The following is a 72,089-nucleotide window of genomic DNA, read 5'->3' as shown; positions in this document are numbered from 1 at the left end:
CATAGGGCTCATGATCTTAAACCTCATTTTACAGATGGGGTAACTGAGGCACAAAGAAGTTAAGTGACTTGTCTAAGGTCACATATTCCCTGGGCTGACTACCCATTGCCCCAGTAAAATTCTGCATTACCACTCCATTCCTCAAATGGAAGTGAAGCAGCATGGCATAGTGGAAAGAGCATGGGCTTGGGAGTCAGAGATCATGGGTTCTAATTCCAGCTCTGCCTCTTAACAGCTGTGTGACTTTGGACAAGTCACTTAACTTCTCTGTGCCTCTGTTACCTCTTCTGTAAAATTGGGATTAAGACTGTGAGCCCCCCGTGGGTCATCCTGATTATCTTGTATCCACCCCAGTGCTTAGAACAGTGCTTGGCACACAGTAAACGCTTAACAAATACCATCATTACTATTACTATTATTATGGAAGAGATAGACAGAGAGAGGGCAGTCAACCTGTCCAGAGATATATAGTGTAACCGTGGTCTTTGGACTCAACTGTTCTATCCAAATGGTCCTGTGGAGTTTGGGGAAAATAAGAAATAAAACTCAAGGGGAGTTTGAACTGGCTCCCATCTCCCACTGTCACGGGGTGATGATGAGATGTGGGATTAGAAAATGGTACCACTGTCTGGGTGGGAGGCTCTGGCTAGTATCCCTCAGGGTCAGCTTGGGTGCTGGATCTAATCCCAGGCTATTTTAGTCATTTGCTCTCTGACCTTGAGCAAGCCACTTGGCTCCTCTGGGCCTCGTTTTCCTCCTCCTAAATGCCAGGGTCATTCCACTCCGCTACCTTGAGGGAAACCAGTTAAGAATAGTTGTAAAGCACTTCACTGAGATAAAATCCCAAAGAAATGCTCGATCATGGAAAACTGTGTCTAAGGGGCAGCACCTTCTGGGATGTGGAGGGGCAAAGGTCTCAGAGAGACTCCGAAAAGTCAGCTGGAGATTAGTCTCCTGCTGGATGGGGGATAGGCCAAACCTGACACTCTCCTGATATCCCAAATTGTCCAAAAGGACAGTTTTTTCGAGGTGAAATGGCCGCCAGGCATCCAGAATCCCTCCGAGTGTCCCTTCAACACTCACGGCACACAGGCTGCTAAAAACAAGGACGGAGTGGGGAGATGCGGGTATTGACTCACGTTTTGCAGTTATTCGGCCTCCAAAGGGTGGAAGTGATTCTACCTGGATTGTCTGGTCCTCACTGGTAGAGGGGGGCAGCTGCAGGCAGGGAGATTAGTACACATGGAGCATCTCCTTCCCCCAATTGTTCAGGAGGAGGAACTCCTGGGAAAGATCCATAAAACAGCTCATAAAAGTCCCCTCCTTTCAATGCATGATTACACTGAAGGTCAAGATTGGGATATATCAATACCATATAGTTCAGTTTAGAGAGATCTTTAAAAGCAGCAGGGGCAGAGCTATCTTTTAGTCAAAGGTTTTGCATGGGGAGGGAGGGCTATTGTCAGAGGTGATCAAAATGGGGAGCAAGGCAGCATGATGATATTCACCAAGGGTCTGCATTAGCCTGTCACTCCTGCTCTGACTGGGCCAAACTAGCTTCCTTGGGGCCCTTGTTTGAGAAGATGGAATGGAGGAGGCATGGAGAGAGGGACGAGGTGCCTGCTGCTGGGTGAAGAGTGGAAGACCAGGTGAGGGCAGGAGGTGTCCGTGGGGTAGCAGTGACTGGGGGGGTGGGGAGGCATGGTAGACTGTAAACTCATCCTTCTAGCCTGTAAATTCACTGTGGGCAGGGAATGTGTCTGCTACATTGTTGTATTCTCCCAAGTACTTAGTACAGCAATCTGCACATAGTAAGTGCTCAGTAGATATGATTCACTGACTGACTGACTGATGGTAGCATGGCTCATTCTGGGAAGGGAAGAGATTCATTCTTCATCTCTGTGCCTCAGCCCGACTCCTGTTCTCCCTGCCTTTGGAAATCTCACCTTCCTCTTCAGAACATAGCAAAACATGGTGGCATAGTGGCTAGAGCACGAGCCAGGGAGTCAGAAGGATCTGGGTTCTAATTTCAACTCCACCACTTTTCTGCTCTGTGACCCTGGGCAAGTCACTTAACTTCTCTGTGACTTAGTTACCTTATGTGTACATTAGGGATTAAGAATGTGAGCCCTCTGTGGGACAGGGACTCTGTCCAATTTGATTTGCTTGTAACCACCCCTGCGCTTTATACAGTGCCTGGCTCAGAGTAAGAGCATAACAAATACCACAGTTCTTATTATTAAGAAGCAACATGGCCTAGTGGGAAGATCCTGGGCCTGGAGTCAAAGGTCCTGGGTTTTAATCCTAGCTCAGCCAATTGTTTGCTTTGTGACCTTGAGCAAGTCACTTAACTTCTCTGTGCCTCAGTTCTCCTGTTCTCCCTCCTACTTAGGCTGTGAGCCCCATGTGGGACAGGGACTGTGTTCAACCTCATTAACTTGTACCTATCCCAGTGCTTAGAACAGTGTTTGACACAGAGTAAACACTGTAAATACCGTAAAAAATTTAAATGAAGGAAAATCAAACATTTTTGTGTCCATTATAAATAGTTTTATGTTTGTTTCTACCATTAGAGTGGAAGCTCTTTGTAGGCAGGGAATGTTTGTTGTATTGTACTCTCCCACGTGCTTAGTACTGTGCTTTGCACACAATAAGTGTTCAATACATACAATTGAATTAGTGAACTTCTTTATTCTGAAATTCCCAAGCACTCAGTTCTGTGTACTGCACCAAGTGGGTGCTCATTAAGTAATAATAATAATAATAATAATTAATTGTGGTGTTTGTTAAGCACTTACTTTGTGGCAGGTGCTCCACTAAGCACTGGCGGGGGGACATAAGCAAATCAGGTTGGATACAACCCCTATCCCACAAAGGGCTCACAGTCTTAATCCCCATTTTAAAGATGAGGGAACTAAGGCCCAGAGAAGTTAAATGACTTACCCACTGTGAGCCTGTGAGACTGTGAGACCGTTGTTGGGCAGGGAATGTCTCTATTTGTTGCTGAATCATACTTTCCTAGCACTTAGTACAGTGCTTTGCACACAGTAAGGACTCAGTAAATATGATTGAAAGAATGAATGACAAATGGTGGAGCAGGATTAGAACTGAGGTCCTTCTCACTCCTCCTCCTCCTCCTCCTACTACTACACAGGACACATTTTTTAATGGGGATAAGACTCTCATCCACTCTAATGATTCTGTCCAAGTGCCTGGAGGCCATTTTACCCCCAGTGTCTAGTACTGAGCTATAGCTGCATTGGTGGCTCAATCACAGACTGTTTCTTGACTGAGCAATTGTCTGCCTGGCAGCCTCTGTTTCTCCAACTGTCAGGGAACGTGTCTACCTATTCTGTCGTACTGTACTCTCCTAAGAGCTTATTATAATGCTCTGCACACAGTAGGTGCTCAGTAAATACCACTGATAATGATGATGAGGATGATAATGATGATGATGATTTGTGTCTGCTGCCTGTCTCTCTGTGTGCTATCACCACCTCTTGACTGCCTGGGGCCTGTCTGAACATCACCTGCTTCCCAGGGTTCCATTCTTCTCTCAGCTTTGTTAGTTCTGGTCTCCCCCATCCACCAGTTCTGCCCTTCACTACCATCAGTCCTGGGCCACTCCTAACTGCCTTCCCTGGCTCTGGCCTGGCCTGGCCTGGGCTGCCTCTTGTAGCTCAGAATCATTCTCTGCTCTTCTGGCTATTCTCTCTATTCCCTCCAGCCTCTAAACTCAGGCCCTGTCTGCCCCCACTCCAAGCCCATGGGGCACATGAACTGTTTCCCATCCCTGACAGATGTCATGTGTCTGCTGTGTGCTCTTGGGCAAATCACTTAACTTCTCAGTACCTCAGTTTCCTCATCTGTAAAATGGGGATTAAATCCTATTCCCTCCTACTTAGGTTGAGAGCTCCAAGTGGGTCATGGACTGTGTCTAATCTGATTGTTTTACATAGACCCCAGCACTTAGTACAGTGTCTGGTACATTTTGAGTGCTTAACAAATACCTTAATGATGATGATGATGAAGGTCATAATAATTTTTATCATGATAATAATAATAATGATGGTATTTGTTGAGCACTTACTATGTGTCAAGCACTGTTCTAAGCTCTGGGGGAGATATAAGGTAATCAAGTCATTCCACATGGGGCTCACAGTCTTAATCCCCATTTTACAGCTAAGGTAACTGAGGCACAGAGAACTTAAGTGACTTGCCCAAAGTCACACAGCTAACAAGTGGCAGAGCCAGGATTAGAACCCACTTCCTCTGACTCCCAAGCCCATGCTCTTCCCACTAAGCCACACTGCTTCTCATCATCATCATCATATAATACTAATAATATAATAAAAATGATTATCATAACTATCACCTGCTTTAAAAGATATCTCCCCAGAGTCGCTCTTCCTGTGTGCTTTGACCCTACTTGTCCACTGCTGTTTGTCATAGAGCTCAAGGCCATTTGAGCCACTGCGCAAAGGGGCAGCTACTTTAGATTGCCCCACTCTCAGAAGGGCTCTAAAGACACTGGGGAAGGGGAAGGCTCACCACAGCAGTCAAGTGGTCCCAACTTGTCCAATCCTAACAGAATCTTCACGCCCCACCCCCACTCCCGCCACCCCCACCAGGCTTCTTCCACTCCTGCTGCTGCTGGTTCCTGCTTGGGGAAGGGAGTGGTAACCCCAAATCAAAGGCCTGTGTGCCTTCCACAGATAGTGAGAAGGTGAACTTTGACCTGAGCGTCCTATGCCCTGGGCCTTCTCTTTAGAAACCCCCAGGTCTAATACAGAAATCTGGCAAACCACCTCACCCCTGAGGAATGGATGGATAACACAGGACTCCCAAGCATCAGCCAGGAAAACAGTTGCATCACTGCAGGGCAAAGAAGAGGCCTCTCCTGGTTGGGGAGTTTATAATAAAAGTGGAAGTCACAATCCTGACACTTGAAAAGCTTACAGTCTAGAGAATTATGAACACTGAAACCCTGAAACTGCCAAGGACAAATGGGAATCCAGGTCCACGCGGGAGGGAAGAGAGATGAGTGAGTCCACCACCATTTCTAAATAGGTTCTCTAGTCATGGAATCTACAGGAGTAACCGCCAGCAGGAGACCTCTCTCGGAAACAGCACAGGCTAAAGGGATTTTTCTGCCCGTGGCTATGCTGGAGGGGTGCCACCCCTTCATGACCATGAGTCACTCACACAATAAACAGGCACGAGGTGTTTTGCTGCCCCTAATAATTTGCTTCCCAGAGGGACCATCTGCTCTCTGTCCTCCACCCCAAGGACCCCACCCCTTTAGGGGGAGAGAGAGAGAGAGAGAGAGAGAGGCCAAGCCTGGAGAATCCAACTCCCTGTATCTGAGAGCGTCCACACCTCCTCGGGGGGAGATGGATTGCACTTACCGAACAAGGGTCTCCAGAGGAGCCACAGGACCTTTGACTTGGAAAGCGATGGAAAACATTTGCCGTGGGGACAGCAAACATTCCTGCCGTTTGGAGGCATCATTATGTGGCACAGCTGGGGTGGCTCCAGTTGGCTATAGGTTTGCGGCCTGTCACGGTGTGTTTACCTGAAAATGAATCTGAAAAGGCCACAGGGCTGGGGCCGGGTATTCGAGGGGAATAAAATGTAAGCAGCTATTTTAAAGCTGAAGACTGTACATGGTGTCCACTGGATCCCATTCACATGGGCAAACAGCAACTACCTAAGGAGTAAGAATTTCTTCAAATAAAAATTCTTTACACTTAAAGAGTTCCTTTCAGAACCAAGAAGAAGAGGGAGGAAAGACACAAAAGGAACTTACATGTGCCTGCAATAAACAACACAAACACACTGAGGTGGCAGGAAAGCAGCTTTAAGCAACTCTGCTGCTAGACCAGCCTCAGAGGACTAGTTTTCTCTTTCGGTATCTCTGTCTCTCACTGTCTGTCTCTCATGTGCTGGCCCTGTGTCTCTGTATCTCTGCCTCTCTTGCTCTCTCATCACCCATAACAATCGCTCCCCAGAATGGGCTCCATCCACAGCTTCTGTAAGCTCCCTGAGGGCAGAGCTCATATCTGCCAACTCTGTTTTAGTGTACTCTCTCTAGCACTTAGTAGAGTGTTCTGCATCCACAGTTAGTGCTCAATAAATGCAACTGATTGATTGAGATATTTTGCTTGCACTGCCCAGGAGGGAGAGTTTGAGTATCTCAGAGCCCCAAGCCAGGAAAGGCATTGGGCCTGAAATATTTTGCTGGGTTTTGAGGGACGGAGGGCAAAACTTCCTTCCTGGTGCTTGAACTGCCTCCAATTCTTCCAGCTCCAGAAGCTATCATGCAGAAGATTTGCATTTTCCTGTTTGAGAACCTGCATTTTTGTGTGCTGAAGTTTACCTTATGCAAACTGACTCCCTCACTGACCTTTTCATTCCTTGGAGGGGCTTTCCCATGACTCCTAGGAAGCACTAGGACAAAATCATTATGATTTTCCACTGGTCACTGACTTTTCATTCACATTCAGTAAGCAGGAGTCAAAGGTGGCTTGAGAGGTAAGGAAGGTAAATTCACCCTCTAACTTGGCATCTAAACACCTCTTCTAGTGTCTGTTCCCTCACATATCTAATCCGCTACTTTACATTTTAGGAGCTCACTTCAATGCTCTGCCCCCCAGTAGACTTCTAGTATACTACTCTGTCCCTAGCAGGCACTCAGTACAGCACACTGCACACTGTAGAAGCAACATGGCCTAAGAGAAACAGTAAGGTCTAGTAGAAAGATCAGGGACTTGAGAATCAGAGGATGTGAGTGCTAATCCCAGCTCCACCACTTGCCCGTTATGTGACCTTGGGCAAGTCGCTTCACTTTTCTTGCCTCAGTTACCTCATCTTTAAAAGGGGATTAAGACTGTGAGCCGCATGTGGGACAATCTGATTTCTTTGTATCTACCTCAGTGCTTAGAACAGTGCTTGACACATAGTAAGTGCTTAATAAATACCATCATATTATTAGATATCCAGTACAGTACTTGACACACAGAAGAGCCCAGCAGGCGTCTAGTACAGGACTGATTACACAATGGATGTCCACTAAAGGGCATCATATATAATAGGTATTCCTTACAGACAGTGATCACAGTGATGGTAATAATAATAATAGTCATAACAGTAGCATTTTTTAGATACTTATTATGTGCCAAGCACTGTACTACGGTAATCAGGTCAGGGGATCATAGTCAAAGTAGGAGGGAAAACAGGGTTTAATCCTCATTTTAAAGATGAAGAAACTGAGGAAAAGAGAAGCTAAGTGACTTGCCCTAGGTCACAGAGCAAGCAAGTGGAAGAACCAGGATTATAACCCACGTCCCCTGACTCCCAGGCCAGTGTACTTTCCACTAGTCCATGCTGCTTCCTCTGTACACAATAGTACTCCACACTAGAGGTGATGATGATGATGATGACGACGATGACAACGATGATGAAGACGACGATGATGATGATGGTGATGATGATGAAGATGATGGGTGAGGAGCAGGAAGGGGATTTCTGCCATTTATATTGAAATCTGCCAAGCTTAATCCTACACTCTGTACTCAGTCAAAACTCCATAACTACCATTGATTGTTTGACTGATCAGCAGCAGGTCACATTAGCTACCTCACGCCGTATGCTCTTGTCCCCATGGGAACCAGGCAAACGAGTGTGATTTTTCACTGCTACCCATCACCACGTCTGGAAACTCAACTCCAGGCCAGGCTTGAGTACAGTCAATTTAGAATTATTTTCTCTCAGGATCCCTAGTTCATTCAGTCCAAAAGAAGAAATGCTGAGCACCCCCCCCTTTTTTTTTTTGGCCAGAGAGGTTTTGCTTCCTTAGCTGAATGGCCTTGATTCTTCCACCCCTGGCCGCTGCCCGCTGCCCGCTGCCTGCTGTCATCCGGCCCTGCCACAGCCCCTAACCACGGGGGATGAGGGTCACGCCCATCTCATGGCCAGTTTCTATGGGGTCCTATTTATAGAGCTCAAAACATGGAAAGGCAGCTTCTGTTTAACTCTCCAACCTGGACCAGAAGATTTGAAAGAGTGAAACATTGAGAAGCAATGTGGCCTAATGGAAAGATCAAGGGTTTGGGAATTGGAAAGATCTGGACTCTAATCCTGGCTCTTCCACTTGTCTGCTGGGCGACCTTGGGTAAGCCACATCACTTCTCTGTGCCTCAGTTCCCTGATTTGTTAAGTGGGAATTGGTACTGTGAGTTCCATGTGGGACATGGACATGTACTGTGTCCAACTTGATTAGTTTGTATCTATCTCAAGGCATAGTACAGTGTGCATCCTACCCCATCCCATCATACTTTATCAAAGCTTTTGCCCCCTACCTTCTTCCCTCCTTGACCACCATCTTCAGCTGTTCACTCTCCATTGGTTACTTCCTCATCTGCCTTCAAACATGCTCATATCTCTCCTAACCTAAAAAAATACCCAAAAACCCTTGACCCCAAGGCTCCCTCCAGTTACCTCCCCATCGCCCTCCTACCATTCCTCTCCACACCCGCTGTCTCAAGTTCCTCTTCTCCAATTCTCTCCTTGCTCCCCTCCAATTGGTTTCTGTCTGCTTCACCCCAAAGAAACTGCCCTCTGAAAGGTCACAAATGTTCTTCTTGTGGCGCAGTGGAAAGAGCCTGGGCTTCGGAGTCAGAGGTCATGGGTTCGACTCCCGGCACTGCCACTTGTCAGCTGTGTGACTGTGGGCGAGTCACTTAATTTCTCTGTGCCTCAGTTACCTCATCTGTAAAATGGGGATTAACTTTGAACCTCACATGGGACAACCTGATTACCCTGTATCTACCCCAGCGCTTAGAACAGTGCTCTGCACATAGTAAGCGCTTAACAAATACCAACATTATTATTATTATTATTATTATTCTTGCCAAATCCAGTGGCCTCTACTCCATTCTAATCCTCCTCCACCTCTCTGCTGCCTTTGAAACTGCCAACTTCCCTTTCTCTTGGAAATATTATCTAACCTTGGCTTCACTAACACTGCCCTCTCCTGGTTCTCCTCCTATCTCTCTGATCACTCATTCTCAATCTCTTTCACAGGTTTCTCCTCTGCCTCCCCCACCCTTAACTGTGGGAGTTCCTCAAGGTTCAGTTCTAGATCCCCTCCAAGAGGCCTTCCTTGGCTAAGCCCTCATTTCCTCTTTTCCCACTCCCTTATGCATCACCTTGATTTTCTCCCTTTATTCACCCCTTCTTTAGCTCCATAGCACTTATGTACATATCCGTAATTCATTTATTTATATTAATGTCTGTCTCCCCCTCTAGACTATGAACTCACTGTGGGCAGGAAATGTGTCTAGCAACTCTGTTATACTGTACTCTCCCAACTCTTAGTACAGTACCCTCAGTAAATTCAACTTATTGATTAACTGATTGATTACAGTGCCTGGCACAGAGTAGCTGTTTAGCAAAGACCATTTTAAAAAACAACAAAAAACCCAAGCACCACTGGAGGGGATAAAGGCTGGGCTTGGGGAGGGCTGAGAGGCAGGTGGGCTTATGCTCCAAGTGCTCCCTGTCTGGGCAAGTGGTAGCCAACCCTTGCCCACACCCATGGGGTTGAATGAGGATATGGGATGTTTGGAGATTAGATCTCCCTCAGTCCTGGAAGTCTGAGATATATGCTGACTGCTGCACTGGGCAGCCGCATTGTGTTTAGAGCACTGCAGTGGGTGCCTCCTCTGCCAGACACTGTACTGGGCACCTACTTAGTAAAACCACTACTGAATGCTTCCTGGGTGCAGCACCTATTTAGTAAGACCACTACTGAATGCTTCCTGGGTGCAGAGCATTGGACAGGGTGCCACTTGGGTGCTGAGCACTGCACTTGGGAACATACAATAAAAGACAACTTAGTCCCTCCCCTCAAGGAACTTTTGTAATCAATAATGACAGCCCTGTAGTCCTGGGCCAGGAACAACCCCCTCTCAGGCTGATGTTGAAAAGGAGATAGAACCTTTGGACAGCCCCTTGGTGCCTGAGCAAAATAATTTAAGAATGGGTTGCTTTCCTGTTTGACTAGACAACTTGCTGCCCTCTGTCGTGTTGTGTTGTTCTCTGCTATGACCATGACAATTCATGCTGTATTGTGCCATTCTGTGCTGCACTGTGCCATGCCATGCTCTACCATGTTGTGCCTTGCTTCTTATGCCGTCTCCTGCTGTATCATGCTGTGCCATGCTATGCCCTGCTTGTCCTGCGGTCTCAAGCTGTGTCGTGATGTGCCTTGATGTGCTGTATTGTGTCATGCTCTGTCACGCTGTGTCATGTATACGCCTTATGGGCAGGGAACATGCCTGCTAATTCTGTTGTATTCTCCCAAGTGCTTAATGTTGGTATTTGTTAAGCGCTTACTATGTGCAGAGCAGTGTTCTAAGCGCTGGGATATACAGGGTAATCAGGTTGTCCCACATAAGGCTCACAGTCTTAATCCCCATTTTACAGATGAGGTAACTGAGGCACAGAGAAGTTAAGTGACTTGCCCACAGTCACACAGCTGCCAAGTGGAAGAGAAGGGATTCGAACTCATGACCTCTGACTCCCAAGCCCGTGCTCTTTCCACTGACCCACGCTGCTTCTCTGCTTAGTAATGTCAAGAAAACAAAGATCGTGACAACTGGAAGTTTTAACACATTTATGATGAAATAGCTGACAATTTTTCTCTCCTGAGATCGATAATCAGTAAAGGAGCTAGTGTTCTAGAAATACACTGAAGAATAATGTTAGGAAGATTTGATATGAAGAGCCCAGAAAAAGTCATGAAATGTGCTAATGTAACAATTGCCACAAAAATACAAATTGTCAATCTATTTACTGTGTTTCCAGTGACAGTGTACAGATATGAAAGCTGAACAGTGAAAAAATAGGATAGAAAGAGCATAGATTCTTTTGAAATGTGTTGGAGAAGGCTTTTGTGAATACCATGGCATGCTTAAAAACCAAACAAGTAGATTTTGGAACAAATTAAACCAAAGTGGTCTTTCAAAGGCTGAATAACTTGATTTAGATTAGCATATTTTGGACACATCATCAGGAGGACTAATTCTTTGGAGAAGACACTAGTGCTAAAAGTCCCTAGAAAATGAGGAAGAGGCAGACAAGCAGCTAGATGAATAGAAACCATAAAAATGGTAACAGAACTGTTGGCAAGGTTAAGGATTTTGGCAGAAGACAGGATGTTCTGGAGAAAATGTATCCATAGAATCTCTACGAATCAGAAACCACTCGATGGTACTTGAGAACATAATAATAAGTGCTTTAGTACAGTTCCCTGTCGATAGTAAGCACTCAATAAATATAATTGATTGATGTGCTATGCTGTGTTGTACTATGCTCTGCTGGGCCGTGGTCTGCTATGTTGTTCTGTGCTGTGCAATTGTTTGCCACACTGTGCTGTGCTGGCCCATGCTGAGCTGTGCCATCCTGTGCCATGCTCTGCCATACTGTGCCACCCTGGGCTGTGCTCTACCATGCTATACTGTTCAGTGCTGTGCTGTGCTATGCCTTGCCACACTCCCTGGATGCAGTGTGGAAGGGTCTGGGGAGGAATCTCACTGTCAGCAGCATCAACTCTGTACTTGTATTTTGTCTTGTCTTATGCAGTCGAGTCGCCTCCGACCTACAGTGATTCCATGGACACATCTTGCCCAGAATGCCCTACTTTCATCTGCAATCATTCTGGTAGTGGATCCTTAGAGCTTTTTTGTAAAAATACAAAAATGGTTTACCATTCCCTCATTCCACGCAGTAAACTTGGGTCTCCGCCCTTGACTCTCACCCCTGTGGCTGCTGCCCAGCCTAGGTGAGCTTTGACTTGTTGCAGATTGCCTTCCATTTGCCAGCCACTGTCCAAGCTAGGAGTGGAATGGATATGCCTCTGTTTGACTCTCCCTCCCATTGTTGAGACTGGTAAAGTACTGGAAACTCTCCGTATGACCCTGGGGGGAGGGGGGGGCACCTGTATTACAGTACTGTAAATGCTCATATGCAAATACAAACACACACACTTTCTGGGTCTTTGGGCTAACATTTAGTGGAGGCCCCTGAAACTCCTAGTCCAACTCCAGTCTAAGTCCAAAGCTTCAGCTGAAACTAGACAGTAATAATGATAATAATAATGATGACATTGGTATTTGGTAAGTAAGTACTGTGTGACAAGCACTGCACAAAATGCTTGGGTAGAGACATGATAATCAGATGAGATAGAGTTCCTGTCCTATGAGTCTAAGTAGGAGAGAGTACAGGCATTGAATTCTCGTTTTGCAGATGAGGAAACTGAGTCAAACAGAAGTTAAGGTCCCATAGCAAACACAGCCTTCCGACTCCTAGGCCAGTGCACTTTCCACTAGGCCATACTGTTCCTCCCACACCTCAGACATGAGTATCCAGCCCCACAGATTTGTATTCTGAGCAGCAGCTCTCAGTTCCACCACAAACCTTTCCCTGTCTTCCCTCCGGGCTTGCGGATGGCAGTCTGGGTTTCCCCAGCATTGAGCGAGCCCTGGAGGATGCGCAGCGGAATCTGGGGTTTCAATGACGGCTCTCCCGTCTAGGCACAGTACTGAACAAAGGCAGGGAGAGTGCTCTCTTCTGGAGGAATGTACAGTCCGCGTCAGCGTGATTTACCTCTGCACTGGCAATAGTGGGGAGGGAGGGTGCAGGAGGCCATGGCCCAGTTTGTCTTTTGGCTGCCGGGTAGGCTGGGACAAGGGTAGAGGTGGGAGGAGAAGGGAGGAAAGAAAGGGTCAATCACAAAGACAAGCAGGGTGAGCATGCACGGGGGCGGCTTTCTCCTCCTAAAGGGGACTCAGTGCTTCTGGGAGGGAGACCCCTTGAGACTCCCCCAGCTTGGCCCTGACCCTGTCTCTCTGGTCGGTCATGTCTCTGGTTGGGTGTTGCCAGGGGCAGACTAGCCAGGGGAACAAGCCTTGGAGCAGGGATGTGAGAGTGGGGGCAGGCCAGCCCACGCGATAGAGATCCCATGATGGTATTGGCAAGGAGCCTCCCTGGATTGTCCCCAGTGACCACCCATCTGATGCACACTCCAATCCAACTAACATCACATCTCCTACCAGCCTTCCCTGACTGTCTTCTCATCTCCCCAACCCATTCCCACCTCTCTTCTGCATCACCGATGCACTTGGGCTTTTACCCCTAAACACTTTGATACTCACCCCACACAAGCCCCACAGCACTTCCTGTACATATCCTCATACTCTGCCATACTCTTTCCCTTTTCTGTCATTTATTTTACTGTCTGTGTTCCCTTCTAAACTGTGATCTTGTGAGCAGGGACGGTGTCTACCAACTCTGTTGTATTGTGCCTTCCCAAGGACTTAATACAGTGCTCTGCACACAGTAAGTACTCAATAAATACCACTGATTGATTGATTGCTCTCAGGTCCCACCTAGGCTGGCTCCAGACTTATGGTCGGGCATCATGCAGAAGTCCATCCGAATCACCAGATGGAGAGCAATTCTTCAGGGGTTCCCCGGTCTGCTCCCATTTCTCAGAGCCATCACAGTCCCCTCCGAGGTGCCACTTGTGACTCAGTATGATGGGATGCTGCCCGACCCAGTGGACAGAGCCCGGACCTGGAAGTCAGAAGGACCTGGATTTTAATCCTGTCTCTGCCACTTGTCTGCTGGGTGACCTTGGGCAAGTCACTTCACTTTTCTTTGCCTCAGTTACCTCATCTGTAAAATGGGGATTAAGACAGTGAACCCCATATGGGACAGGGACTATGACTTAAAATAGTGCTGGACACATAGTAAGCACTTAACAGCTCTGCACATAGTAAGTGCTCAGTAAATACTATTGAATGAAATACCATCGTCATTATTATTACTGAAGCTGTGCCCTGAGGTAGCTGCTTACTTGGTTTACCTCTGCAGCCAACCTTCAGTCCCACAAGCAGACAGCACTGAGGGGCAGCAGCACTTTAATTCATTCATTCATTCAGTCATATTTATTGAGCACTTATTGTGTGTAGAGCACTGTACTAAGCTCTTAGGAGAGTACAATAGAACAATATACAGATACACTTCCTGCCCCCAATGAGTTTACAGTCTAGAGGGGGAGACTGGCATTAATATAGAAATTACAGATATTACAAAAGTAATATGTACCTAAGTACTGAGAGGGGGTGATGAACAAAGGAGCAAGTCAGGGTGATGTAGAAGGGAGAGGGAGAAGAGGAAAGGAGGGCTTAGTCTGGGAAGGATTCTTGGAGGAGATGTGCCTTCAGTGAGACTCTGAAGGGGGAAAGAGAAACTGTCTGTCAAATATGAGAAGGGAGAGCACACCAGGCCAGAAGTAGGATGTGAGTGAGAGGTCCGCAGTGAAATAGATAAGATAGAGGTATAATGAAAAGGTTAACATGGGGAGAGTGAAATGTGCACACTGGGTTGTAGTAGGAAAGTAATGGAGTGAGGTAGGAGTGGGCAAAGTGATTGAGTGCTTGAACGATTGAATGGCACCTTTCCTGCCCTAGGTTAGTGCTGCTCCCTCATGGTGGTAATAATAATAATTATGGTATTTGTTAAGTCTTACTGTGTGATAGCCACTGACTTAAGTTCTGGGGTGGACACCAGTAAATCAGGTTAGACACAGTCCCTGTCCAACATGGGGCTCACAGTCTTAATCTCCATTTTACGGATGACATAACTGAGGCACAGAGAAGTGAAGAGACTTGCCCAAGGCCACACAGCAGACAAGTGGGCAGAGTGAAGATTGGATGGTATTGGATCATAAACACCTCAAAGACAAGGACTGGGTCTTCCACTAAGCTTGTATTTTTTGCTCCCAAGCACCTAGTACAGTGTTCTATGCACAGGAAGTCCCCGGTTTACTGCTCTGGACATAGTAGGTGACCACTATGGTTCTCTGTGCATAGTAGATGTCCAGTACTGTTCTCTTCCCTGGAAGAAAGTGTATGCTCCATATATACTATAAAAGATTGAATGAGTGAAATACATAGCTCCCAAAACACTGAACTGAGCCAATTTGTACACAGCACTGTCCTGATCATCTATTGGGTACAGAACACTGTACTGGACACTTGGGGGAATAGAGTGAAAATGCTAGATTTTACTTTGGCTTTGGGGACCTCATCCTCTAATAAGGCACCCACCCATTTCATTCATACGGTGGGAACAAGAGGAAAAAACACAGATGAAACTGATAAGAACAAGAGCATGGAAACTGAGTACATCATCAGTGTGGACATCCTAAAATGTTCTGGCAGCGATATGGGAAGCGGCATGACCCAGTGGGAAAACAACATGGCCTAGTGGAAAGAACATGGGCCTGGGAGTTGGAGGACCGGGGTTCTAATCCCACCTCCATATTGTACTGGTTGTGTGACCTTGGGCAGGTCACTTAACTTCGCTGGGCCTCAGTTTCCTCATCTGCAAAATGGCCATTCAATATCTGTCTCCCTCCTATTTAGACTGTGAGCCCCATGTGGGACTTGATTATCTTGTATCTACCCCAGCGCTTAGCACAGTGCTTGGTAAATAAGCGCTTAACAAATACTACAGCGATTAGGAGGGGTTCCAGAAGGCACTGTAGGAAAAGGACTTCCAGGACGGACCAGGACTAAAGAAAAGGTTTAGTACCAAACCCCTCGCCCTCCAAAATCCAGAGGAGCTGCCAGCCGGGAATGGGGTCAGGCTAAAGACCCTGATTTGGGAAGCTCTGAAGTTCTTCCTCTTCCTTCTTCCAGGCTTCCCTCACATTGAGGCTCAGTCCCCAGCAGTGTGATATCCAGGGCCTGTGCTACTCAAGAGCCTCTTATTCGGTGATAAATGCTTAGGATATGGAAGGTAGGCTCTCCTGCTGGGCTCCTGGAGTGTGTTATCACTCTCCACCCCCAGGAACTTCAGGGGAAACCCAGGGGCAGAAGGAGATTGAGATGGGCCTTCAAGTAGCTGTTAATTAAAATGCATTTCAACAAATGGGATGGGGCCATCATAAAGGGATGGATCACCCCTGCTAGGGGAAGCAGCATGGCCTAGTGGAGGAGGAAGCAGCATGGTGTAGTGGGTGGAAAGAGCACGGGCTTTGGAGTCAGAGGTCATGGGTTCAAATCCCGGCTCGACCACTTGTCAGCTGTGTGACTTAGGGCAAGTCACTTAACTTCTCGGTGCCTCAGTTACCTTATCTGTAAAATGGGGATTAAGACTGTGAGCCCCACGTGGGACAACCTGATTCCCCTGTGTCTACCCCAGCGCTTAGAACAGTGCTCGGCACATAGTAAGCGCTTAACAAATACCAACATTAATATGGGCCTGGGAGTCAGAAGGTCATGGGTTCTAATCCCAGCTCTGCCACTTGTCTGCTGTATGACCCTGGGCAAGTCACTTTACTTCTCTGAGCCTCAGTTACCTCATCTGTAAAATGGGGATTAAGACTGTGAGCCCCATGTGGGACAGAGACTGTGTCCAACTCAATTTGCTTGTAACCACCCCAGCCAAGGACATAGTACGCGCTTAACAGATACCACAATTACAATGTGGTGACACAGGGGGAGCCATGGTAAAGTCGAAATGGAAAAGGAAGCAGTATCGGAGGTCTGAGACTCTCCAAGGTATCTTGTAAATCCCTCAGCCTTGACCTGCTCCAGCCAGCCCCAGCCTACCCAGCCCTGAATCCTGCCCTCTCTCTGTGTGCCCTGCCTTGGCCAATATGGATAAGGTTAGGGACATCCAGGACCCAACACTCCAGTCTCCCCTCACTCCCTTGGGTCACTGAAAAGTGATGCGTGTCCTAGAGCCTCAATCTGGGCCAGTTCCCCAGCCCAGTGCCCTGTTGGAGACCCCCGTGCTGACCAGCCAATAGCATCTTCGTGTAGCCCCTCTAGACTTACAGTCAGCAGGGAATGGAGTCAGGCTAAGGACCCTAATTTGGGAAGCTCCAAAGCTTTTCCTCTTCCTCCTTCCAGGCTTCTCTTGCATTGAGGCACAGTACCCAGCAGTGTGATATCCAGGACCTGTGCTACCCAAGGGCCTCTTAGTCGGCCATAAATGCTTAGGATATGCACTTAGTCTCCTACTAGACTAAGGGCTTAGTACAGTGCTCTGCACTCAGTAAGGGCTCAATAAATATGTTTGAGGTGTTTGACTTGCTGTGTGGGGCTTCTTGTTCCCCCAATTCTGGGTGGGCGGCAGCTTGGTGGGATCAATGGGCAGAGGGGCCAGAGCTGTGTGCCCAGCCGGAGCCAGCAGCCCTCCCCCTGTGGCCAGCCACTTTACAAATCTCCCCATTATCACCACATCAGCTCCCTGGGGGCTCGGACAAACACTGCCTTCCTCACTGGGGGGAAATCAGGGCCCCCCCTTGTGATGCAGATCCGTCCTCCAGCAGCCCAACAAGCTTCCTGGCGAGGCTTTGAGCGCAGCTGCCAGGTCTCCTTCCCCTCCATCTCCCTTTCCCTCACTCCCTCCTTCCCTGTCCCTTCCCGCCCCTTCCTCCCCCCAACTATGTCCAGGCCGGGGCAGTGGTGGGCTGGTGAGAAGCAGGTGGGCAAACAGTTTTGGGGAAGCAGAAAGGATTTAGGATTTGCAGAAGATGTGGATTCTCTTTCCGGCCTGGAAGTGTCTGGGACCCATACTGCTCTGGTCCATACAAATGCGAATGTGTTCCCAGAAGATGTGGCGAGGGGAGCTTCACGGCTAGCCCAGGCTACAGCGGGCTACTAGCCTCCTTCCCCCAGGGCCAAGTCTTCCATGACTTCCAGGGGGTTTTGCCCCATTGGGCACGTGGTAGCTACTCCTTAGGGAGAGGTGGCATGGTATGGCATGGCCAAATGGCAATCTAGGCTGAGATAATCCCTGCTCTGCCACTTGTCTGCCACGTGACCTGGGGCAAGTCACTTCTCCGGGCCTCAGTTACCTTATCTGTAAAGTGGGGATTAAGACTGTGAGCTCCCCACGGGATATGGACTGTGTCTAAACTGATTAGCTGGTATCTACCCCAGCACTTAGTACAGTGTCTCTTACATAGTAAGCAATTAACAAATACCACACAAAAAAAGAAGATACCAGTGAGAGTGGCAGCCCCCAGGCTCTCCTTCATAGCTTCTGATGAGCTAGTTCCAGAGGTACTGTAAGGCCACTTAGCCTATCTTCAAAATAACAATAATAATAATAATATTTTTAAAATATTTACTATAAGCAAAGCACTAGTACTAAATTCTGCATTAGATACAAGATGGTCAGGTCCCCCAAGGGTCTCACAGTAGAAGGGAGGACAGGTATTGAATCCCTATTCTGCAGATGAGGGAAATGAGGTACAGACCAGTTAAATGACTTGCCTAAATTCACACAGCAGACTAGTGGAGGATCCGGGAATAGAAAGCAAGTGATAAATTGATGGGTTTGATCACTGCCCAGCTGTGGACATCACACCCTGTCAACACAACCACCATTTTCCACTCAGTCTCAAAGACACACGTACCAGCCAAGAGGAAAGCAGTAGGAACCCAGGGCAGTGCTTTGCTCACAGTAGATCGACACTCAATACAGTGCTCTGCACAGGTAGGCAGGTGTTCAGTGCAGTGTCCTGCACATTGTAGATAGGTGCTCAGAGCAGTGCTCTGCACAAAATATTCATTCAAACCTATTTATTGAGCGCTTACTGTGTGCAAAGCACTGTAGTAAATGCTTGGGAGAGTTCAGTATAACAATAAACAGACACATTCCTGCCCACAAAGAGCTCATAGTCTAGAGGGAGAGACAGACATTAATATAAATAAATAAATACAGTGCAGATATATACATGTATGCTGTGAGGATAGGAGGGAAGATAATGAAGGAGCAAGAAAGAACAGCACAGAAAAGAGTGGGAGAAGAGGAGGGGAGGGCTCAGTCAGGGAAGGCTTCTTGTAGGAGATGTACCTTCAATAAGATTTTGAAGCGGGGGTGAGCAATTATCTGTCTGATATGAGGAGTGAGGGTGTTCCAGGCCAGAGTAGGATGTGGGCTAGAGGTTGGAGGTGAGATAGATGAGACTGAGGTACAGTGAGAAGGTGAGCATTAGAGGAACAAAATGTGTGGGTGATAGGCACCCAGGACAGCGTTCTGCACACAATAAACTAATCAATTCTATTTATTGGCCATTTAATGTGTGCAGAGCACTATATTAAGCACTTGGGTGTGTCCAATATAGCAGAGTTGGTAGACACATTCCCTGCCCACAACGAGCTTAGTCAGGGGCTTGCCGCAGTGCTTTGCACATAGTGGACATTAAGGGTAGTAGTCTGTAAATGGTAAATGCTCAGCAAAGGCCAGTGAATGAATGACAAACGTGGCCACTGATTTGAACGTGGCTATGGCAATCCTCAGGAGACTCAGGCCAGGGCTGGGTCTGGGTTTGGACACCGGGACGCTGCTGGGAGCGTCTGGCAATTTCCTTGTACTCAGAGCCCCTGTGTGGGCTAGGAGCTCCTCCTCACCTGCTGGGTGGAAGGCTCTCATGCTAAATAAAGCAATTTCCTGTTCCTCCTCCTTCCCCGCCAGCAGCAGCATCTCCTATTCATCACTTGCACGGATTACAACCAAGGGGCGGGGCCCCAGGGCCCACCCAAGACCCAGATCGGCCCTGTTGACAGTTGATCTGCCCTCCTCAGTCCCAATTAAGGTGTTTTGGCTGCTGCGGGAATTGGGAATTCGGGGTTAGGATAGTGAACTCCCAGGCCTGATTGGATATGTAGGCCAGAGATAAACTCAGACTGCTGGTTCTGTCCTCCGCCCCTGCTCTGTGGGCCAGGGGAAAGGTTGGGGGTGTCAAGAGACTTTAGGGCCAAGGCCAGGGATCAGGCCTATCAGAGGCTCCATTTTTTGCCTGGAGACAAAGTCCAGAGATAATAATCTAGTCTTGTCTTATGCTGTCCAGTCGTCTCCGACCCATAGCAAGGTCATGGACACATCTCAGAACACCCAGAACACCCCACCTCCATCTGAAATCTTTCTGGTAGTGTATCCATAGTTTTCTTGGTAAAAATATGGAAGTAGTTTACCATTGCTTTCTTCCACAGAGATAATAATAATATTAATTCACTCATTCATTCATTCAATTGTGTTTATTGAGTGCTTACTGTGTGCTGAGCACTGAACTAAGTGCTTGAGAAAGCACAAAACAGCAATAAAGAGACAATCCTTTCCCACAGTGAGCTCACAGTCTAGACGGGGAGACAGACATCAATACAAATAAACAGACATCAATATAAATAAATAAAATCACAGATGTATACATAAGTGTTGTGTGTTGGGAAGAGGGGAGAAGAGCAAAGGGAGCAAGTCAGGGTGATGCAGAAGGGAGTGAGAGATGAGGAAAAGTGGGGCTTAGTCTGGGAAGACTTCTTGGAGAAGACATGCCTTCAATAAGGTTTTGAAGTAGGGGGGAAATAATTGTCTGGAGGATTTGAGGAGGGAGGGTGATCCAGGCCAGAGGTAGGACGTAGGCCAGAGGTCAGCAGCGCGATATAGGTGAGATCGAGGTACAGCGAGAAGGTTAGCACCAGAGGAGCGAAGTGTGTGAGCTGAGTTGTAGAAGGAGAGAAGCAAGGTGAGGTAGGAGGGGGCAGGGTGATGGAGTGCTTTAAAGTCAATGGTGAGGAGTTTTTGTTTGATATGGAGGTAGATAGGCAATCACTGGAGATTTTTGAGGAGGGGCGTGACATGCCCTGAACGTTTTTCTAGGAAGATAATCCGGGCAGCAGATAAACAGGTTGGACACAGTTCCTGTCCTATAGGGTTTAATTCCCACTTTAAAGAGGAGGTATCTGAGGCACAGAGACGTCAACTGACTTGCTCAGTCACATAGCAGATGAAGTGCTATCTGCTATCTATCTGCTAACTTGTCCCAATCACATAGCAGATAAAGCCAGAATCAGGATTAGAACCCAAGTCATTCTGATTTCCAGGCCCAGGCTCTATCCTCTAGGCCTCGCTGCTTCTCTAAGCACTCAGTAAATATGATTGAATGAATAATTGGTCAATCGATCAATTAATTGATGGTATTTATTGTATTCTGACTGTGTGCAGAGCACTGTGCTGAGATCTTGGGAGAGTACAAGACAACAGAGCTGGTAGACATGTTCCCTGCCCACAGTGACTTTACAGGCTAGACACCAATAAGTCTATACTGTGCTGCTGTCTACAGATGAAGGGATCTTACTGCTCTGTCCATTGGATGGGGTTGGTCTATACGGACCGAGCTGTCAGCCTGTGGGAGAGAAGTCCTTCCTGAGGGAAATTGTTAAACAGCAACAATAATAAAAATAGTAATTATAATAATATATTAGCTGTGGTATTTTTCAAGCACTTACTATGTGCCAAGGGTAGTACTAAATGCTGGGGTAAACACAAGGTGTGATCAGTTTGGACATAGTCCCTGTCCAGCATGGGGTTCATAGGCTAGGTAGGAGGGACTAGGATTTAATCTTCATTTTCCAGATGAGGAAACTGAGGCACTGGGAAATTAAGTGACTTGCTCAAAGTCACACAGCAGACAAGTGGTGGAGCTGGAATTAGAACCCAGGTCCTCTGATTCCCAGGTCTGTGCTCTTTCCACTTGGCCCCACTGTTTCCCACCCAAGCTTGTTTGTCAGAGCAGTGGGTGGGGGAGGAAAAGGGCTAACCCAGTGCCAAGCAGTTTGATCTCTCCTCACACTGGCACTGCTTCCTTGGGATCCTTCCTGCCCTGCTGACCCCCTCTAAACGGTAAACTTGTTGTGAGCAGAGAATGTGTCTGTTATATTGCTATTGTACTCTCCCAAGTGCTTAGTACAGTGCCCTGCCTACAGTGAGTACTCAAAAAATTCAACAAATACGATTGGTTGACTGACCTTCACCCCTCCCAGACACTCCCCTCCCCTGGATTGGTTCCCCCTCAGAGTGACAGGCCCCATGCGACCTCCTAAATAATAATAATGATAATAATAGTAATAATAATAATGGTATTTGTTAAGCACTTACTATGTGCCAGGCACTGTACTAAGCCCCGGGGTAGATACAAGCAAATTGGAGTGGACACAATCACTGTCCCACTTGGGGCTCACAGTCTCAAACTCCATTCCAGATGAGGTAACTGAGGCCCAGAGAAGTGAAGTGACTTACCCGAGGTTACATTGCAGACAAGTGGTGGATCCAGGCTTAGAACCCACAACTCTCTGACTCCCAGGCCCATGTTCTATCCATTTGGCCATACTGCTTCTCATGACCATCGAGCGGCATCCGAGGTTGGACTGCAGCTCCGGGTCCTAGCTCTCCTTCTGGGGAACAGGCACCACTTTCATCCCTGAGCTGTCCATGTGGGGCTCAGCCAGAGGGATGCTGTGCTCTTTCCTGCTTGCTCACCCTCTGCTTCTGCTGTCATGGCTGGGGGCAGAGGGTTGGGGTTGGGGGGAAGGTTTGCCCCCTGGGAAACTGAAGTGGTGGAGCACAGTTATCATCATCATCATCATCTTCTTTAGTTGCATTTATTGAGCACTTACTGTGTGCAAAGCACTTTACTAAGAGCTTGGGAGAGATTACTACTATTATTATTATTATTACTATTCAATACAACAGACTTGGCAGACATGTTCCCTGCCCACAATGAACTTACAGTCTAGAGGGGGTGATAGGCATTAACATAAATGTCATTTACAATACATGGTTTGTATATACGTACATTCATTCATTCAATTGTATTTATTGAGTGCTTACTGTGAGCAGAGCACTGTACTAAGCACTTGGAAAGTGCAATTCGGCAACAGATAGAGACAATCCCTACCAAACAATGGGCTGACAGACTAGAAGGGGGAGAACTTGTCGGCTGCGTGACCTTGGTCAAGTCACTTCACTCCTCTGTGCCTCAGTTACCTCTTCTGTAAAATGGGATTGAAACTGTGAGCCCTATGTGGGACAGGGACTCTGTCCAACTTGATTTGCTTGTATCCACCCCACTGCTTAGTACGGTGCCTGATGCATAGTAAGTGCTTAACAAATACCATTACTATTATTATTATCAGTAAAATGGAATAATCATACCAGTCTTTCTCTACCTCACAAGAATGTTGTGAGGTTAACAAGTGAGATGTAAATTCGTTGTGAGCAGGGGATGTGTCATATTGTTGTGTTGTACTCTCCTAAGCACTTAGTACAGTGCCCTTCACAGAGTAATTGCTCAATATATATGATTGATAGATTGATAAGTTATGTGAGAGCATTTGGGGAGTAAAAGTGCTATAGGGGCAGAGAATGTGTCTGCCAACTCTGTTATATTGTACTCTACCAAGTGCTTATTACAGTGCTCTGCACACAGTAATAATAATAATAATAATAATGTTGGTATTTGTTAAGCGCTTACTATGTGCTGAGCACTGTTCTAAGCGCTGCGGGAGATACAGGGTCATCAGGTTGTCCCACGTGAGGCTCACAGTTAATCCCCATTTTATGGATGAGGGAACTGAGGCACAGAGAAGTTAAGTGACTTGCCCACAGTCACACAGCTGACAAGTGGCAGAGCCGGGAGTTGAACTCATGACCTCTGACTCCGAAGCCCAGGCTCTTTTCCACTGAGCCACGCTGCTTCCCTTCACAGTAGGCACTTAGTAAATACCATTGATTCTACTTGTCTGCTGTGTGACCTTGGGCAAGTCACTTCACTTCTCTGAGCCTCAGTTCACCTATCTGTAAAATGGGGATTAAGACTGAACCTCATGTGGGACAGCAACTGTGTCCAACCCAATTTGCTTGTACAGAGCTTGGTACCGTGCCTGACACCCAATACTATTATAGTAGTATTATTATTAGAGAAAAATCAGGGTGCTATAATGTGGAGAATTGAAATGAGAGTGTCCCAGATCCCAGAATAGTTGGGCTGGGGAGCCGCAGCTGGTACCCAAGGCTGTGGCTGTGAGTGCAGGGTGACTTTGTAGGAAGACCCAAGCACCTTGAATATTGGCTCTCCTCAGGCCCACCCAAAGCCTGTAGGCTGTAACCAGTCAGGTGTGCCCTGGCAGCAGTGGTGGGCTCCTGGCAAGCCCGACCCCACCGTATGCCCACCAACCAGTGTGTGCTCTGCAAACAGTCCTTTGGCAGAGCTACAGGCTGGGCAGGCCGGAGAGGATGGATCGAATGCGGGTAGCCTGTGTTTGCTCCAGCTTCTGCTCCGCCTGACTCACTGCTCCCATGTGACACACCTGATCTCCCGACTCGGCCCCTGCCACATGCACCCATCCGGCCTGGATCTGGGAGGAGACTCCCAATGGACTAGGAACCTCTCATGGTCACCCTCCCCGCCCAGTTGACTCCCTCCCTGTCCCCTGCTGTTTTCCACTTGAAGAGCAACCAATCAGTCAAGGTATGGTTGAGCATCTACTGTGTGCAGAGTGCTGCATTAAGTGATTGGGAGGTACACTAGATTAAATAGACATGGTCCCTGCCTCAGTGGGGCAGGGCACAGTGCTATCATTCTGCCTCTCTGGACACCTGGAAGCTCTCGTAGGGGTCTGGACAAGTCATGAGGGGAGCCTGAAGCATAGGGTTGGCTGGCTCCAACTTCCTGCCCCGAACACAGCTGTAGATTGTTCCTCTGGAGTCCAGAGGGATGCTGTTCTGGGTGTGCTTCTGTGGCCACGGTGCCCTGCTGACCCAGGACTCGCAGTCAAGGTGCCCAGGGCACTTACCCCAGGGCAAATCATCATGGTGGCCAGGCAGCCCTGATGGGCTGACCACTGCTTGCTCTAATCCATCCCAGACAGTGCTCCACATCGCCGGTGCAGCTGACAATATTCCTCTCTCCATTCAGGGGGAAGGAAATGGGGTGGCTTTTTTATATGATATTTGTAAACTGCTTACTATATGTCAAACACTGTTCTAAGTGCTGGGGTAGATAGAGGTTAATTAGGTTGGACACAGTCTCTGTCCCACATGGGCTTCACGGTCTAAGTATGAGGGAGAATAGGTGCTGAATCTCCATTTTACAGATGAGAAAAATGAGGCACAGAGAAGTCAAGTGACTTGCCCTAGCAAGCATTTGTCAGAGGTGGCATTAGAACTCAGGTCAATCAATCAATAAATTCATCAATCATATTTATTGAGCACTTACTATGTGTAGAACACTGTACTAAGGGCTTGGGAGAGTACAGTATAAGGAAGTAACAGACACATTTCCTGCCCATTAAGAGTTTACAGTCTAGAGAACTGCAACTCCCAATCTGGAGGTCCTCTAACTCCCAAACCCATGCTCTTTCCAGTAGGCCATGCTGCTTCTCTGCTTGAGGAGAAGATTCCTTGGGAAAGACACCCTGAGGTTCTCCAGGGAACCCCCCCCCCCCCCCCCAACACGGGTCCTAACTGCATCTAAGGGATTGGCTCTGGAGCTGAGAAGCTAGGCGAGGGTCTTCCAGGCTGTAGAGAGCACCTCTGATTGGGAGTAAGTAGCTTGTTAAATCAGTTCTACAATTTTTACGTTATATATTTTCCTTATTTTTAGAGTAGGCAAATGAAATAACTTCTGAACTGTAAGGGTTGGATGTCAGAACTGGTAATGCTCAGTTGTGGATTCCTCTTTCTGAATGATAATAGGAGAGATTTCTGACTTTTTTGCCCCCATCAAGACTGTAAGCTCATTATGGGCAGGGAATGTGGCTGCTAATTCTGTTGCATTGTACTCTTCCAGGTGCTTAGTACAATGCACTGCACATAATAAGCACTCAATAAATACCTTTGATTGATTGTTTGATTGAGCATGTATGCTTGGAAAGCCAGCGGGGAGCTGAGTCTGACCTTGGTTGCATTGCTGAAGTTGAACGACCCCAGTCAGAGAGGAAAGCGCTGATTTGCAGGACTAAGAAATGTCCCCAAAGGATTTGATTGTCGAAAATTCGGGGATCCCAAGAATTTGTGGGTCGGACTGATCTCCACTGGGAAATGCCTCGAAGTTGTTGGAACGTAGCCCTGGCAACAGGAGGGTTTGGGAGAAAGCAAGAACTGCTTCCCTTGGTTGGGGTCCAGGGGGGCGAAGGGGAGAGGAAGAGAGAGTGAGTGAGTGAGTGAGTGAGTGAGTGAGTGAGTGGGTGAGTGAGTGAGTGAATGAATGAATGAATGAATGAATGAATGAATGAATGAATGAATGAATGAATGAATGAGAGATATGGGAAAAGGGAGGTTCCCTTCAGTATTGCAATGGGTCCATCTAGTGGTCCGAACCAGAAATTTAATCGGTTAGAAACCTCTGCTCTCCGGCCTTCTTGGCACTTCAGTTTTCGCTGTAGACCTTTCCCCACAGATCCCTAGCCTACACCTTTTTGCAGCCAAATACGCCCAGAGTTTTTTTCACCAACACGAGTTCCCCTAAACACCTAACGGAAAGGTGTCAAAGGAGCTGCAGTTTCTTCAACCAGGATCAACTAAGAATTCCTTAACTCCCATTCTCTCCTGGACCCCCTCCAATCTGCCTTCCGTCCCCTCCACTCTACCGAGACTGCTCTCTCTAAGGTCACCCATGACCTCCTTCTTGCCAAATCCAATGGCTCTTACTCTATTCTAATCCTCCTTGACCTCTCAGCTGCCTCTGACCCTGTCGAACATCCCCTTTAGGGGAAGCAGCGTGGCGCAGTGGAAAGAGCATGGGCTTTGGAGCCAGAGCTCATGAGTTCGAATCCCAGCTCTGCCACTTGTCAGCTGTGTGACTGTGGGCAAGTCAATTAACTTCTCTGTGCCTCAGTTCCCTCATCTGTAAAATGGGGATTAAGACTGTGAGCCCCACGTGGGACAACCTGATTCCCCTGTGTTTACCCCAGCGCTTAGAACAGTGCTCTGCACATAATAAGCGCTTAACAAATACCAACATTATTATTATTATCTCTATGCAGATGACACACAGATCTATATCTCTGCCCCTGTCCTCTCCCCCTCCCTTCAGGCTAGTATCTCTTCCTGCCTCCAGGACGTCTCTACCTGGATGTCTGCCCGCCACCTAAAACTCAACATGACCAAAACTGAGCTGCTCATCTTCCCTCCCAAGCCCGGTCCTCTCCCTGACTTCCCTATCACCGTGGATGGTACGACCATCCTTTCCGTCTCCCGGGCCAGCAACCTCGGTGTCATCTTTGACTCGGCTCTCTCGTTCACCCCACACATCCGCTCTGTTACCAAGACCTGCCGGTCTCACCTTTATAATATCGCCGAGATCCGCCCTTTCCTCTCCACCCAAACGGCTACCTTACTGCTACAGGCTCTCGTAATATCCCGGCTAGACTACTACTGTGTCAGCCTTCTCTCTGATCTCCCTTCCTCCTCTCTCTCCCTGCTCCAGTCTATTCTTCACTCCGCTGCCCGGCTCATCTTCCTGCAGAAACGCTCTGGGCATGTCACTCCCCTTCTTAAAATCCTCCAGTGGTTGCCTATTGACCTTCGCACAAAACAAAACCTTCTCACTCTAGGCTTCAAGGTTCTCCGTCACCTCGCCCCTTCCTACCTCTCCTCCCTTCTCTCTTTCCACTGCCCACCCCGCACGCTCCGCTCCTCTGCCGCCTACCTCTTCACCGTCCCCCGTTCTTGCCTATCCCGCCGTCGACACCTGGGCCACGTCCTCCCGCGGTCCTGGAATGTCCTTCCTCCTCACCTCCGCCAAATTAACTCTCTTCCCCTCTTCAAAACCCTACTTAAAGCTCACCTCCTCCAAGAGGCCTTCCCAGACTGAGCTCCCCTTCACCTCTCCGCAGCTAAACCCTCTTCTCCCCCCATTCCCTCTCCTCCTCCCCCTCTTCCGTCCCATCCCCTCAGCACTGTACTCGTCCGCTCAACTGTATATATCTTCATTACCCTATTTATTTTGTTAATGAGATGTACATCACCCTGATTCTATTTATTTGCTATTGTTTTAATGAGATGTTCTCCCCCTTGATTCTATTTATTGCCGTTGCTCTTGTCTGTCCGTCTCCCCCTATTAAACTGTAAGCCTGTCAAAGGGCAGGGACTGTCTCTATCTGTTATCGATTTGAACATTCCAAGCGCTTAGTACAGTGCTCTGCACATAGTAAGCACTCAATAAATACGAATGAATGAATGAATGAATAAAAATTTACAAAACACTGATCTGAGTTCTAATCCTTCTGATCTTGGGCAAGGTGTTTATCTTCTCTGTGCCTCAGTTTAATCATCTGGAAAATGGGGACTCAATACCTGTCTTCCCACCCACTTACAGTGTGAGCCTCATCTGGAACAGGGACTGTGTCTCACCTGATTATCTTGCATTTATCCTATTTCTTCCCTCACAGTAAGCCTTTAACATTATTATTATTATTGTTATCATTATTTTATTTATCATTACGCACCAGTCTCTACTTGGATGCCCCACTGACACATCAAACTTAACTTGTCAAAATAGATCTTCCCATATGTCGTCCCCCTAACTTTCCCATCACTCCACCACTCTCTCTGTCTCACAAGTCCATAACCTTGGAATTATCCTAAATTCATCTTTCTCATTCAACCCACATATTCAATCTGACACCAAATCCTGTCACTTCTAGTTTCACACCTCTAAAATCTGTCCCTTCCTTTCCACTCAAACTGTTACAATGCTGATCCAAGCACTTATTATATCCTGCCTTGGCACCTGTGTCAGCCTCCTCACTGATTTCCCTGCTTCCTTTCTCTCCCTGCTTCAGTCCATACTTCACTCTGGTGTCTGGATCATTTTTCTATACAACCCTTCAGTTCATGTCTCCCCACATCTCAAGAACCTCCATTGGTTGCCCACCGTCCTCTGCATTAAACAAAAAGTCCTTACCCTTGGCTTTAAAGGCACTTAACCAGCTCTCCCTCGCCTATCTTATCTCACTGACCTACTATAACCCAATCAGCACACTTCACTCCTCTAGCAGCAACCTGTTCACTGTACCTCTATCTTATCTACTGTATCACTGACCCTTTGCCCACATTCTCTCTCTTGGACCCGGAACTCCCTCCCCATGGATGGAGGCTCAGCCAGACATGATGATTGGGAAGACCCAGTCTCCAGAAAAGTGGAGGTGACAGTGCTGCCCTGCTGAACCCAAAATGTCCCCTCTTCTCACCCAGACCCCCCCCAACTCCAGCACCTTCCCAACTTCCCACCCAATGCCCTCCCACTCCTCCCTTCTGCCATTGGATTCAATCCAGAGAGATGGGCTGTGTCTCCCTGCTGTGTGACCTTGAGCAAATCACCTAACTTCTCTTAGTTTCAGCTTCTCTAACCATGAAATGGGGACCAAATACCTGTTCTGTCCCCCAAAATGGTGAACTCTATGTGGCCCAGGGACTGTGTCTAACCTGCCCCATGATGAGGCCAGGGCCACATTGGTCTTGCAGACTCCCCATCTCTACCTATGGGCTACCTCTCAATCAGCCAGCCAATCAAAATTTACTGAACACCTCTGTTGGGCAGAGCACTGTGCAAAGTGCTTGGAAGAGGGCAACAGAGTTAGAAGACACACTTCCTGCCCTCATGGAGCTCACAGTCTAGCCGAAGAGACACAAAATAATTCACAGATAAGGAGGGAGCAGAGAATGGGAAGCAGAGCAGGGTTCAAATCCTGACTCTGTCACTTGTCTGCTATGTGATCTTGAGCAAATCACTTACCTTCTCTGTGCCTCAGTTCCTTCATTTGTAAAATGGGGATTAGGACTGTGAACCTAATGTGGGACAAAAACTGTGTCCAACAGATTATTTTGTATCTACTCCAGTGGTTAGGACGGTGCCTGGCACATAGTAAGCACTTAACAGATATCCAAAAAAAAAACAAAACTGAAAAGGAATAGGAGAGTCCAAGTAGTGCTGTGGAGGGAAAAATGACAGGGTTGTTGGGCAGACTGAATATGAGAGTTGAAGGAGAAGGAGAGAGGGGAACAGCTAAGCTGTGGGAATCCTGTGGAGGTTAGTAGGGTGGTAGGATTGTCGACTGGGATGGGAAAGACAGGTGTTTGTCAGCCAGTCAATCATATTTATTGAGCACTTACTGTGTGCAGAGCACCGTACTAAACTCTTTGGAGAGTATGATATAACAATATAACAGACACATTCCCTGCCCATAAGGAGCTTACAGTCTAGAGGGGAAGACAGACATTAATATCAATAAATTAAATTACAGATATGGACATAAGTGCTGAGGGGCTGGAATGGAGGAGGGGATGTGAAAGCAACGAGGAAGCTCCCCACTCCCACAGTCACTGCTGGGTTGGTCCATCCAGTCCGGCAGGAGGGACACAGCCGGGGGAATGGTGATAGGGCGGAAGGACTCAGCCCTTTCCTGGGCAGTTAAAGTCAGTGCTGCTGCCCGGGACCTGGGGCGACTGGCAATGCCAGTGGATGTAGTTACAGAGGAGATGGGTGGGTGTGGGGCAGGATGCCCTGAACCTTCTAGGGGGAGAAAATGTCATTATGTCAGGGACTGTGTCTACCAACTCTGTTTTATTGTATTTTCCCAAGTGATAAGTACAGTTCTCTGCAAGCAGTAAGTGCTTAATAAATACCATTGATTGATTAAATGATTGATGGATATGTAGGCTTTGAGAAGCTTGGAGTCCTTCTAGCCTGCTCAGAAACTCTCTGGTCTGGTCAGAGCCCCAGGTTACAACAGGTTGAGAGCCCTGCCCAAGACAGTTTTTTTTAAAATGACATTTGTTAAGTGCTTACTATTTGCCAGGCACTGTACTAAGTGCTGGGGTAGATAAAACATAATCAGGTTGGATGCAGTCCATGTCCTGCATAGGGTCACAGTCATTCGTTCATTCATTCAATAGTATTTATTGAGCACTTACTATGTGCAGAGCACTGTACTAAGCACTTGGAATGTAGAATTCGGCAACAGATAGAAACAATCCCTGACCAATGATGGGCTAACAGTCTAAACGGGGGAGACAGACAGCAAAGCAAAACAGAGCAAAACAAAAACAAGACAACGTTATCAAGATAAATAGAATCAAGGGGATGTACACCTCATTAACAAAATAAATAGGGTAATAAATAATATATACAATTGAGCACAGTGCTGAGGGGAGGGGAAGGGGGAAGGGGAAGGAGCAGAGGGTGTGGGGAAGGAGAGAGGAGGGGGAGCAGAGGGAAAGGGGGGCTCAGACTGGGAAGGCCTCTTGGAGGAGATGAGCTCTCAGTAGGGCTTTGAAGAGGGGAAGAGAGTTAGTTTGGCGGATGTGAGGAAGGAGGGTATTCCAGGATGGCGGTAAGATGTAGGCCAGGGGTCGATGGTAGGACAGGCGAGAACGAGGCCCAGTGAGGAGGTAAGTGGCAGAGGAGCCGAGTGTATGAGGTGGGCAGTAGAAGGAGAGAAGAGAGGTGAGGTAGAAGGGGGCAAGGTGATGGAGAGCTCTGAAGCCAAGAGTGAGGAGTTTTTGTTTTGTGCGAAGGTTGATAGGCAACCACTGGAGGTTTTTGAGGAGGGGAGTGACATGCCCAGAGTGTTTCTGTAGGAATATGATCCGGAAGAATAGACTGGAGTGGGGAGAGACAGGAGGAAGGGAGATCAGAAAGGAGGATGACACAATAATCCAGTCGGGATATTTAATCCCCATTTTATAGGTGAGGTAACTGAAGCACGGAGAAGTGAAATGACTTGCCCAAGGTCATCCAGCAGACAAGTGGCAGAGCTGGGACTAGAATCCAGGTCCTTCTGACTCCCAGGCCCACACTCTAACCACTAAGTGATGCTGCTGTGAGACAATAAATTTGCCCAATATCAAAGAACCAGGGAGACACTGGACTCCATTCCCTGCACAGGCAGGGCACCTGTGGGTGGTCATGGTCTCTAGCTTGTGTCTACCTCACAAATTCAGTTCCAAACCCACCAGAATCACCATCTGCTTCTTTCAACTACCATTGATCAAAAGCTTGCTGACGTTGCTTTATAAACAGCTGAATTGCTATTGGAAACAGGGTGTCAGTTTGTATGTCTTCCCTCAGAAGCAATCCCATCCCTGCCTGGTGGTATAACAATAATAATGTTGGTATTTGTTAAGTGCTTACTATGTGCAGAGCACTGTTCTAAGCTCTGGGGTAGACACAGGGGAATCAGGTTGTCCCACCTGGGGCTCACAGTCTTAATCCCCATTTTACAGATGAGGGAACTGAGGCACAGAGAAGTTAAGTGACTTGCCCACAGTCACACAGCTTAACACTAAAGAACCATTATTATCATTATTGTAATTATTGTTATCATGTTTCTCTCTCATTATGAGAAGCAGCGTGGCTCAGTGGAAAGAGCATGGGCTTTGGAGTCAGGGCTCATGAGTTCGAATCCCAGCTCTGCCACTTGGCTGTGTGACTGCGGGCAAGTCACTTAACTTCTCTGTGCCTCAGTTCCCTCATCTGTAAAATGGGGATTAAGACTGTGAGCCCCATGTGGGACAACATGATTCCCCTATGTCTACCCCAGCGCTTAGAACAGTGCTCGGCACATAGTAAGCGCTTAACAAATACCAACATTATTATTATTATTATTATATACTGTTCCTCTGTTGCTCTCTGCTGGCATTCAACATTTCATTCATTCATTCAATAGTATTTATTGAGCGCTTACTATGTGCAGAGCACTGTACTAAGTGCTTGGAATGAACAAGTTGGCAACAGATAGAGACAGTCCCTGCCATTTGACGGGCTTACAGTCTAATCGGGGGAGATGGACAGACAAGAACAATGGCAATAAATAGAGTCAAGGGGAAGAACATCTTGTAAAAACAATGGCAACTAAATAGAATCGAGGCGATGTACAATTCATTAACAAAATAAATAGGGTAATGGAAATATATACAGTTGAACGGACGAGTACAGTGCTGTGGGGATGGGAAGTGAGAGGTGGAGGAGCAGAGGGAAAGGGGGAAAAGAGGGTTTAGCTGCGGAGAGGTAAAGGGGGGGTGGTCGAGGGAGTAGAGGGAGAAGAGGAGCTCAGTCTGGAAAGGCCTCTTGGAGGAGGTGAGTCCCTCTCCACAGGGTACATTTGCCTACAGAAGACTATAACTTGATGTCAGGCTAGTAGTACCACTCAATTTTCACCCCTGTTACATAACTATGGAGCCCATCTCAGCCTCTGTCCTCTGGCTCTGGACTCCTGAACCTCTCTACCTGTATCTTTTTTGTGTGCCTTTAGTGTGTGCTTAGGCTGAGTGTGTTCCAGGCTGAGGTATCTGTCTGTGGATATTTTTGTGCATATGGGGGCCAGCAATCTGAGTGTGTGTGTGTGTGTGTGTGCGTGTGTATGTGTTTATGTGTGGTGAGTGTTGTGGTTGGGAGGGAGGCATGGGGTGTGTGTTCGTGATTGTGAGGTGTTAGGATGGGGCATGTGCACAGTGTGTGAGGCTGTCTCTAGACTGTAAGCTTGTTGTGGGCACAGACTCTGTCTCTTTATTGTTCTATTGTACTCTTTCCGGTTGCATTACTGCATCAGCCTCCTTTCTGACCTCCCAACCTCCTTCCTCTCCTGACTTCAGTCCGTACTACAAAACGCTGCTGGTTGATCTTTCTACACAAACGTTCAGGACATCTCACCCCTCTCCTTAAAAATCTCCAGTGGTTGTTTATAAACCTCTGTATCAGACAAAAACTCCTCACTACTGGCTTTAAAGCTGTCCATCACCTTGCCCCTTCCTACCTCACCTCCCTTCTCTCCTTCTACATCCCAGCCCGCACACTCCGCTCCTCTGGTGCTAACCTTCTCACTGTGCCTCGATGTTACCTGTCTCACACCTGACCCCGGCCCACGTCCTTCCTCTGGCCCGGAACACCCTCCCTCCTCAAATCTGCCAATCACTCTTCCCCCCTTCAAAGTCCTACTGAAGGCGCACCACCTCCAAGAGGCCTTCCCAGACTAATCCCTCTTTTCCTCAGCGTCCCCCTCCCTTCGTGTCACCTCAACTCACTCCCTTTGCTCTTTCCCCCTTCTCCCTGCCCCAAAGCACTTATGTATATATATATATATATATATATATATATATATATATATATATATCTCTATATCTATAATTCTATTTATTTATATTGATGCCTGTTTACTTGTTTTGATGTCTGTCTCTCCCTGTCCTAGACTGTAAGCCCGCTGTGGGCAGGACTTATTGGTATTTGTTTTGTTAAGCACTTACTATGTGCCAAGCACTGTTCTAAGTGCTGGGGTAGATACAAGGTAATCAGGTTGTCCCACATAGGGCTCACAGTCTTCATCCCCATTTTACAGATGAGGTAACTGAGAGACAGAGAAGTTAAGTGACTAGCCCAGAGTCACCCAGCTGAAAAGTGGCAGAGCCGGGATTAGAACCCATGACCTTTGACTCCTAAGCTCGGGCTCTTTCCACTGAGCCACGCTGCTTCTCTTATTGCTGTATTGTACTTTCCAAGAGTTTAGAACACAGTAAGTACTCAATAAATACGATTGAATGAATGAATGAGTGTAGGGGAAAGGATGTTGTGTTTGTGAGAATAATTTGGTGGGGCAGCTATGGAAGGGCAAATGCCTGTAGGGATACATGTCCTCCCCAAGCTACTCCTGTCCCCTATTCTAACCACCTTCCTCTGCATCCTTCTCCTGCTCTTCTCCTCTCTCCCCTACACAGGCTCTATCCTCGAATCCACGGTTGGCAGAGAAGCAGCATGGTTTAGTGGAAAGACCCTGGGCTTGGGAGTCAGAGGTCATGGATTCTAATTCCGGCTCCTCCACTTACCAGTTGTGTGACTTTGGACAAGTGACTTAACTTCTTTGTGCCTCAAGTTAACTCATCTGTAATATGGGATTAGGTCTGTGAGCTCCACGTGGGATGACTTGATTACCTTGCATCTACCCCAGTGCTTAGAACAGTGCTCGGCACACAGTAAAAGCTTAACAAATACCATCATTATTATTAGAAAGAGCTGCTGCTGCAGTCAGGCCGCCAACAATTCACGCAGAAACCACTAGGGGGCGCCAAAAGCCCGCACGGTTGTCACTATTTCCAGCTGTTACTAACGACGTTTCATTGGCAAACTCGGTGAATTCACTGCCCTGGCCCATATTTCAAGTTTCTTTAAATTATTTCTAAGGGGCCGTAACCCTGTGAAGTTAGTTCTCAGACACAGAAACACCCCACAGTTATTTTTCAGATTCTATAACGCTGTGAAGTCATTTCTCAGGTGCTGAAACCCTTTAATTTTGTATAGTAATTTCTCAGACGTCGTAACCCCTCACAGCTATTTCTTGGCCCTTGTTGCAGTTATTTCTTAGGACCTATAACCTGTATACTTTTGTCTCAGACACTATAACCCTTTAATATTGTTCAGTAATTTCTCAGACCTTGTAACCCAGAACAGTTATTTCTCAGCCCTTCATTCATTCATTTATTCATTCATTCATTCAATAGTATTTATTGAGCGCTTACTATGTGCAGAGCACTGTACTAAGCGCTTGGAATGTACAGTTCGGCAACAGATAGAGACAATCCCTGCCCATTGATGGGCCCTTGTAATACAGCATAGTTACTTCTAATAATAATAATAATGAAGATGATGGCTTGTGTTAAATGTTTACTGTGTACCAGGCACTCTACTAAGTGCTGTCCCATGAAGGCTCACAGTTTCAATCCTCATTTTACAGATGAGGTAACTGAGGAACAGAAAAGTGAAGTGACTTGCCCAAGGTCACACAAAAGACAAGTGGCAGAGCCGGGATTAGAATCCATGACTTTCTGACTCTAGGCCTATACTCTATCCACTATGCCATGCTGCTTCTCAGACACCATAACCCGTGTACTTTTGTCTGAGACATTATAGTCTTATGCAGTTATTTCTTAGGCACAGAAACCTTATGCAGTTAGTTCTCAGGATTGTAACACTGTGAAGTTATTTCTCAATTGTGGTATTCCTCTGCAATTATTTCTCAGGTACTGAAACACTTTAATGCTGTGAATTATTCCTCAGATAGTGTAGCAGTGTGCAGTTATTTCTCAGACACTGTACTCTCTCCTGCTGTGCAGTATTTATTGAGCACTTACTGCATGCAGAGCACTGAACTAAGCGCTTGGGAGAGTACAATATAAGAATAAACAGACATATTCCCTGCCCACCACGAGCTTACAGTTAGGGGAGGGAAGACAGTCATCAATAGAAATAAATGAAATACAGATATGTACTTAAGTGCTGTGGGGTTGGGATCAGGGGGGAGAGCAAAGGGAGCAAGTCTGGGTGATGCAGAAGGGAGTGGGAGAAGATGAAAGGACTGGGGAAGCTTAGTCAGCCGCCTTGAAGAAGATGCACATTCAATAAGATTACGAAGGTGGGGAGATGTCTGTCAGATTTAAGGAGAAGGGATGCTTCAGGCTAGAGGCATGATGTGGACAAGGGATTGATGGTGAGATAGGCGAGATAGAGGAAAAGTGAGAAGGATAGCACTAGAGGAACAAATTGTGCAGGCTGAGTTGTAGAAGGAGTATAGTGAAGTGAGGTAGGAGGGGGCATGGTAGTGGAGTATTTTAAAGCTAATGGTGAGGAGTTTTTGTTTGATGCAGAGGTGGATGGGCAATCATTGCAGTCCTGCTTCACATGCCCTTAGTCCCACCCCCCTAAACTTTCAAGTACTCATCCCACCCCTATCCCCACTCCCACCCACTTATGTACATGTACATGACTCTCTCCCCTGTTAGATGGTAAGCTCCTTGAGGGCAGGAATCATGTCTATTAACTGTATTCTACCTTCCCAAGTACTTGGTAGAGTGCTCTGCACATAGTAAGTACTCAGTAAATGCCACTGATTAACCGATTCCTGGTACTGTACTGAATAAAAGCCCACCAAAGAAAAATAGCCATTGGGCAAAGAATTTGAATAATCAATTCCAGTTTTTTGATACCTATGGTCATATGCCCTTAGGCCCCTACCCACTGCCACTCAGAACTCAGGGAGAAAAATGGAGGCAAGGTCTCCATGGTCAAGGGGAATGGAGATCTGAGGTAAATGCCCAGATAATTCACCTCCAAACCCATGTCCATCTCAATTCTTCCAGGCTCTTACAGGTTGAGAGTGTTTTGTGGGGTGACAGATTCTTGAGATGACTGACTCTGTTTCCCACCTCCCCTTGCCAGTGAATCTGGTCCCAGGCCAATCCCCAGGGAGCAGTCGGTCTGTTCACATCCGTGGCTCACTGGAAAGACCCTGGGCTTCGGAGTCAGAGGTCATGGATTCGACTCCCGGCTCTGCCACTTGTCAGATGTGTGACTGTGGGCAAGTCACTTAACTTCTCTGGCCCTCAGATACCTCATCTGTAAAATGGGGATTAAAACTGTGAGCCCCACGTGGGACAATCTGAGCACCCTGTATCCCCCCAGCGCTTAGAACAGTGCTTTGCACATAGTAAGTGCTTAACAAATACCACCATTATTACATCCCAGAGAGGCTCGGGCTTCTCTGGTCCACCCTGAATCTGGTCCTGGGGGTTGTGCAATGCTAGCAAGGATGGCGTGGGAACAGGAGGCAGAATTGTTTGAATTTTCTACTCGGGCTTTGGTCAAGCCTTCGAGCTAAAGGTCAGGACTTGGGACCCAGCTGGGTCTCCAGGGGACTCAGGCTCTCTGCTCTGCTTTGAGTCTGAAGATGGGAGGATGGAAGATGCTGGTAGCCTTCAGAGAATTTGAGTGATGCCATGCCCCAGAGCTGAGGCTCTCTGCAGAGAAGCAGCGTGGTCTAGTGGAAAGAGCATGGGCCTGGGAGGCAGACGACTTGTGTTCTAATCCTGGCTCTGCCACATCCCTGCTGTGTAACCTTGGGCAAGTCACTTAACCTCTCTGTTCCTCAGTTTCCTCATCTGCAAAATGGGGACTCAGTACCTGTTCTCTCTTCCACTTAGACTGTGAGCCCCATGAGGGGCCTGATTATTTTTTATCTACTCCAGAATTTAGCACAGTGCTTAGCACATAGTAAGTGCTTAACAAATACAACAATTTGTAGAGAAGCAGCGTGGCTCAGTGGAAAGAGCACGGGCTTTGGAGTCAGAGGTCATGGGTTCAAATCCCGGCTAGGCCATTTGTCAGCTGTGTGACTTTGGGCAAGTCACTTAATTTCTCGGTGCCTCAGTTACCTCATCTGTAAAATGGGGATTAAGACTGTGAGCCTCTCGTGGGACAACCTGATTCCCTTGTGTCTACCCCAGCGCTTAGAACAGTGCTCGGCACATAGTAAGCACTTAACAAATACCAACATTATTTTATTATTTAACAATTGCAACTATAAGAAGTGGCATGAGGCTGGGACAGTACAAATTCTGAATGACCCCACCCAGAATCCATTATGCTGAAGTGGATAATCAGACCCATCCTCAAGGCCCTAATAAGAATAATCATGGATTTGTGCCAAGCATTGTACTAAATGCAAGGGCAGATACAAGATAATCAGATCAGATACTTCCTCTGTGCCTCACTGAGTTCATATTTTATGTAGAAGGGAGGAAAGATATTTAAGTTTAATTTAATTTGAGAAGCATCATGGCCTAATAGAAAGAGCATTGTTTTAAGAGTCAGAGTTCCCTTTAGACTGTAAGCTTGTTGTGGGCAGGGAATGCATCTGTTATATTGTTATATCATATTCTCCCAATTGCTTAGTACAGAGTTTGGCCCACAGTAAGCACTCAATAAATATGATTGAATGACTGACTGACAGAACATGGGTTCTAATCCCGGCTCTGCCACTTGTCTGCTTTGTGACTTTGGGCAACTCACTTGACTCCTCAGTTAACTCATTTGTAAAATGGGGATTAAGACTGTGAGCTCTATGTGGGACATGGCCTGTGTCCAATATTGTATCTACTTAACAAATGCCATAAAAAAGCAAGTTTTTGGTAGAAGCAGCTTGGCTCAGTGGAAAGAGTATGGGCTTGGGAGTCAGATGTCATGGGTTCGAATCCCGGCTCTGCCACTTGTCAGCTGTGTGACTGCGGGCAAGTCACTTAACTTCTCTGTGCCTCAGTTACCTCAGCTGTAAAATGGGGATTAAGACTGTGAACCTCATGTGGGACAACCTGATTATCCTGTATCTACCCCAGTGCTTAGAACAGTGCTCTGCACACTGTAAGCACTTAACAAATACCAACATTATTATTATTATTATTAGAGGGCTTAAAAATGCTATGAAAAATAAGTTTACAGATGAGGAAACTGAAGCACAGAAAAATTAAATGACTTGCCCAAGGTCACACAGAGGGCAGGTTACAGAGGCGGGATTAGAATTCAGGTCTTTGAACTATCAGGCCCAGGGCTGTTTTCTCTAGGCCATGCTGCCCTGCTCTGACAACTGCTTCAGGGAATCCAAAGTTCACAGAAAAATGGGTCCATGTTGCTGGTGTCAAAAACACTGCCCAGGAACTGAGGCAGTCTCCACCATGGCTGGGTGGAGAATATGGGAACTAAAGGACTAATGAGCTAATAATAACCTCTGATCCCTAGTTCCAAGGACAAGGGAAACCAGGAAGAAGACTTTGATGAGTTAAGAAAAATATGAAACAATAACAAGACTGCCGCCCTGGAAAATAGTTCACTAGCAGCTAAAAGCCTCCCCAAATCCTTGGGTGCAGAGCTTCCTGCTGTTTGCAGATAGCACACTGGCGCCTCAACCCACACAGGAAAGAGTCTTTGTTCCCATTTTTTTTTTTTTTTTTGCCATAGCTCAGGATCAGATGCACTATGAGAGAGAGAGGAATGTCATTGTGCTATGTTAAGCCATCTTATGCAAATCTTAGAAGAAACGTGGCCTAGTGGAGAGAACCTCGACCTGGGAGTCAGAGGGACCTGGGCTCTAATCCTGACTCTATCATTTGTCTGTGGTGTGCCCTTGGGCAAGTCGCTTAACTTCTCTGGGCCTCAGTTGTCTCATCTGTAAGATGGGGTTTAAGACTGTGAGCTCCATGTAGGACATGGACTGTGTCCAATCTGATTAGCTTGTCTCTATTCCATTGCTTAGTACAGTGCCTGGCCAGTGCCCACCAGAGTCACTGTGGAACAGACAAGCCTGGGCCTCTCCGGGGTGTGAACAGACTGACTGCTCCTTGGGGAATGGTCTGGGACCAGGGCTGCTTCACTGGCAAGGGGAGGTGGGGAACAGAATGCTTAGTACCTTTAAAAACAAAAAAACCCTTGCAACATGGTGTGAAAGGAACCAGGGTTTATGGACAGCAAAGTCTCCCTTTTTTTTTAAATCCTTACCCTCTTACGAGCAAGGAGAGGTGGGGAACAGAATGCTTAGTACCTTTAAAAACAAAAAAACTTGAAACATGGTGTGAAAGGAACCAGGGTTTATGGACAGCAAAGTCTTCTTTTTTTTTTAATCCTTACCCTCTTATGAGCTATATACCTTAGAAAGAGTAGCACAGGTAGTAGTATAGGAGTAGTAGTAGTAGTTATAGAAATCATCCTCTAGACTGTAAGCTCATTCATTCATTTATTCATTTATTCAATCATATTTATTGAACACTTACTGTATGCAGAGCACTTTACTAAGAGAGTGGAAAGTACAATTCAGCAACAAATAGAGACAATCCCTACCCAACAACGGGTGCACAGTCTAAGAGGAGGGAGACAGACAACAAAACAAAACAAGTAGACAGACATCTATAGCATGAAAATAGATAAATAGAATTATAGATGTATACATATCATTAATAAAATAGCATAATAAATATGTACATATATACACAAGTGCTGTGGGGTGGGGAGGAGGATAGAGCAGAGGGAGGGTGTTGGGCGATGGGGAGGGGAGGAGGAACAGAGGAAAAGGGGGGCTTGATGTGGGAAGGCCTCCTGGAGGAGGTGAACTTTCAGTAGGGCTTTGAAGGGGGGAAGTATGCTAGTTCGGCAGATGTGAGGAGGGAGGGCATTCCAGGTCAGAGTTAGGACGTGGGCCAGGGGTCGATGGCGGGACAGGTGAGAATGAGGCACAGTGAGGAGGTTAGTGGCAGAGGAGCAGAGTGTGCGGGCTGGGCTGTAGAAGGAGAGAAGGGACGTGAGGTAGGAGGGGGCAAGGTGATGGAGAGCTTTGAAGCCAAGAGTGAGGAGTTTTTGCTCATTGTGGGCAGGGAACGAGTCTGTTTTTTGTTATATTGTATTCTCCCAAGCACCTAGTACAGTAAAAATGCAACTGAATGAAAGTAGTAGTATTAGTAGTAATAGTACCGGTAGTAGTCAAGTAATAGTAGAACTAATACTAGTACTAGTAGTAGCAGTACTATTATTAGTAACAGTGGTAGTAGTGGCACTGCTTGAACATGTACTAGAGTTCTTTCATTCATTCGATCATATTTATTGAGTGCTTACTGTGTGCAGAGCACCATACTAAGCACTTTTTGCAGAATCCAATGCTGATTCTATTACCATTTCTTCTAAGACAACAGTGCTGAAATACAACAGAAACAAACTTCAGAAGACTCAAGGACACACCAGTGTGAAAAAAGAAAATCAAAAGAAAATGTTATGAAAAAGAAAAGCAAACAGAATGTGCCACGGTTCTCTATTCCATTTGGAGTTTGGTGAGGCTGCCTTTACTTCCACAGATCTCCCACTGACTTCAAAGGGAAGTGTGTCTGTTTGAAGCAACAATGCAATATTGATCATCGATCAATCAACCAATGGTATTTTTAGAGCGCTTACTGTGCGCAAGCACAATACTAGGTACTTGGAAGACCACAGCACCTCAGAGTTGGGAGGCAGACAACAATCCTACCATCTAGACTCATGAGCAGTGATAAAGTTTATTAATTGCTTATTCTGTGCCAAGCACTGTGGAAAATACTGGGATGACAACCATTATAATATTTACTAAATGCTTACTAGGGCCTGAGCACTGTGCTAAGTACAGGGTAGATATGAGAATCAGATTAGACATGGTCCCTGTCCCACATGGGGCTCACAATAAGTAGGAGGCAGAAAGGTATTGAATCCCTTTTTTACAGACAAAGAGTCTGAGACACAAAGAAGTGAAGTGACTTGTCCCAGGGCCCACAGAAGGTGGACTCTCCCTGTCCCACATGGAGGTCACAGACCAAGAGGAAGGGAAAATAGGTATTTTATCCACATTTTACTCATGAAGAATTGAGACTCGGAGAAAGTCAGAGTCTTGTCAAAGAGCACAGAGCAAGCAAGCGGGGGAACCATAAATAGAATCTGGATCTTCTAACTCTACTCCTGTGTTCTTTCCACCAGGCTGCTTGTCAGTATGATGTGGAAACAAAACAGAAATGGCTTAGTGACCTGAGGGGATGACTCTGAAAGGGAAATCATTTGGAGAAAATTGACTCTGACATGGATTAGTTCAGTGGGTGAGGACAGATTCAAAGACTAGTGGAAGGCTAGAGAGAGTTATTAGAGAGAGGCAGAGACAGCAAGAGGCACACAGAGAGATAAGGACAAAAAAGAAGAGAGGAGTCCAGACAGAGAGAGATAGAAGTTAAGTAAATAGACCCTGAGAGGATACAGAGACCTAGGCAGACGACAGAGAGAGACCCACTGGCAAGACAGAGGGAAAGAGACATCTCAGAGTTGAGAAAGACACAATTCAGTCCACTGCCTCAGGTAAGTATCCCACTTTCCCAGACAGAGGGGACTGAACTGTTGAGCCCATTTAGGTTAGGCAGGTCTGAGGCCTCAATCCCACATTGCCTTTCACATCCATGGTGGGAAGGGAGGCCAGAAGTGGACACTATGGAACCTCCACTCCATATGGAAACTTGGGATGAAACTTGGGGGTGGCAGCTGGGGCTGTGGACTCTGGACCATGATTCTAATGAAATCTGGACGATGAGGAATCTAAAATTCTGCTGCCTCTCCAGCCACTCTGCCCTACTGCTTCTTTGTTTCTACAATGTGTATTTGTCCTTCTCTTTCATGTTGATTTTGTGTTTTGTTGTTTCGTCACTCTTGATGCATCTATCACCAGCTCCCTCTCCCCTCTTATCAATCAATCAGTCAGTTTTATTTAGATTGTGAGTCCCTTGAGGGGCAGGGGCCATGTTAAAATTCCCACCGGTCTATTCTTTCCCTGTGCTCTGTACAGTGTTCTGCACACAGTAAGTGCTTAATAAATATGATTATTGCCACTACTATTACAATTATCAAGAAATTTTTCATCATTTTCTTTTGGAGCCAGTCTGTGATTGAAGCCCACAGTTGCTCCAAGAATCTCTCTCTTGCAGATGCTTCTGAAATTCCCTCAAAGAAAGGTCAGGGGGAAGAGCTATCTGAGTGTTCTCACCTGTCTCACCTTACCTGCTGTCCAAATGAACTGTCTATTCAGTATCCTTTCACCTTTGTCTGTTATCTCAAAGCTTCCTCAGAGACAGAGACCATATCTACTATTTTCACTGTATGCTCTCAACCACTTAGTATGGTGCTCTGCTCACACTAGATACCCAGTATAGTGCTCTATAAACAGTGGATCCTCAGCATAGTACCTGAAATCAATCAATACTGATGATAATGATATCGAACCAAGGAATATGACATTTAACCTATTGCAAAGGCCATGTTTTCTGTTTCTTCCATCTGCCTAGTCCCCTTGCATCCCATAAACAGGCATTTCATATCTTCACCCAAACATTTAATACTGTGTTCTGCACACAGTAAATGTTCAATAAATGCCATTGATTGATTTGATTCATTCATTCAAGTCTTTAAAAAGTACTTTAAAGCTGCACCCATCACATAGGTCATTACCAAAATTTCTCCCAGTGAGCATTTACCCCACTATATGTTTGTGTGGTGTGTGTGTGTGTATGTATGTATATATTACATCTAATACCTATACAGATATAGACTATATAATTCATATTTATATTAATAATATAGATAATAAATTATATTATAAATCAATTAAATTTATTCATTCATTCAATCAAATTTATTGAACGCTTACTGTGTGCAGAGTTCTGAACTAAGCACTTGGGAGAGTGCATTGTAATAGAGTTGGTGGTCCATTTATCTCTTCCTATTCCACTGATTTTGCATTTTTTTATTTACTCTGCTGGAGACCATCTTTTAGTACATTTCAAAGGGTTTCACCCAAACCTACTGTGGAATCAGAGACAAAGTCCTATGTTCAGGGACCCTGGGTGTACTCCCAGGGTCTTGACCCTTTCCTGCCCAGCTCTTCTCTGACTCACACTTACTGGCTTCCTTCGCACAACCTGGATTTGAGGGTATGGAACTTGCCATGGAGGCTAGAATCATCTGTTCCCTGTCCTCAGAGTCCAGCACACTGCTTTGATTAGAGTCTAGGTCTCCCTGCCAAGCTACGGTGGGTTTGTGCTACCCACAAGGTCACTAGTCTGCCTGCCAAGCTATGGTGGGCTTGTGCTCCCCACAAGGTCACTGGTCTGCCCCTCAAGCCACAGTGGCCTGTATTCTCCCTAGGTTGCTGGTCTCCATGCTGAGCCATATTGGACCCGTGTTCTCCCAAGATGGTTGGTCTCCATGTTGAACCCTGAGTTAATTGGTTACCTTACCTATCATCTGAAGCTGGCCCTCTGCTGGAAACAAAATCCCAGTGAAAGCCTGTTTGAGTCATTTCAGTGCTTCATATGCTTCAGAAAATGAATGGGAAAGAGGAAAGGTGCTTTCTCTCTTCCCTTTCTGGCAGCTGCCACAATGCTATTGCTGTCATGTTCATCAGAAAAAACCACAAACATCTTCCTGGGCTGGAGCCAGGGCAGCCTGTGGTCTCCAGATGGGATGAACCCATGCTCCCTGTTGTAACTGGAAAACTTCACCAAGCTTCCAGAAAGACCACGCTCCTTGGCTCTGGAAGGGTTTGCCAGCACTGTCTCTATCTGTTGCCGAATTGTACATTCCAAGTGCTTAGTACAGTGCTCTGCACATAGTAAGTGCTCAATAAATACTATTGAATGAATGAATTGTCAGGGAGACTCCTAAGTCAGCGGGAGCAGGGGAGAGGGATCCCTTGTAATGATGATTGGAACATTGGGAAGGTTCTGGCTGGTCTGACCAGAGTTGGCCCTGCTGGGAATGGGAATGATCTCAAGAACCTTCCCCACACAGTAAGGATGTTGTTGTCTTTGGAGTGTATTTTATTGCTGTGTCCATTTATCTCTCTCTCCATGTGTCTGTCTTCTCCTCCACTCTCCTTTGTTAGACTGAAGCTTCCTGTGATCTAGGGACTGTGTCTGAATCAATAACAGCCTTCATCACAGGGCTTGGTACAGAATGAGCACTAACCAATGCAATCAGCGATAACAAGTGGCTTCTTGTCAGATCTTCAGATTCCTCATCTTCAGCTGCTCCTGAGTCTGTCACGCTGCCTCCCCTTCCTCAGGTCACTCACTGATCTGGGACCCAGATCCTTGGATTCTGGGCTGTCCGGGTGGAGGGATGTGACAACCAGAGTGGAAAGCCTGAGGAATGGTGAATCAGATGGGTGGGGGCTGGGAGTCCGATGGGTGGGCCAACCCGCCTCTGAAGGGATACCTGGAGACCTGCCTACCTCGGGACTTGGACTCCGCTACCTTGGGACACCAGTGACCGTGGGAGAACTCAAGCTTCCAGTATCTCGGTGGGGAGACCAGCAACCCTGGCAGAACACAGACACACCATGGCTCAGTAGGGGGACCAGTGATTGAGGAAGAGCAGAGGCCCACCTTGGCTTGGTGGGAGACCAACGACCTTGAGAGAACAGAGGACTACTGTGGCTCGGTGGGGAGACCAGCAATCCTGGGAGAACAGAGACCCACCATGGCTCAGTGTGGAGACCAGTGAATTAGGAAGAGCAGAGACTCACTGTGGCTTGGAGGGAGACCAACGATCTCAGGGGAATACAGGCCCACTGTGGCTCAGAGGGAAGATCAGTGGTCCCAGGTGATCACATGCCTACAGTAGAGATCAGCAGTCTTGGGAGAACACAGAACAACCATGCCTCAAGGTGGGGACCAGAGACCTCAAAAGAGCAGTGTTCCACCAAGGCTTGGAGGGAGACCAACCATCTTGGGGGAAGACAGTCCCAGTGTGGACTGGTGGGGAGACCAGTGACTCCGGGACAACACAGGCTCACTGTGGCTCGATGAGGAAACCCGTGACCTCAGAAGAACACTGGCCCACCATGGTGGTATGTGGCAAAGGCAGAGTCCTGCCTCCTAACCCTCCCAAGAAAGTCACCACTTGGGACATTCAAGATGGCACCTAAGCAAGACCTCCTGATTAGATTGTCTCTGAACACGCATAGAGTCACTACCCCTCCCAACCCCTAAATCCCTGCAGACTGCACGGCAGCCAACTTTAATTTAATAATTAACTAAATCCTCCACTTCCCCACCTTCAGAAATGATAAAGTAGTTGCAGTAGTAATAGCACTTGCTGTCTGCAGAGCATTGTACTTAGTGCTGGGGAGAATAGTGGCTGGTAGACAAGACAAAGGGAGCTGTTTAATTCAGGAGGGTCTGGAGCTTTCCTTTAATCCCAAACTGAGCTACCAAGTTATTGGCTTTCCCTGCCTGGGGAAGGTAGCCAGGTGGGCCAAGGTCAGCTGTTCCGGCCTTGGGGCCAGGCCATCCAGGACAAGATCTCAAAGCCTGACAACCTCAGGCTCCCAACTCCCCACCTGCCCAGAGACCTCCATGATGGTGTACCTAGCAGAGTGGTTTAGTGGATAGAGTATGGGCCTGGGAGTCAGAAGAACCTGGGTTCTAATCCTGGCTTTGCCACAAGCCTTCTGTGTGACCTTAGGAAAATCACTTCACTTCTCTGGGCCTTAGTTACCTCATCTGTAAAATGGGGATTAAGAGTGTGAGTGTATAAACAGAAATCTAGGTAGGACAGAACAAAGGAGAGAGGAGGATATGTGAAATGCCAGCTTCAAGTAAGTGATGACTTGGCCAGAAGAATTGGAGTCCAGGCATAAAGCCCATCACGTTCCAACTGTTGGATTCTACCACTCCTAGGGACTCTAGTCACTAGGATTACTCTTGTTCACAAGGTGGTTAGGAGGCAATCACATAGGCCTAGAAACAAAACATCTCAGAAGGAACGGTTGATGTGAAGGGGTTAATGCAAAGCCTAGACCACTGTGCTCCCACAAAGGGGAGAAGCAGCGTGGCTCAGTGGAAAGAGCACGGGCTTTGGAGTCAGAGGTCATGGGTTCGAATCCTGGCTCTGCCACTTATCAGCTGTGTGACTTTGGGCAAGTCACTTAACTTCTCGGTGCCTCAGTTACCTCTTCTGTAAAATGGGGATGAAGACTGTGAGCCCCACGAGGGACAACCTGATTCCCCTGTGTCTACCCAGCGCTTAGAACAGTGCTCGGCACATAGTAAGTGCTTAACAAATACCAACATTATTATTATTATTAAAGGGGAGGGCTCTCTGAGTTCAGGGGAGGCAGCTGGGTTGCCTGGCCTTGACTGTCCTGGCCAGATTTGTCGGGCCCTGAAAATCCACTCATTGAGCCTCCGAGATGGGAACCCCCAGGACAGGACTCCTGGGATGAGACCCCCAAGATTCATTCATTCAGTCATATCTATTGAGCATTTACTGTGTGCAGAGCACTGTAGTAATCTCTTAGAAAGTACCATTCGGCAGCAGAGACAATCCCTACCCAACAATGGGTTCACAGTCTAGAAGAGGGGAGTCAGACAACAAAACAAGTAAACAGGCATCAGTAGCATCAAAATAGATAAATAGAATTATAGATATATACATATCATTAATAAAATACATAAAATAATAAATATGTACAAATATACATAAATGCTGTGGGGCGGGGAGGGAGGTAGAGCAGAGGGAGGGAGTAAGGGCGATGGGGAGGAGAAGCTGAGGAAAAGGGGGGCACAGCCTGGGAAGGCCTCATGGAGAAGGTGAGCTTTCAATAGGGCTTTGAAGGGGGGAAGAGAGCTTCAAAGAAAGGGACTCTTGGGAGAGGATCCCCAGAATGGGATGTTCAGGGCCCTGGGTGGAGGACAGAGGAGAGAAGCAGAGTGGAATGGACTTTGGACTGCAGGCTGCGGGCTCCAGTGGGGAAGTTCAGAGGAGAGTGGCGAGGCAGGAGGGGAAAGCGTCTACCAGAGCCAAGGGGCCAGAGGCGGGAGCCACTGCTGGGAGAACAACTGGACAATCGCAGCAGTGAGTCCCTCTTGCTCCGCCGGCCGAGGAGGGGGCTGAAGAGAGCTCTGCGGCTCAGCGCAGGACCTTGGGTAGGGTCGGTGCAGGAGTACACTGACATCCAGTTTTGACAGACAGAAAAGCAGCATAATTTAACAGTTACATGGTGCACCATATGATGTCACCACTCTGCCCCCTGCATGTGGCATTACACACTTCATCATGTGCCAAGTGGTGGAGAAAGAAGACAGCGGAGGCACTTGGAACTCTCTCCTCGGGGGAGCAAGACCCGCTGAAGCTGGCTGTGTTGCGACTAGGCAGGGACAGGGCCCAGCCAGGTGGGAGAGGACCAGACTTCTGACTCTGGCAGCCTGCACCAGTGGGACAGGAGGTTGGGGATGGGGGTGGGACCCCTGGAATTGGCCAGTGGGGTTTGTGGCTAGTTTAGAGTCATTCACTGAATTGTATTTATTGAGTGTTTACTGTGTGCAGAGCACAATACTAAGCACTTGGGAGAGTTCACTATAACAATAATCAGGTGCATTCCCTTTCCCCAAGGAGCTTACGGTCTAGAGGGAAAGCTTAGAATCATTGACATTTGGGTGGGGTGGGGTTAAAAAGGGTCAAGCCATAAGGCCATAATGTAGGGGGTATGACTGAGGAGGAGAATAAGGAGAAGAAAGGAGGAAGAGGAGGAGGAGAAAGGAGAGGAGATGTGCAAAGTCCGCAGTCTGGCATCCCTGTCCATCCATCTATCCAGAGCAGTATCTTTCCTGGAGCTGTGAGCTTCTCCAGGGTGTCCTGAAAAGAAACGGCATTCCACCAGGCTTGGTCCCAGGCCCGGCCTGGCTGAGCGGCTGTGTGTGAGGCTGGGAGGGGAGGGGACGAAGGATGGAGGAGGAGCAGGAAGAATTCTCAGGAGAATTTGGGTCAGGGGTGAAGTCATCTGGATGACTGTGCAGGGAAGCAGAGCCAGGGACCCTCCTCATCCAGAAAAATATTCTGGCCTGCCACAGTCTTCTTCAGCAAAAGTGACTCCATGTGTTCCTGACTCACAGCTTACTGAGAGGCTGTTTTTTTCCAGCTATTAAATGCATTGTCCCCCCAAGGCATGTGAAAAGTGCTGTTGGGATCAGTTTTCCCCTGCTCCCCTCCCTCCCCACCTCAGCCTCCCCCTCCAGTGTTTCCAGTGGAATTTGTCATTTGGAAGGGGCTTTTGGCTTCTTTCTCCCCACCTGAACCCTCTCCCTCCCTCCCCCGGCCACAACCTTGTCCTCATCTCCTCAGGGCTCACATCTGAACTCCCTCGAGTCCAGAGGATGATGAACAGGGATCAAAGACAGTGTGGGCTGGTAGATTGGCTGGCGGTCTGGCAGGCTGGGAAAGAAAGGCGTGCTGCGGCCAGACAGAGGCCAGGAGGCAAAGGCCCCTTTGACTTCCCACTTTTAGCTCATGCCACCCCCACCATCTGGATTGCCCATCAGCCTCAGTCAATCTTGTATTTCCTAAGCACTTATTGTGTGCAGAGCACTGTGCTAAGCACTTGGGAGATTACAATACCACAGTACTGGGAGGCAAGTCCCCTTCCGGGTCTCCCCTACTCCAGCCTTTCAGTCTGTTCCACACTCTGCAGCTGGATCATCCCTCCAAAAAATGTAGTTCAGAACACTCTTTCCCTCCTCTAAAACCTGCTGATCTCTTTTTGCATCAAATAGAAACCCCTGTCTACTTAGATAAATGTAAGATACACACACACACACACATATAATACAGATGTAAGCTCCTCTAGATTGTAAGTTTGTCCTTTAGACTGTAAACCCATTATGGGCAGAGAACATGTCCACTAATTCTGTTGTTTTGTACTCTCCCAAGGGCTTAGTACAGTGCTCTGCACATTGTAAATGCTGAATAAATACCACTGTATATCAATACTATATATAATAAATATATATTTTAATGGTATTTGCTAAGCACCTACTATGTGCCAGACACTGTATTAAGCACTGGGGTAGATACATGATAATCAGTTGGACATAGTAGACATAGTCTATGTCCTACATGGGGCTCTGTCACCTGGGGCCTGGTTGGTTCGGGAATCCCTGTACTGAAGGAGAGAGAGAGAGAGAGAGAGAGAGAGAGAAAGAGAGAGACCGGGGACAGAAAGGCTGAGTTTTATATAAAATTTATTCTATGAGGCAAATTGCATTATTTGATTATTTTGGGAGGTGGCGAATTGAACCTCCCTTTTGGGAGGAATATGATTATTTAATGATATTAGAGCTTCCCTATTGGGAGGAATATATTTCTGTGTTTCTGTGTTACTTGCACGTGACAAAACACCCAGGTCCCACCCAGGAGGAATTTACTTATCCTTTGTTCACACGCAGTGAGTCTGCTAGCTCCAACCCACGAAAGCTTCCTACTTGGGAGGAATTCACTTATGGTTTGTTCACACATGGTGAGGCAGCGAGCTCCCACCCACGAGCACTTCCCACTTGGGAGGAATCCATTAATGCGTTAGACAGCGTGGTGAAGAGTCTTCCCACTTGGGAGGAAATCCACTTATGCGTTACGCACTCGTGGCAAAGTGCCTAGCTTCCAGCCCCATGAGCGTTCAGCAGGACACTCACCCATCCTACAGCTCCTCACTTGGTATAAGAAGAGAGGGCATCTCATGCTCTGGGCAGAGGTGACCTGCAGCCAGCTGCTGCAAGCCTCAACCCACTGCACAGAAAATAAGAGGCCGTAGTTATTTATTGCCTGTGCTCCTAGGCTATTCCAGCTTCTGGCCTCAGTTTATCCAATCCCCCCTCTTCCCTCCCCCCATACCTAATTTGATTGGCAAAGACACTTTCTGTGTTCCTGGCTTAAGCTGTCAGTCTAGTAGTTTTGGTTGTGGGAGCAGTATCCCACTCCCACTCCCGAGTTCCGCCTTGCTGGCTCGGGCAGTCATGAGATAGCATTTGATCTTGAGATGATGGGTACCCCGGGTTCACCTTGGGACAGGCTCACAGTCTTAATGCCCATTTTACAATTGAGATAACTGAGGCACAGAGAAGTTAAGTGACTTGCCCAAGGTCACACAGCAGGCAAGTGCCAGAGCTGGGATTATAACCCAGGTCCTGACTTTTAGGCCAACTCTCTTTCCACTAGGCCGCCCTGCTTCATATAAGTCCTTCGGATTCAAAGAGGCTACCACTGATGGGAAAGTTCACCATGTAAGTCTGTCCTCGGCAGTTGGCTCCCAGTTTTCATCTGGGATGTAACACCGTCAGTGTTTTGTTTTACAGTTCAATCAATCAGTCGATCAATTGTCTTTATTGAGTGCTTACTGTATGCAGAGTACTGTACAAAGCACTCGGGAAACTATAACATAACAGAGTTGATAGAAAAGCTCCCTGTCCACAACTCTCCCAAGCACTTGTACAGAGCTCTGCGCACAGTAAGCACCCAATAAATATGATTGATTGATTGCCTGGACAATCTTATAGTCTAGAGGGGGAGACAGACATTAATATAAACAAAAATGCTACCGGCATGTTCATAAGTGCTGTGGGGCTGAGGGACAGGTGAATAAGGGTGCAAATCCAGTGCAAGGGTGATGCTGAAGGGCATGGGAGAAGAAATGAGAGCCCAAGTTGGGGAAGGCCTCTTGGAGGAGATGTGCCTTCAATAAGACTTTGAAAGTGGGGAGAGTGATTGCTGCAAGTGATTGTTACTGTGTCCTTAAAGATTGCTCCTCTGTCCTCTTTGCTTATGCAGTTTCCCAGTAGCTGTGTTAAGATGAGCAGAGCTTCGATGCTAGGTGAGCATAGCTTTGATGTTACGTTCAAGAATTTCACTGTTCATGGTCTTATCTTGAAATTTGATATTGAGTGAAGCTGAAGTCATCAATGAGTAATATTTATTGAGTGCCTACTGTACTGAAAAGGAGTGTGGTCTAGTGGGCAGAGCACAAGACTGGGAATCAGAAGATCTGAGTTCATGCATTCAATAGTATTTATTGAGCGCTTACTATGTGCAGAGCACTGTACTAAGCGCTTGGGATGAACAAGTCGGCAACAGATAGAGACAGTCCCTGCCGTTTGACGGGCTTACGGTCTAATCGGGGGAGACGGACAGACGAGAACAATGGCACTAAACAGCGTCAAGAGGAAGAACATCTCGTAAAAACAATGGCAACTAAATAGAATCGAGGCGATGTACAATTCATTAACAAAATAAATAGGGTAACGAAAATATATACAGTTGAGCGGACGAGTACAGTGCTGTGGGGATGGGAAGGGAGAGGTGGAGGAGCAGAGGGAAAAGGGGAAAATGAGGCTTTAGCTGCGGAGAGGTAAAGGGGGGATGGCAGAGGGAGTAGAGGGGGAAGAGGAGCTCAGTCTGGGAACGCCTCTTGGAGGAGGTGATTTTTAAGTAAGGTTTTGAAGAGGGAAAGAGAATCAGTTTGGCGGAGGTGAGGAGGGAGGGCGTTCCAGGACCGCGGGAGGACGTGACCCAGGGGTCGACGGCGGGATAGGCGAGACCGAGGGACGGCGAGGAGGTGGGCGGCAGAGGAGCGGAGCGTGCGGGGTGGGCGGTAGAAAGAGAGAAGGGAGGAGAGGTAGGAAGGGGCAAGGTGATGGAGAGCCTCGAAGCCTAGAGTGAGGAGTTTTTGTTTGGAGCGGAGGTCGATAGGCAACCACTGGAGTTGTTTAAGAAGGGGAGTGACATGCCCAGATCGTTTCTGCAGGAAGATGAGCCGGGCAGCGGAGTGAAGAATAGACCGGAGCGGGGCGAGAGAGGAGGAAGGGAGGTCAGAGAGAAGGCTGACACAGTAGTCTAGTCGGGATATAACGAGAGCCCGTAATAGTAAGGTAGCCGTCTGGGTGGAGAGGAAAGGGCGGATCTTGGCGATATTGTAGAGGTGAAACCGGCAGGTCTTGGTAACGGATAGGATGTGTGGGGTGAACGAGAGGGACGAGTCAAGGATGACACCGAGATTGCGGGCCTGCGGGACGGGAAGGATGGTCGTGCCATCCACGGTGACGGAGAAGTCTGGGAGCGGACCGGGCTTGGGAGGGAAGATGAGGAGCTCAGTCTTGCTCATGTTGAGTTTTAGGTGGCGGGCCGACATCCAGGTGGAGACGTCCCGGAGGCAGGAGGAGATGCGAGCCTGAAGGGAGGGGGAGAGGACAGGGGCGGAGATGTAGATCTGCGTGTCATCTGCATAGAGATGGTAGTCAAAGCCGTGAGAGCGGATGAGTTCACCGAGGGAGTGAGTGTAAATGGAGTTCTAATCCTAGTTCTGTCATTTGTCTGCTATATTATCTCAGGTAAGTCACTTCACTTACCCAGTGGGGTTAAATACCTCTTCTTCCTCCCTCTTAGACAGTGAGCCTGATATGAGATAGGGATTGTGACTACCTTAATGCTTGACTCACTGCAAATGCTTAAGGGAAACCAAACTGTTATTATTATGTACTAAACACTTAGGAGAGTATAATAGCAATATTGTAGTATAATAGAAATACTATATTGACACACATTTTTTATGGCATTTGTTAAGCACTTACTAAGTGCCAGACACTGTTCTAAATGCAGGGGTAGATAAAAGCTACTCAGGTTGGACTCAGTCCAGGACCCCCCGGGGCTCTTAATCCCCAGTTTACAGATGAGATAACCGAGGCACAGAGAAGTTAAGACACTTGCCCCAGGTCCACAGCAGACAAGCAATAGAGCCAGGATTAGAACCTAGGTCCTCTGACTCCCAGGCGCATGCTCTTTCCTCTAGGCCACACTGCTTCTTGGATTTCGACCTGGTTTTTGAACCAAGTTCCATCTCTCAAAAATTGTACGAGACAGAACTGCCCCCTTGTTCCATAGCTCACTGTGGGCAGGGAATGTTTCTGTTTATTGTTTTATTGTACTCTCCCAAGTGCTTAATGCAGTGCTCTGCACACAGTAAGTGCTAATAAATAGGATTGAATGACTGAATGAATGAATGAATACGGGGCTTTGCTTCAACCAGCTGTCTTGGACAGTTCCATACCACCCTAACCAGAAGTTCTGCCAATCCTCTGAGCCCAGAGGTGAAGGGGAGACTCAGCTCACTACTCTGAGAGCAAGGGACAGGGAGCAGTGTGGGGAGGGGGAAGGGGAGAGCCTCTGAATTCTGGAAATGCCAATTACTCAGCATGGAAATGCTGTCTGGTTTCAAATCTAGTTTATGCTGAGTGGCTTGAAGGCACAGGCAGCTGGGAACCTCCAGCGGCATTTACGAGCAAATATGCCAAGAAGGTCAGTAAACTAGGAGATGATTTTCAGAGGACAAAGAGACCCATTTCTTCACCTTGAGAGTGATAACTAACACACATCTTTTCCCCAGAGACCATGAACGCTGAAATAAGATGGAAGTTAAAATAAGAACTGAAATCTCGGCGGCAGCAAAGGTCCCTGGGCCACCTTTGCTGGCATGGATGAAATTGTTTATCTGGCTTCTGTTTGCTGCTTCGGTCTTGCCTGGTCCTCCCAATTCTCTGGCTGCTCGCAGGCTCATCTGGATGTTCCCTGAACTCATTCATGCTCCTGGCCCACACTGCCCTTTTTAGCTTGCTTCGATGAGTTCATCATCTGCCAATTAAAAGTTTTCTCCTGAACTCCTCGTCCTCCCAGATGTGTGGATATCATACCCTGGGATGCCAGCCACTCCATAACAGAGTGCTAAATGAATGTCAAGTCATGGAATTGGAGAAACAGTACATTTTGGGAGTGGAGCAGCCTAACACACGAAGCAGTATGGCCTAGTGGAAGGAACATAGGTCTGGGAATCAGAAGTGCACTGTTCAAAGTGCTGGGGTAGATAACGAGTTAATCAGGTCAGACACAGTCCCACTTGGGGTTCACAGTCTAAATAGAAGAGACCTGGGTTCTGATCCTGGTTCCACCACCTGCCTGCTATGTGACCTTGGGCAAATCACTTGACTTCTCTGTGCCTCAGTTCCCTCATCTGTAAAATGGGGATTCAAATCCTTTTCTCCCTCCAATTCATTAATAATAATTAATAATAACGATTATGGTATTTGTTAAGTGCTTAGTATGTTCCAGGCACTGTACTAAGAGGTTGATAGACTGTGAGCCTCCTGTGAGAGAGGGACTGTGTCCAACTTGACTGTCTTGTATTTACTCCATTGTTTAGTACAATCTCTGGCAAATAGTAAGCTCTTAACAAATATTTTTCTTCTTATTACTATTATTATGGTTATGAGACTGTCTGGACATCATATAGTGGGACTATATGGGTCCATTTTGTGGAAGTGTCTGAACATCTTATCATTGGACTGACGGTATGCACAACATAATGTGGGGATGTGTGGTCAAACCTTTCAACTCAGGATGATAATATTCACTTTTAGTGAAGGTCTCCCCAGAGAGCTCCATAAGTTCAAATCTTGCTTACTATTGATGCTGTACTAGAGAGTGATGATAATAATAATAATAATTGTGGTATTTGTTAAGCACTTACTGTGTACCAGGAAATATACTAAGTGTTGGGGTGGATACAAGGAAATTGGGTTGACACAGTCCCTGTCCTGCATGGGGCTCACAGTATTAATCCCTATTTTACAGATAAGGTAAATGAGGCACAGAGAAGTGAAGTGACTTACTCAAGGCCACATAACAGACAAGTGGCAGAGGTAGGATTAGAACCCATGACCTCCGGACTCCCATGCTGACGCTCTATCCACTACGCCAGTGTTTAAGTTGTAATTCTCTAGACTGTAAACTCATTATGGGCAGGGAATGTGCCTGCTTATTCTGTTGTACTGTACTCATCCAAGTGCTTAGTAACAGTTCTCTGCACATAGGAAGCACTTAGTACATATGACTGATGATGACAACATATCATACTAAATACTAAATACTAAAATAAATACTAAAATACTCAATACTAAATACTCAATACTAAATACTAAAATACTAAATACTAAAATACTAAAATACTAAATACTAAATACTAAGTACTAAATAATGAACACCATATGGTGGGTCTGAATGAACACCAAATTATGAGGCTGTATGAGCACATCACAGGGGGCTGACAGAGGATCCTTGAGAAACAACTGCAGCAGACAGATCCACCTGGCCAGAGACAGTCAGAAATGAGATGAGGTGACTGCCTCAGAGCAGAGGTTTTCGGAAGATCATGAACCCGAGAAGGGAAAATAATAATAACAATAATGAAATGAAAACATCATCAGACACAGTGGATGGAAGCAGGCTGGATTATTGGATAAAGCATGGACCTGAGAGCCAGAGGACTGAGTTCTAATCCCGGCTCCACTACTTGTCTGCTATATGACCTTGGGCGAGTCACTTTACTTCTGTGTGTCTCAGTTTCCTCAACTGCAAAAAAGGACTCAATACCTGTTCTCCTTCCTACTTAGATGGTGAGCCCTATGTGGGACAGAGACGGTATCCAGCCTGATTAACTGGTATCTACTACAACACTAGAACAGTGCTTGACACATAGTAAGAGCCTAATAAATAACATTAAAGAAAAAAATGCAACGATGTAGCAAAGGGACAATCATGCATGAATGCAAATAGGAAAGGGCTTTCCATCATGCACTACTTATCAGCCACATCCACCCACATAAGTCTGTCAGAGGCAACACATTCCAGCCCAGATGGTCACTAGACACTTGTTAAAACCCATCTCAACTGAGATTCCTTTGACCTCCTTGCCTCCAGCCTCTCCCCACTCCAGCCCTTCAGCCCATGCCTCATTCTGCTGCCTAGATCATCTTTCTAAAAAAATAGATCTGCACACATCTCCCCACTCAATTGTCTCCACTAGTTGCCCATCCATCCATTCCTGGCTAGTGACAGAAATTCCTCACTATCAGATATAAGGCACTCTTCTTCTTCTTTTTTTTTCAGTACTTGTTAAGCACTTACTATGTGCCAGATATTGTAGTAAATTCTGGGCTAGATATGAGCTAATCAGGTTGTACACCATCCATTTCCCACATAGGGCTTCAGTCTTAATCCCCATTTAACAAATGAGGTAATTGAGGTATAGAGAAATTAAGCAACTAGCCCAAGATCACCCACAGCAGACATGTGGCAGAGCAGGGATTAGAACCCCGGTCCTTCTGACTCTATCCACTGCGCCATGCTCCTTCTACATATCCAAGAGATTAGCAGTCTCCCCATCTTCAAAGCCCTCCTAAAATCCTACCTCCTCCAGGAAGACTTCCATACTAACCCCTCACCCCCGACCCTATTTTCCCTTCTTATTTTTTCTCCAATACACTCAGTCCGGTCCCTTAAGCATGCATCCTTTCACATCCACCTTCAGAGCACTTGGTTACATATCCCTGTACTCAGTTGCTTCCCTTGCCTGTAATTTAGTTACCTACCAACTCTACCAACTCTTTTGTACTTTCCCAAGTGCTTATTACATTTCTCTGCTCAAAGAAATTGCTCATTATATGTGACTGATTGATTGACAGGCAATTGGTTTAGGGTAGAGAAGGAGGAGGACGTTGGTATTTTCCTAGCACCCTCCCCTGTAGAGTTCTAGCCCACCTGAAGCACTTACAAGCCCCAACAAAGTGGGAGGAATTAGTGAAGTGAGGGAGAAAGTGATGGAAATAGCTCTGGACAGCCAGGACCCTCTGGAAAATTCCCGTGACTAAGTGCTTTCTTGATCCATTCTAAAGGCATTTCTGTTTTTCAAAAATGGTATTTGTTAAGCACTTACTATGTGCCAGGCACTGCACACATACAAGTTAATCAGGATGAACAGAGTCTCTGTCCCTCATAGGGCTTACAGTCTTAATCTCCATTTTACACGAAGTAAATGAAGCTCAGAGAACTTAAGTGACTAGTCCAAGGTCACATAGCGGACAAGTGGCAGAACAGGGATTAGAACCCAGGTCCTTCTGACTCCCAGGCTTGTAGTCTATTCCCTATGTCAAGCTGCTTTTCCAATACCTGTTCTTTCAGAAGCAAAGATAGCAACAGACACAAAGGACTTGGAGTAAATTCCCTTACCCCTTATTTGATTGACCGATTGATGATGGTATTTAAGTGCTTACTGTGAGTTGAGCACTGTTCTAAGTGCTGGTGTAGATACAAGACTAATCAAACAATCCCTCAGCGAAAGTCAGCTGTCCTAAACTGAAGGATATAGGTGAATATGTAAACTTCGGGAATAGCTACCCTCAGGGGATCTGCTAACAAACAGAGCCAAATTTGAGCTCTATCGTCTATGGAGAAGCATTCTCCATTGCCCTTGATTTACTTAACTTTAGCCTGGTTTTCACTACTAACTACAGAGCCCCATCTGACACAGTCAATGAGCTGAGAGTTGTATGGCCTATTGGAAGGAACACCACCTGGGAGTTAGATGACTTGAGTTCTAATCCCGGTTCTTCCACTTACCCACTGTGTGACCTTGGGCAAGTCACTGAACTTCTATGGGCCTCAAATTCCCCATCTGCAAAATGGTGATAAAATACCTGGTCTCCCTCTCCTTTAATCTATAAGCCCATGTGAGACAGAGACTGTGTTGGAGCCGATTGTGTTGAATCTACTCCAGTACTTAGCTCTGTGCTTGGCAAGGAGTAAGAGTTTAAAAAATTATTATCATTTCAAGGCCATCTGGATCTATAAGCAAAACCAGAATTTTTAATTCCAGATAATTGCATTCTCTTCTATTTGGTCTGTGCAGACAGATTTCCAGAAGACTTTGTCTCTGAAGCAGGATATTTCCTGCATCCTGGATACAACATTCTTGGCTCTCTGGGTGCTGGTTGACATGGGTGAAAGGGTAAGGGCACGCTGGCTGGCGGCTACTTCCTGAAAGTCAGATTCAGTGTCGGCCTTTCTCAGTTGCGGGGATGCTGCTGTGGACTTCTGAACTTACTGTGTCCTGAAGCCTTCTTCCCTGGGACTTTAATAACAATAATAATAATTGTGGTATGTTTTAAGTGCTTACATGTGCCAGGCATTGTATTAAGCCTGAAGTAGATACAAGCAAATCAGGTTGGACACAGGCCCTGTCCCTCGTGACAGATGAGCTAACTGAGGCACAGAGAATAATAAAAATAATAATAATTGTGGTATTTATTAAGCCCTTACTGAGAAGCAGCGTGGCTCAGTGGAAAGAGCAAGGGCTTTGGAGTCAGAGGTCATGAGTTCGAATCCCAGTTCTGCCACTTGTCAGCTGTGTGACTGTGGGCAAGTCACTTAACTTCTCTGGGCCTCAGTTACCTCATCTGTAAAATGGGGATTAAGACTGTGAGCCCCACGTGGGACATCCTGATTCCCCTATGTCTACCCCAGCCCTTAGAACAGTGTTCGGCACATAGTAAGCACTTAACAAATACCAACATTATTATGTGCCAAGCACTAAGTGGTGGGGTGGATACAAGCAATCGGGTTGGACAGAGTCCCTATCCCTCGTGGGGTTCACAGTTTCAATCCCCATTTTACAGATGAGGTAACTGAGGTATAGAAAAGTGAAATGACTTTCCCAAGGTCACAGAGCAGACATGTGACAGAGTCAGAATTAGAACCCATGACCTCCTGACTCCCAGGCCAGAGCTCTATCCACTATAAGGAGGAGGAGGGGGAGGAGGAGGAAGAGTCCCTGAAAGGTGCTGAGAAGTGTAGCAGGGAGGTTAGGGTCATGGTTTCCACCCTAGACAAGCTGACAAGACCAATGCAGCTCCAATATCCCATTGCACATTGGACCTGTGGAAAGATAACCCCACTATTGAGCATTCTTTGGACCTTTCTCTCCAGCCACAGTCACGCTACTCTTCTGGGATCTTTCCACCCCCAAATCATGGCTCCCGAAGTTCTGCTCCCTATGCACCCCCGGCACAGGGACTTAAGCCACTGGAGATGGCACCCCACAGAGCTACATAATTCCACCACTTCTGCCACCATCCCACCACGACATCCAGGGCCGTCGGTGTCCTCTTCTATCTGGCCACCCTGCTGTCTTCCCAGAGTCCCACACCGGCTCCCCTCTGCATCACTGAGGAACCTGCATCCTTCCTCAATCAATCAAACAGTAAATCAATCTTATTTCTCGAGCACTTAGTGTATGCAGAACACTGTACTAGTGGGACAAGGAAATCAGCCTTCACAAAACCCCGGGAAGACTGTGGATACTGTTGCTGTTGTCTTCACTGTGACTACAGTTGGGGCTGTGGACTGACTTTGAAATTCTGCTCCTCTAACCACAGGGCCCTACTGATCTTTGGTTTTGTGTTAATGCTTTTGTCTTAGTACTTTATTTCATCTCTCCTTATGTATCTGTCACCAGTCCTCTCGCCTCGCTTTTATTTTTAGATTGTGAGCCCCCCAAGGGACAGGGACCATGTCTAGTTTTCACCCCTGTATTTTTTCCCACCGTACAGTGCTCCACCACACTGAAATTGCTTCATAAATACCATTACTATTGCTTCATCTACTACTACTCTGCTGTGGTAAGGAGACTGACTTTGCATCCAACCAGCTACCCACTGGAGAAGGCTGTCAGTGGGGTGTAGTCCCAAGAGAAAAGCGGCACCATGCAGGCAGATGACCCTAAATTGGCCCTGACTGAGATGGGTCTGGCAGGTCCAGGGTTGGGAAGGACTCCCGTCTTTCAAGGGAAGGGAGAGCTGGGCAGAGGGAGCAGAGGCCAGTGTTTGGAATGTTTTTCCTGCTGATTTTTTGAGGTTGAATCACCCTGACACAATCGCCTCCGAAGTTGCTAATTGGAGATCTTGGAAGCCGGTCTGTGGCAGAACATTCTTCACTGATTCCATCAGCCCACGAGCCACAGCATCACCCACCCGGCTGAACCATCAATGTGTTTCAATGGGTTTCAATGTGAAGAAGCGGGTTTACTCCCAAACCAACCACAGCCTGGGGAAGACCTGTCTCGGTTCAATATTATCTACCCCAGCGCTTAGAAGATAGTAATATATCATAATAATAATATAATATAATAATATAATAATATATCAAATTTATCTACCTCAGCGCTTAGAACAGTGCTCTGCACATAGTAAACGCTTAACAAATACCAACATTATTATATTACAACCCCAGGCAGTGAGGAGAAGGGAGAACTGACTGGGCTTAGGGTTTGGGTAGCCTCCACAAACATTCTGAGATGGACAGAAGGTAGGCTGAAGTGAGGAGGTGGCAGGGCATCACTGGTTTGGGCAGCACGTGAAATTAACACCTGAAGAGTTTCAGAAGGCATTCTTGTGATTTCTGTATTTTTAATCTCCTTGCTCTGTGGGGACACCTCTCTGGCTAGCAACAATGGTGTTTTCTTAGAAGGGAGGACACACAATTGAAAACAGAGGTGGATATTGGCAGACCCAGGAAGTTTTCTCTCAAAAAGTTTAATCACAAGTTTAACCACTGGGACTTTACAAGGCCCAAATTTCTTGCACCATGAGACCATAAAGTCAGTACAAATTCTGCTGAAAGCCAAATGGGCTCCACCCTCCAACAAGAAATTACTGAGGTATCTTGGGCTGGGCTGGACTGGGGTCTGGGCTGGGCTGGGGCTGGACTAGGCTGAGGGTGGGATGGGTTGGTTTGAACTAGGGTAAGGCTTGGCTACTAGGGTAGGGCTTGGCTTGGGCTGAGAATGGACCTGGATCTTGGAAGCTCACTGTGGGCAGGGAATATGTCTGTTTTACTGTCATATTCTCCCAAGGGCTTAGTACAGTGCTCTGCGCACAGTAAGCGCTCAATAAATACAACTGAATAAATGAACAATTGAATGAACAATTCTAACATAGTAAGTGCTCAATAAATACAATTGAATGAACAGTTGAATTAATGATTCTAGGTTGTGTTCCCTTGCTAATCCTCAATCAATCAATTGTATTTATTGAGCACTTACTGTGTCCAAAGCACTGTACTAAGCACTTGAGAGTGTACAATATAACAATATAACAGAACTGGTAGACACAGATATTAATATAAATAAATTACAGATGTGTACATAAATGCCATGAGGTCGGGGGAGGGTGATGAATAAAGGGAGCAAATCAGGATGACTTGTAGAAGGGAGTGAGAGAAAAGGAAATTAGGGCTTAGTCAGGAAGGCCTCTTGGAGGAGATTTGCCTTAAATAAGGCTTTGAAGGTGGGAAGAGCAATTGTCCCTTCAATAGGAAGAGGGAGGGCAGAAGGCGTTTCAGGCCAGAGGCAGGATGTGGGTGAGAGGTCAGTGGCAAGATAGATGAGATTGAGGTACAGTGAATAGTTTGGCATTAGAGGAGCGAAGTGTGTGGGCTGGATTCGGGTAGGAATCAAGAAGCAGCATGGCTCAGTGGAAAGAGTACGGGCTTGGGAGTCAGAGGTCGTGGGTTCTAATCCCGCCTCTGCCACTTGTTTGCTGTGTGACTTTGGGAAAGTCACTTAACTTCTCTGTGCCTCAGTTACCTCATCTGTAAAATGGGGATTAAGACTGTGAGCCCCACGTGGGACAACCTGATCACCTTGTATCTACTCATTCATTCATTCATTCATTCAATAGTATTTATTGAGCGCTTACTATGTGCAGAGCACTGTACTAAGCACTTGGAATGAACAAGTCGGCAACAGATAGAGACAGTCCCTGCCATTAGATGGGCTTACAGTTTAATCGGGGGAGACAGACAGACAAGAACAATGGCAATAAATAGAGTCAAGGGGAAGAACATCTCGTAAAAACAATGGCAACTAAATAGAATCAAGGCGATGTACAATTCATTAAAATAAATAGGGTAAAGAAAATATATACAGTTGAGCAGACGAGTACAGTGCTGAGGGGACGGAAAGGGAGAGGGGGAGGAGCAGAGGGAAATGGGGGGAAAAGAGGTTTAAGCTGCAGAGAGGTGAAAGGGGGGTGGTAGAGGGAGTAGAGGGAGAAGAGGAGCTCAGTCTGGGAAGGCCTCTTGGAGGAGGTGAGTTTTAAGTAGGGTTTTGAAGAGGGGAAGAGAATTAGTTTGGCGGAGGTGAGGAGGGAGGGTGTTCCAGGACCGCGGGAGGACGTGGCCCAGGGGTCGACGGCGGGATAGGCGAGACTGAGGGACGGTGAGGAGGTGGGCGGCAGAGGAGCGGAGTGTGCGGGGTGGGCGGTAGAAAGAGAGAAGGGAGGAGAGGTAGGAAGGGGCAAGGTGATATAGAGCCTCGAAGCCTAGAGTGAGGAGTTTTTGTTTGGAGCGGAGGTTGATAGGCAACCACTGGAGGTGTTTAAGAAGGGGAGTGACATGCCCAGATCGTTTCTGCAGGAAGATGAGCCAGGCAGCGGAGTGAAGAATAGACTGGAGCGGGGCGAGAGAGGAGGAAAGGAGATCAGAGAGAAAGGAAAGGAGATCAGAGAGAAATCTACAGAGAGATCTACTCCACTGCTTAGAACAGTGCTGGACACATAGTAAACACTTAACAAATACCATCATCATTATTATTATTATAGGAGGGTAGCAAGGTGAGGTAAGGGGGGGCTAGGGGACTGAGTGCTTTAAAGCCAATGGTAAGGAGTTTCTGTTTGATGCAAAGGAGTAGACAACCAACATCATTCATATTTCATTCATCATTCGTACCTCCTCCAATTAGTCAGTCATTCGTATTTATTGAGTGCTTACTGGGTGAAGAACACTGTACAATTAAACAATACAAAGACACATTCATTGCACACAATGAGCTTACATCCAACCTCATTCATACTTAGTCCAGAGTAGCACAAATCATCCCTTCTCTGGGACTCTAATTTACTCCCAGACTCCCACTCAAACCTTCCACATTCTAGAAATGTCATCTCAACCCAACCACTATCTCTGGCTCTTTGTCCATTTTCCATCGCCCCGTCTTTTATAAACCCTTTGACCAGTTGGATCCAGAGCACATCAGTTCTAGAAGGAATCAAGTTCTGCCTTATTTGGTAGCAGTTTTTGAGAGTCTCTTGAGTGCATAGCACTGAACTAAGCATCTGGGAGAGCTCACCAGAAGTCAAACACATGTCTGCCCTCAAGTTGCTCACAATCAAATAGAGAAGAGAGACAGGTACAAAATGTATATAAATAATGGATGCTGAGAAAGAATATAACAGGCAGCAGCAAGAGCATGTAATAGATTAAGCAGCATAGTCTAGTGAAAAGAGCATGGGCCTGGAGTCAGAGGGCCTGGGTTCTAATCTGCCACTTTGATGTCCGACTTCGGGCAAATAATTTAGCTTTTCTCTGCCTCAGTTATTTCATCTATAAATGGGGATCAGGTCTCTGAGTCCCACATGGGAGAGTGACTGTCCAACTTGATTAGCTTGTATCTACCCAGTGTTTAGTACAGTGGCTGGCACAAAGTAAGTGCTTAACAAATACCATAAAAAATGATAATGTATTATTTGTTAAGTGCTTTCCATGTATCAAGCATTATAGTCAGTGCTAGGGTAGATACAAGAGTTCCACAATGGTGCCATGAGACAGGGAGGAACCCCTTTTCTTCCTCCACATGCCCCACCTCCTAATTCACTGCTGAGGGGGCAGTGGGCAGCTACAAATCTTCCCAGATTTTGGACGCATCTGGATTGGTTGTGGGTTCTGATCCCGGCTCTGCCACTTATCTGCTGTATGACCTTGAACAAGTTGCTTCATTTCTCTGGCCTGAGTTACTTCATCTGTAAAATGGGGATTATGACTGTAAGCCCCATGTGGGACAATCTGATTACCTTATATCTACCCCAGTACTTAGAACAGTGCTTGGCATATAGCAAGCACTTAACAAGTACCATAATTATTATTACCATTATCATTATTATTATTATCATTATATGACTTCTGGGGTCAGGGAGAGGGCCAAGGGGCAGGCACTAGGGCAGTGTAAGATCGCATCATAGGATTGAGGGAGGGGAAGACAGCACCATGTTGGATCGTAGTTCAACTTCTTGACCTTAGGACTGTTAGATTTGGTAGGACCTTCAGACAAATCCGTAAGTGAACAAAATGCCTCTTATGCAAATCGCACTGCTGTTGCAGACTGGATCCAAGATAACTAGGTTGGAAATGGTACCTGTTTCACCTGGGACTAGCAGTCTAAGTAAAGGTGAAATAGGTGAAAAAATACCTAGCTGACAAAGATCAATATAAACCACGGATCTAACTACTGATGTATACCTGAATAATGTTTATTGTTGCATCATACTCTCCCAAGCACTTAGTAGAGTGTTCTGCACACAGTAAATGCTCAATAAATATGATTAAATGAATGAATGCATGAGGGTGGCAGAGTGGCTTCCTGGAAAGAGCATGGGACTGAAAGTCAGGAGACTTGGATTTAAGTCCCAGTTCTACCACTTGCCTGCTAGGTGACCTTGGGTCAGTCATTTAACATCTCTGGACCTCAGTTTCCTGGGGATGAAATGACTCCTCTCTCCCTTTCTTAATTTCTGTGTCCCATGGGGGACAAGAACTATGTTGATCTGATTATTTTGTTTCTACTGCTACCTAGGAAGCACTCATTAAATACCATTAAATAGATAGAGAAGCAGCACGGCTCAGGGGAAAGAGCCCGGGCTTGGGTGTCAGAGGTCATGAGTTCAAATCCCGGCTCTGTCATGGGTTCAAATCCCAGCTCTGCCACTTGTCAGCTGGGTGACTGTGGGCAAGTCACTTCACTTCTCTGTGCCTCAGTTCCCTCATCTGTAAAATGGGCATTAACTGTGAGCCTCACGTGGGACAACCTGATGACCCCAGCACTTATAACAGTGCTCTGCACATAGTAAGCTCTTAACAAATACCAACATCATCATCATCATTAGCATTATCATTATTATAATTGTTACTGAATTCACCCTTCACCCTGATATAGTTGCACTATACTTATTTTACCTTTGCTTTTCCTTCTTATTTATTTATTACCTATTTATCCATTTATTTATATTAATGTCTGTCTCCCCCTCTAGACTGTGAGCTCGTTGTGGGCAGGAATGTGTCTGTTGTTATTTTGTACTCTCTCAAGCTCTTAGTACACTGTTTTGCACACATAAGCGCTCAATAAATACAACTGAATAATTGAATAATGAATAAATGAATAGGGCTCTGCACTTAGTAGATGCCTAGTACAGCACTCTGCACACGTTATATGCCCAGTATAGTGCTCTGCACACAATATATGCCCAGTATAGCCCTTTGCACACCATAGGCTCCCAATATAGTCCTCTGCAAGCAGCAGGCATCCAGGAGTTCTCTGTAATCAATCAATCAAATTATATAAACACTTATTCTGTTCAGGGCACTATAAGTCAGCAGTTGAGAGACTTTAACATAACATGATAACAGACACATTCCCTGACTCCAGTGATCTTACAGTCTAGAGGGGGAAACAGACATTAGGATATTGTACCGGGTGGGACTGGAGCCTGCATAGACTACCCGTCCCCGTATATCGATTGTAACGTAATACCAAAGAAAGAGGCAGATAAGTCCAGGTTGACGGTTTATTTAGAGTGGAGTGTGGGGGGGCTTACCCACAGAACAGTCCATGGTGGCCGGTGAACTTGGAGAGATCACACCGCACCCTCACCTCGCATGCACTGCCTTATATCCCCTGTGGTGTGCCAAGCATAAAAGGGGCTCTGTTAGGGTGGGCATCAACCACCTGGCTTGATGCTCCCTTCCAAATATCCCTGGGGCCCCAAGGTTCACGAGGCGGTATGTCCTTGGGGGTCATTCACCATACAGTCTTGTTATTGCCGTGGGGCCTCCTTCCTCCATCAGGTCCATCTTCCTCCCAGCTGGGGTTGGCGCTACGCCGGCGTTGTGCAATTAACGAGGCAGGATGAGGCAGGGTGGTAGGCCTTGACTGTGCTAGCCCAAATGTTTCCCATGGAGTCTGACCATATAGATATGTACGTAAATGTTATGGGGCTGGGTGAGGCAGAAGAGAGTGGTAAAAGAGGAAATGAGGGCTTAGTCAGGGAAGACCTCTTGGAGGAGATTTGCCTTCAATAAGGTTGCCTGTGGGGGTTACATAACTCTACACCCAGTAGTCACTCACTACAGGGGCTGTAGGAAATGGACGCTTCCCAGATTAGGAGCCTAAATTTGCAGATTTAAAGGGTGAGATTTAGAGAATACTGGTGCAGTCTCCAGATAACTTTCTGAAAGACCTATCTTTCTCTCTTTGTTTTAATTCTTCCTTAAAGTTTATTCATAGTGCAGTTCAGAGAAAAGGTGAAACTTATTCTGGCCTGTCCCTTAGAAAAGCTTCTCTCTGACGAGATTGCCTTGACCTTTTGATCGACTACATTGATCTCAATTTCAAAGGCTATAATTTTCCAGGATTTTAGTCCAAGGGTTAGCAAAATGAATGAGGCAGACTTGGGAGAGAGACCGGCAAGATTGATAATTGAATCCCCACAACTGCCTAGTATTAAGGACCTAACTTCATGGCAGAGGGGATAATGGAATTTCTATGGTGCTATCATTTGACAATGAATAAATATTTGATAGGATCTGTTGGTAATATTTATCTTAGAGAATTTGAACTTTTCTTTGAAAGTTTATTAATTGGAGTGGGTCCTTCCTCATTTCCTCAGGACCACTGCTCAAGATCACAGCTGGGATTCAGATTTTTTTTTTCCCAGGAGAAAAATCCTGAGAGCTTTTCCAGTCACACAGCATTAAAAAAATGATGTTATTTGTTAAGCACTTACTATACTTGTTCTAAACACTGTTCTAATCACTGGGGTAGATCCAAACTAACCAGGTTAGATACAATCCCTGTCCCACTTGGGTCTCAGAGACATTTTACATCCCCATTTTACATGAGGTTACTGAGGCACAGAGAAGTTAAATGATTTGCCCAAGTTAGCACAGCAAATGCATGGCAGAGTTGGGACTAGAACCCAGATCTTTCTGACTCCCAGGCCTATGTTGTATTCAGCATGGCCTAGTGGATCTAGGTCTCTCCTTAGAGACCCAGATACAAGCTCAAGGGCAGAGGTAAGGAGGAACCTTCCAGGAACTGGGGTGTTGGGGTGTGTGTACCGGGGAGCTCTCTCTGCTTGGAAATGCTTCAAAGTGGACGCTTTGCTTTGCTTATCGGGATCCAAGCTAAGTCTCCCCAGACCATGGGTTCCCTGGGGTCATGGGGCCTGGGATGCCCCTCCCTGGGGAGAAAAGCAGAGTTGAGCTGGAGCTGCAGGGGGCCAGGCAGTCAGTCGACCCCCAGCAGCACTGTCTACTCCCTCAGAGAACCATAGTAGCTTCTGGTAGGCCATGGGGGCTGCTCTGGGGGCGGCGGGGGACAGGGATAGGGGGATATCACTGCTCCTGCTCTTTCAACCAGCAGGAAACAGACCTTGGTCAGGCCCAGGGATCCCAGCAGGGACTCCTTTAAATCCCTCAGCCTCCTCCTTTCCCTCTATTCTCGCATGAGTCGATACTTTCACTCCTGGATATGCTGCCATCAAAAGGCAGAGATAAAGAAGGATTGGAGAGAACTAGAGACTGAGAGACACAGTGATCCTGAGGTAGAGAGTTCCTGAGATATAAAGATCCTGAGACAGGGAGCCTCTGAGATGGAGAGACTCAGAGGTGGAGAGATACTGAGCTACAGATACAGCGATTCTCAAGTTGAGCCACTGTGATAAAGGGAAACTGGTATATAGGCAAAGAGAGAGATAGATAAATCAGTCAATCAGTGGTATATCAGTGGTATTCACTGAATATCTATTGTGTGCAGAACACAGTACTAAGTACTTGGGAGGTTCCTGCCCAAAAGGAGCTTAAAGACTAGAAGGGGAGACTGACATTAAAATCAATTTCAGAAAGATATGTACATAAGAGCTATGAGGCTGAGGGAGGGATGGATATCAGTATGCTTCAGAGTAACAGACCCAAGTATAGAGGTGACTCAGGAGAGAGGGATTAGATAGAGAAAGGAGAGCTTAGTAGAGGAAGACCTCTTGGGAGAGATGTGATTTCAACGGGGCTTTGAAGGAGGGAAGAACAGTGGTCTGTCAGATATGAATAGGATGGGAGCGCCAAGCCAGAAGGAAGATGTAGGCAAGGAGTTGATGGTGAGAAAGATGAGATCAAGGTACAGGGAGTAAATTGCTGTTAGAGGAATGAAGTGTGGAGGCTGGATTACAGTAGTTGATCAGTGAGGTTAGGCAGAAGAGGGAGAATTGATTGAGTGCTTTAAAGCCAATAGTAAGAAGTTGGATGTGGAGATGGATGGGCAGCCACCAGAAGTTTTTTAAGAGAGTGGAGATGTGGACTGAGCACTCTTTCAGTAAACTGATCTGGGAAACAGAAAGAATTGTGGACTGGAGAGTGGAGATACATGAAGCAGGGAAGTCAGTGAAGAGGCCAATGCAGTAGTCAAGGTGGAATTTGACAAGAGGTTGGATCAGCATGGTAGCAGTCTGAGTGGAGAGGAAAGGGCAGAGTCTAGAGACACTGAAAAGGTAGAAATGACAGGATTTGTTGACAGACTGAATATGTGGATTTAATGAGAGAGATGAGATATACCTAATAATGGTAATAATAATAATAACTATTATTATTATGGTATTTGTAGCATTTACTCTGCACCAAGCACTGTTCTAAATGCTGGGATAGATACATGTTTATCAGGTTGGACATAGTTCCCAGTCTAGGTGAGGGGGCATAGGACTTAACCTCCATTTTACAAATGAGAAAACTGAAGCATAGAGAAGTTAAGTGACTTGTCCAAGGTCACACAGAAAGTCCAGTGAAAGACCTGAGATTAGAATCCAGGTTCACTGACTTCCCAGATTGTGCTCTTCCCATGAGACCACACCGCTTCCCACCTCATAGTTTTTGCTGAGTTTTCATCTGGGACCTCAGAATTTAAAGAGGGCTGCCACCAAAGAAAAACAGCAAAATATCCTTTGAAACCTGTGGCTTTGGGAAAATGAAAGCCAGCAGCCTCCCTACCTACTTAAAAGGAAATCAGTGCAAAAGAAAGCTATTACAGAATGGGCTGGAAGGCCATCTGCTCTGGGTTAGAGCAATCTGACACTGTTCAAACATTCACTCTTTTCAAAATAAGAAATAGGAAAATTTTGGCCATGCAGTCCATTCCATTGGGGGGGGATGGGGGTCTCCGTTCTCCAGTGAATGGAGTGTTGGGTGACAGAATCCATTATGAAGAATGAGAGGAATCAGAGACTGTCATCCATGGAGAGACGGTGGGCTGACCAAGGTGGGTTTGAAGGTTTACTTATGGGCAGGGAATGTGTCAGCTAATTCTGTTGTTTTGTACTTTCCCAAGCACTTAATATAGTGCTCTGCACATTGCAAGCACTAAATAAATACGATTGATTGATTGATTTGTTGAAACATGAAGGGCATTAGCAAGGCAAACAAAAAATTATTCTTCTCCAAGTCCCACCCCATCAGGGCAAGGGAGCATTCATTAGAACTGCAGAGGGGCAGGCTCAATAATAAGACTACGACTATGATTGGTGGTATTTGTTAACCATATACTCTGTGCCAAGTACTGTACTAAATGCTGGGATAGATAAAAGATTGTACATAATTCCTGTCCCACATGGGACTCACAGTCTAAGGGGAAGTGAGATCAATCAATCAGTGGTATTTATTGAGCACTCTCTATGTGCAGAGCACTGTACTAAGTGTTTGGGAGAACAGAATTAGCAGACACATTCCCTGCTTTAATAAGCTTACAGTCTAGATGGAGAGACAGATATCAGTATAAACAAGTAATTTATAATATTTACTTAAAGACATGTAATAATAGTAGTAATTATAATGGTATTTGTTAAGCGCTTACTATGTACCAAGCACTGTTCTAAGCACAAGGGTAGGTACAAGGTAATCAGGTTGTCCCATATGGGGCTCACAGTCTTAATCCCCATTTGACAGATGAGGTAACTGAGGCCCAGAGAAGTTAAACGGCTTGCCAAGGTCATACAGCAGACAAGTGGCAGAGCTGGGATTAGAACCCATGTCCTCTGACTCCCGAGCCCATGCTCTTTCCACCTAAATGCTGTGGGGCTGAGGTTGGGGTGAATATCAAATAAGATCAGGTGTCATCCTCATTTTTTCAGATGAGGAAACTGAGGCACAGAGAAGTTAAGTGACTCATTCTTGGTATATAGTAGACAAGTGGCAGAGCCAGGATTAGAGGCCAGGTCATCTGACTCCCAGGCCTGTGTTCTTTCCTCTAGGCCACACCAATTCTCCAAAAAGCCTTTTTTGCTCACCAGGTGGTGGGTGAGGTAAAGATGTGGAATTTCTTCCTGCCAGAAGCTGTGCTGCTGGAAACATCAGCAGGACCGAACTGATGTTGGTCTGTGTGCATACCAATGATTGGGCAGCCTATAATGCCAGCAAAGCAGGAAGGCAGAGATAGGAGACACCAGAGGTGGCAAAGGGGGATGGGAGAGAGAGATGGCAGACTGCAGAGAGAAGGAGAAAAAGAGAGAGAAAAAGGGAGGAGAAAAAGACAAAGGCAGGAAGAGTGGTGGGGAGGGGACCGGCAGAGGGAGAGACCGGAAAAAACGGTGGAGGCTGCAGGCTGATGAAAGATCAGTCTTCTACAAAGGACTCTGAGAAAGGCCAAAGGGCAGCCGAGAAAAGCAATCAAAGGAGGAAACTTCATGGTGGGAAAAAGGAGAACGAGCAGGGAAATCAGAGGCCCAGAGAGAGGGAGCGAGGTCAGACCCAGGCAGAGAAGTAGGCCAAAAGGGGAAAGGACTAATGCAAACATATACTCATAGTAAGTCTGCATATATGGACTTTTACAAGAATTGGCACTTATGTATATATCTGTTTCTCCTCCCAGGCTCCTGTTAGCACTCTTAGTCACTCTTTCTCCTGTTCCTACTATTTATAAATACTTTCTGTCTGTTTCCACCACTCAAAGGTTGTCCTTGAGAGCAGGGTCTGTCTCTTTTATTTACGCTTTCTCTAGCCTGGC

The sequence above is a fragment of the Ornithorhynchus anatinus genome, chromosome 1 (assembly GCF_004115215.2).
Source record: "Ornithorhynchus anatinus isolate Pmale09 chromosome 1, mOrnAna1.pri.v4, whole genome shotgun sequence".
In the NCBI taxonomy this organism is placed as follows: domain Eukaryota; kingdom Metazoa; phylum Chordata; class Mammalia; order Monotremata; family Ornithorhynchidae; genus Ornithorhynchus; species Ornithorhynchus anatinus.
The sequence above is the reverse complement of the archived record's forward strand: the minus strand, read 5'-3'. Positions refer to the sequence as shown.